This window comes from Nicotiana tomentosiformis, chromosome 9 (genome assembly GCF_000390325.3).
Source record: "Nicotiana tomentosiformis chromosome 9, ASM39032v3, whole genome shotgun sequence".
NCBI lineage: Eukaryota > Viridiplantae > Streptophyta > Magnoliopsida > Solanales > Solanaceae > Nicotiana > Nicotiana tomentosiformis.
In genome coordinates this window covers 96047980-96120068 of record NC_090820.1, presented here as the reverse complement: position 1 = coordinate 96120068, position 72089 = coordinate 96047980, and the positions used below count along the sequence as shown (strand labels likewise).

General features: G+C 40.3%; 4 protein-coding genes and 1 pseudogene across 4 annotated transcripts in view; 3 read left to right on the top strand and 2 right to left on the bottom strand.

The window, feature by feature from the left end:
• The first annotated feature begins 29872 nt into the window (after positions 1-29872).
• LOC104121587 (uncharacterized) lies at positions 29873-30325 on the top strand. Its single transcript, XM_009633613.1, has one exon. The coding sequence runs from the start codon at positions 29873-29875 to the stop codon at positions 30323-30325; it is 453 nt and encodes a 150-aa protein (XP_009631908.1).
• A 146-nt stretch (positions 30326-30471) lies between these two features.
• LOC138899235 (uncharacterized) lies at positions 30472-32924 on the top strand. Its single transcript, XM_070185376.1, has 3 exons — positions 30472-30978; positions 31357-31681; positions 32599-32924. Exons 1-3 carry the CDS (start codon positions 30472-30474, stop codon positions 32922-32924), a joined length of 1158 nt encoding a protein of 385 aa, XP_070041477.1.
• Positions 32925-39596: 6672 nt separating this feature from the next.
• LOC138899234 (uncharacterized) lies at positions 39597-40514 on the bottom strand. The gene is made up of 2 exons (XM_070185375.1): positions 40329-40514; positions 39597-40190 (listed from the first exon to the last, which is right to left on the bottom strand). Exons 1-2 carry the CDS (start codon positions 40512-40514, stop codon positions 39597-39599), a joined length of 780 nt encoding a protein of 259 aa, XP_070041476.1.
• A 987-nt stretch (positions 40515-41501) lies between these two features.
• Positions 41502-42314, bottom strand: LOC104121586 (protein LEAD-SENSITIVE 1-like; annotated as a pseudogene).
• A 23459-nt stretch (positions 42315-65773) lies between these two features.
• Positions 65774-72089, top strand: part of LOC138899233 (uncharacterized) — a 15500-nt gene continuing 9184 nt past the window's right edge. The window contains exon 1 of the mRNA XM_070185374.1: positions 65774-65833. Coding sequence (XP_070041475.1) covers positions 65774-65833 — 60 coding nt within the window. The remainder of the gene's footprint in view (positions 65834-72089) is intronic.

The window sequence follows — 72089 nt, the reverse complement described above, 5'->3', positions numbered from 1 at the left end:
ACTCCTCTGATAAGTAGAGATTTTAGCCTATTAATTGCTCTCTTTTACTTGTGTTTTGGGCAAACAATGTGTGAAGATATTCCCGAAAACTAACTTAATGTGCTTGCTTGCAGGGATTGTTCAAAATGAGCCATAATCAACTCATAAAGGAGTCAAAACTTAAACAAAAACAAAACCTGGGCCAAGAGGTGTGAAACGCGGACCGCGACAAAAAAGTGCGGCCGCAAAAGTATCAACGCGGACACAGCCATTATTTCGCGGTCCGCGATATGAAGAATCAGAGAGATCATTTTTTAGGCACAAACATGAACGCGGACCGCGACAAGGAGATGCGACCGCGAAAGTACCAGCGCGACCGCGATGGGAATTTCGCGGACCGCGGTTGCTAAGGTTCAGAGAGTGCTTAATTCAAGCAAAAATGAGAAGGGCGGTCCGCATCAAAGTTGCACGGACGCGGAAGTCTCTGACACGGACGCGGTAGAAATTATGCGTTCCACGAAATAAGGTTCAACCCAGGTCCGGATGTGAGGAAACGCAGACCGCGTTCAGAATTACGCGACCGCGAAAGCAAGTGTGCGGCCGCGGTCAGAATTACGCGACTGCGAAACTTCCGTAGGGGTATTTTTGTCCGAAACTTTCAACTTAGTATAAATAGATCTTTTTGCCAATTTTAGGTTATGTTATGTTTTTGTTGAGTACGTAAGACAGCTAGGCTTTCCTTTTTGGGCAATTTTGTACAAGATTTACCTTATAACATTAGACTTTCATCTTTTAATTTAGTATTATGGATTATATCTTCTCTTTATCTTTGAATTCTGCTATTATTATGAGTAGTTAGACCCATAGCTAGGGTTGTGACTCAACCCTAGTGTGCGTATTCAATGGGTCTTGAATTTTAGGGCTTGAATATTTATGGGTTAGTGATATTTAGCCTAGTTCATGCTAGAATTATAGAATTAGTAGTTGCAAACACTCATTCATGCCTTTATATGATTTGGCTTCTTCTTGAGAAAGAGGGAATAAGTCTGGGAAAACTAGGCTAACAAGGAATTGGGGTGAACTCAAGAAATTAATAGCCTCAATTAAAAGGTTAAACCTAGAGATAGTCATACCCGACTTGAGCTAATATCACATGACTTGCATGAATACCCAATTGGACTTGAGAAAGCCAAATTGGGCAAAATCACTCAAACTATCGAGAGATATATAGTGAGTACTTGGGTGTGATAGCTACATTACGATCCCAAATTAATCAAGCTTGCCCTAGATTCTTACTACCCGTTAGATGTCCACATAGGCGGAGGTCGCTACCCTAGTCGATTTAAACACTTGAAAACCAACATCAAAAAAATATTGTACTTAGCTTTAATCTTAGCATACAATAGAATAAAAATAGAAGTAGAGTCAACACTTTCATGTTTGGAAGTGCAATTAGGAACAACACATGCATCTAGACTTAGATATAAACCTAATTCTAAATTAATTAACTCCATGTGAAAATCGATCCCGACCTTGTTGGGTAAAACTGCATCGGCCATCCTCACTACTCAATAGTGGTGTAGGTTTGGACCCGATCCATTTTTGGCACCGTTGCTGGGGAGTGAGATGGTCTTAGCTATATATCTAACTATTTGTGTGATTTGTTCTTCTTTCCTTCCGTTTTCTAATTTTTGTATGTCAATTGCTTTTAGGTACCAAATGGCTCTAAACGAGGTCCTCGGAAATATTCCTCAGGGGGAGGAGGTAAATGAAAATGAAGTGGATGAGGTTCACCATGAACCTCAAGTTCAAAGAAGAGGCCGCCCACCTCATGACAACGTTCCAAAACCTCCCCCACCTCCTCCAAGGGTAGCATACCAGGTGTTGCCCAATGAAGGCTACGCAAGTGCAATTGTCCAGCCTCGGATTCGGGCGGGCAATTTTCAAATAACCAATATTATGCTTACTCTATTGGAACAAAGGGGTTTCTTCACCAGAGCTCCACATCAGAACGCATATAAGCATCTCAATGGTTTTGTAGACACATGTTGGGGGAGCAAGCAAACGAATGTATCTGAGGACGCTTTGAGGTTAAGGCTTTTCCCTTTCTCAATTATTGGGAAGGCTTTAGATTGTCTTGAGAGGCTACCCAACCATTCCATCTCCACTTGGGATGAGTTGGTCGAGAAGTTCATAGAGAAGTTCTTTTCTCCGGGACATATGGCAACATTGAGAGATGAAATCCTTGCTTTTAAACAAGATCCAAATGAACCGTTACATGAGATTTGGGAACGGTACCGGATAATGGTCAAAGAGTGAGCCAACAATGATATGACTGATGCAATGATCCAGCAAATCTTTTATACGGGTATCAACACAACTAACTAGTGTGGTGAATCAGCTCGCAGGGGGTAACTTCATGAACACACCATATTCAGAAGCATGTGAAATATTAGATGAGATGGCAGACACCTCTTTAGCTTGGCAAAGTCGGTCCAACATTCCTCAGGGTGACCCTAATGTTATCCACCTTCACAAGGAACTCCATGATCACGGACAAGCCAAAGCAGAGTTGACAACTACCATGAATCAGTTAGCCAAGGCACAACTTCAGCAGGTTCAGGGGCCAAAGAAAGTAAATGCCATGGAAGGGGTAAATGTAATGGTTAACAAGAGGAGACAAATAGGTCAACAAGTTCAACACAATCAGGATCAATTTGAGCAAAGTGGTAGTGGATACAATCAAGATGACTCTTATGACGATCAAAGTGAAGAGGTTCAATATGTGAACAATTACAAAGGTCAGGAGAGAAATGCTCCAAATCAACAACAGTGGAGATCATAAGGAAACAATCAAAATTGGGGCAACCAAGGCCAAGGGAATTGGAATAGTGGCAACAACAACAATCCAAACAATTGGGGGAACAACAATCAAAAATAGGGGAATCAAGGTAATAACCAAGGCAATTGGGGTGGGAACAATAATAGTAATTTGGGAGGCAAGGAAAATCAAGGAGGTTGGAACAACAATAATCAAGGGAACCGGGGGTCGGGCCCTCAAAGGCCCCCTATGTATCAACAACCCAACAACTCGCCTCCATATTCATCTCAAGGGCAAAGTTCTTCAAGCAATAAGATGGGGCGGATAGAAAGTATGTTCAAGCAAATGATGGAAAGAAATGCCGACTCCGATGCCCAAATAGCCTCCCACAATACTTCTATCCGCAACTTAGAAGTACAATTGGGTCAAATTTCTCAAGCATTGAATACTCATCCTAAGAGGGCACTACCAAGTGATAAGGTAGTAAACCCGAAGGGTGGGAACAATACAGGCCATGCTATGGCAGTGACCACAAGAAGCGGTAGAGGTGGAGATGCAAGTACCTCCCATCCAAGAAAGATTGTGAATGCTGATTTGGTTATGCAAGAAGATGGTGAGATCCAAGCTAGTGATGCAAATGTGAATGATGAAGTGAGGATAGACATTGATGACAACATGGAGGATACACAAAATGATGTGAACCCGTCTAGGGAATACGTGATAGACATACCAAAAATGGTAGTGCCCAAAGCCAAGGCCCCTTTTCCAAGGCCTCCTTCACCGTATCCTCAAAGGCTTTCAAAGCAAAACAACGAGAACCAATTCAAGAAATTCATTGATATGATGAAAAGTTTGTCCTAAATATACCTTTGGTTGAAGCTCTAGAACAGATGCCGGGATATGCAAAGTTTATGAAGGACTTGGTAACAAAGAAGAGGTCAATGAATTGTGAGACAATCAAAATGACACATCAAGTGAGTGCCATTATGCATTCCATGGCTCCAAAGCTAGAAGATCTCGGTGCCTTTACAATTCCATGCACTATTGGTAGTGTCAATTTCGCCAAAGCCTTGTGCGATTTGGGAGCAAGCATTAATTTGATGCCATATTCTGTGTTCAAGACATTGGGGATTGGGAAACCAAGACCTACTTCAATGAGGTTGCAAATGGCAGACCAAACAATGAAGAGGCCATTGGGGATAATTGATGATGTGCTAGTTCGGGTCGACAAGTTCATACTTCCCACAGATTTTGTGATACTCGACTGTGAGGTTGACTATGAGGTGCCAATCATATTGGGGAGACCTTTCCTAGCAACAAGGAAGGCATTAGTTGATGTGGAAGTTGGGGATCTCACCTTCCGGGGAGGGGGGGGAGGGGGCGATGAAAAGGTTGTGTTCCACGTGTGCAAGTCAATGAGGCAGCCTAATAGCAATGAAGTATGCTTTTTTGTGGATCTTGTGATGGAGGTGATTATTGATGACACGAGTGCTATGATCAATGTGGAAGACCCTCTGGAAGTTGTGTTGTTGAATCATGAGGATGATGAGAAGGTACGCTTGATATAATGTGGAAATGCTTTTCAAGGAATGAGATCCTACACATATGGACCCCGTAAACTTTCCTTTGACCTTGAGAACCAGAATACTCCGCCAACAAAGCCCTCAATCGAGGAGCCACCAACATTGGAGTTGAAGCCCTTGCCTTCACACCTCATGTATGAGTTCTTAGGCCCTTGTTCCACACTACCTATTATTCTTTCTTCGTGCTTAACTAACATGCAAGTAGATTCTACCCTTGCGGTGCTTCAAAGAAGGAAGAAGGCAATAGGTTGGACATTGGAGGATATTCGGGGTATAAGCCCTGCCTTCTGCATGAACAAAATCATATTGGAGGAAGATGACAAACCCTCCATGTAACATCAAAGAAGGTTGAACGAGGCCATGCAAGAGGTAGTCAAGAAAGAGATCATCAAGTGTCTAGATGCAGGGGTTGTGTACCCGATTTATGATAGTTCATGGACTTCGCCGGTACAATGTGTCCCAAATAAGGGGGCATGACTATGATCATAAATGATAGAAATAAATTTATCCCCACAAGAACTGTCACCAGTTGGAGGGTATGCATGGATTATAGAAAGCTGAACAAAGTGACCCGCAAAGACCATTTTTCATTGCCATTTCTTGACCAAATATTGGATAGACTTGTCGGGCGTGCTTATTATTTCTTTTTGGATGGATACTCTGGGTACAACTAGATTCTTATTGCACCTGAAGACTAAGAGAAAACCACCTTCACCTGTCTGTATGGCACATTTGCATTCTCACGGATGCAGTTTGGTTTGTGTAATACATCGGCTACCTTTCAGCTATGCATGATGACAATATTTACGGATATGGTGGAGGACTCCCTCGAGGTGTTAATGGATGATTTCAGTGTTGTGTGGGATTCCTTTGAAGAATGTTTAGATAATCTTGAAAAAGTGTTGGCCCGATTTGAAGAGACCAACTTAGGGCTTAATTGGGAAAAATGCCACTTTAGGGTCGAGGAGGGCATTGTCCTTGGCCATAAGATCTCAAAGAACGGTATTGAAGTGGAAAAAGAAAAAATTGATGTGATTTCAAAACTCCCTCCTCCTACTTCCGTCAAGGGAGTGAGGAGCTTTCTTGGTCACAGAGGGTTTTACCGTAGGTTCATCAAGGATTTCTCAAAAGTGGTGAACCCCTTGTGCAAGTTATCGGAAAAAGATGCCAAGTTTGTGTCCAATGATGATTGCATGAAAGCTTTTGAGCTACTCAAGTATAGGTTGACTACCACTCCCATCATTACCGTACACAATTGGAACTTACCATTCGAGCTCATATGCGATGCTAGCGACGTTGCGGTAGGAGCGGTATTGGGGCAAAGAATCAACAAGATATTTCATCTGGTCTATTATGCAAGCAAAACAATGAACGATACCCAAGTAAACTACACGGTGACCGAGAAAGAGCTATTATCCATTGTCTTTACCATGGAAAAGTTCCGTCCGTACCTCATGGGTACCAAAGTGATTGTGCACACCGATCACGCGACACTTCGTTATTTGATGAGTAAAAAGGACTCTAAGGCTAGGTTGATGAGATGTGTTCTTCTTCTACAAGAGTTTGACCTTGAAATCATAGACCGAAAAAGGAGTGAAAATCAAGTGGCAGATCATTTGTCCCGCTTGAAAGAGGAGGGGCGGCCCCATGATGGCCTCGAGATTAATGATTCGTTTTTGGATGAACAACTCCTCTCCGTGTCTGTGACTGGGATACCTTGGTTCGCCGATGTGGCAACTTTTTTCTGACCGACATTGTCCTGAATGAGCTCTCTTCAAACCAAAGGAAGAAGCTCAAACGGGACTTTTTGGATTATTATTAGGACGAGCCATATCTTTTCAAAATTTGCAATGATGGTGTTATCCAGAGATGTGTTCCGGAAGAAGAGCAATTGAGTATTCTTGAAGCTTGCCATTCCTCATACTATGGTGGTCACCATGGTGGGGCAAGAACTGTTACAAAGGTCCTAAGTTGTGGATTCTATTGGCCCACCTTGTACAAATACGCTAGCAAACTTGTTAAGCGTTGTGATGAGTGCCAAAGAGCTGGTGGAATTTCCAAGAATAATGAAATGCGCCTCACCACTATTCTTAGGATTGATATTTTCAATGTGTGGGGCATCGACTTTATGGGGCCATTTGTGAGTTCATATGGGAACACTTATATTCTGGTTGCTGTTGATTATGTTTCCAAATGGGTTGAAGCTATGGCTTTGCCCAACAATGAGGCACGAAGTGTGGTGGCTTTCTTAAAGAAAAATATCTTCACAAGGTTCGGCATCCCAAGGTCTATCATTAGTGATGGGGGTTCTCATTTTTGCAACAAAGCCTTCGACACTTTACTTTCTAAGTATGGTGTCAATCATAAGGTGTCAACCTCTTATCACCCACAGGCTAGTGGATAAGTTGAGGTCTCCAATAGGGAGATCAAGAGCATATTATCCAAGACTGTCAATGCAAACTGGACTGATTGGTCAAGGAAACTTGACGATGCTTTATGGGCCTATCGTACAACTTACAAGACTCCAATTCGTATGTCTCCGTACAGGTTGGTATTTGGGAAAGCATGTCATTTTTCGATTGAATTAGAGCACAAGGCCATGTGGGCGCTGAAGAAGTTGAACCTTGAATGGGATGTAGCTTCCAATCTCCGGGTAGAGCAACTAAATGAACTTGATGAGTTTCGGTTCCATCCTTATTCCAGCTCATCCTTGTATAAGAACAAGATGAAGTACTTACATGACAAATATATCCGGAACAAAGAATTCAAGGAGAGTGACTTGGTACTTCTATTCAACTCTCAGTTACGGGCACCGAGTGAAGCATTAACTTGGCAAGATTGTTGATAGCCACGTAGTGGCCTTGATCCATTTCAAATGATGATGGTAACATGCGTCGTGCCGCGACATTAAATCAGGCACTTCTTGGGAGGCAACCCATATATTTTTCTTTCTTTTGATTTTCTTCTTAGATTAGGCATATTTTTTGATTAACTGGTTGTGAAGTGTATGTAGGAACTAGTTGTGCAATGCAGGATTTTGACAGGAAAAATTTGGCTAACTGTTGGAAGTTCACTGACCGTGCCCAAAATTTCACGGTCCGCATGAGCATTTTGCGGAAGCACATTTTTGTCCGAGGACGCGTACTTGAAAAGAGAAAAATGCCAACTCTATGAAGTTGGACTGTAAAAAATACTTCAGAGATCACGGCCGCGTTCCAATTTTCGCGGGCCGCGTTTAATTTTGCGATCACGGCTTAGTCCACGTACCGCGCCCATGTGCTTGAAGCTGGTCTACATAAGGTAACATAGCGCGGACCGCGATAGAATTTCGCGGCTCACTCAGGTAAGGCGGTGGGTTCCACAGTTGATTAGTATAAATAAGGGTTCTTTAAACATTTTACAATTTTTGAACCCTAACGTTTTACCGTACAAAAAAGCACTGTTCATATCATCCTTCTCTCAATTTTCATCTCATTCACATTAAGAGTTCATTTCCTACTACAATTTTACAACTGGTATGTTCAATTCAATGATGTGATTTTATCTTTTTCTTTTCTTTTCTCTTCGTTTTAATTTTTCTTTGTTAGTTACAGTTAGATGCATGCCATGATCTCAAATTAATGCTTAATTGATACTTAAATACATGTGGGTAGTGTTTATATGCCTAATGGGGGCTGGGTTAGTAATTTTACATGGTTAATTGAACTAACTTTTGCACACTTAGTGAAAACCCTAGTTATCAGTGCTCTTAGTACCGATATTATTGGAATTTCACGGCCGCGGTCCATTTTACGTGGTCAACGATAGGGTAGGTGACCACGTTCATTTTTTTTGCGGTCCGCGCTACCCCAACTTTTAGTTACTAAGTGATTGCTAAGAGTTCGCTGCCGCAGTCACTTTTACGCGGTCCGTAGTTGGTCCTTCACAGTTGCATTCAAGTTTTTGCGGTCCGCTCTTGTGAACTTCAAGGAGTCTGTTAATTGCTTTCACGACCGCATTCATTTTTTTGCAGTCCGCGATTGGTCATTCACGGTCGCGTCTAGTTTTTCGCGGTCCGCGTGTGTCCAAGATCAGAGAGTCAGTAGTCTGAACCTGACCTCTTCGCGGCCGCATTCATTTTTTAGCGGACCGCGATGGGCATTCCACGGCAACGACCAATTTTTCGCGGTCCGCAATGCCCTATTTTGAGAAGCCCTATTGTTCATTTCATCTGTACTGCTTTAAGGCATGATTGGTCACCAATTCTAATTATCTTTCATTAATTGTGTGTTGCAGAAAATGGTGCGATCTTGTGGAGGAGCAGGCAAATCAAAAGGGAGGGCAGAAACCTCCAGAGGCCGGGGAAATGGAAAGAAGGCTTTGTCCTTAGCAGCTCAAAGAATTCTGAGCAAAAAGAAAACCCTCACTAGACCTCCTGCCGAATCATTAGACACAAGTGAATATCTCCCATCCTGGGAGATTTCTGAGGGGGAATCTACACAACCTCGACAAGAGACCCAATCACAACCCTTTCGCCTAATAGATGAAGCTACCTCCTCTTCTAGGTTGTCTGATGGCTCAGAGGGAGGTAGTGAGGCATCAGAGCCATCTTCCCCTCCTGTTGAAACTCCGGTCTCAATAGCTGCTCCTATCAATATAGATGAGGATGGTGAGGTCCCGAGTGACGGGAGAGGGGGTGATACCAATGTGGGTGGTCTTGCTAGATCAAGGAAACTCGAGGTGTGGATGGATAGATTCGTGAGCGAGAAATCATACCTCAAATTCCGGGAATGGTGGCCCCAAAGGTCGCTCATCCTTGAGCGACTGTTTATAGACAAAGATCTCCTTCCTCACAATCCAAATGTCAAAAGACAGTTTGAGGAGAGAAAATGGTGGAAGTAATTCACCAGCAAATGTTGCCCAGATAAAAAAGGGCATCACTGTGACAAAGGTACGGAACTTGAATATACGGTATGATGGCGACGCCTTGAACAAATATGTCAGTTATGAGGATGTGGAACCTGTACAGTATTTGGAGAAGATGACCCTAGATAAAGCATCCCGTCCTTAGCTAGCGGAAGTAATTTCCATCCCAGGGACAACACCGGCCTGGCTCGCAGCTGGAGTCCCAATCGCCAGAAACACCCTCAGCTTTGAAGCCAAAGGGGGGGTGCACATTTGTAAGCAGCCAGCTTGATCCTAGCCATCATGATAGTGACATCCCACTCTCCCGGGCGATCCTAATAGCTTCCATCATGGTGGGGTATCCAATTAATATGGGGAACCTCATGTCCCACAACATCTCCAAAGGAACTGGAAAAGAAGAAAGGTCCTACCCCTACCCCAACTTCATCACTATGTATCTCGAGGACCACGGGGTAGAGGGAAGGCACTATGACACGAAGGTGAAGCCAAAGAAACTTTTCTCCTGGTATAGCCTTCAAGGACCGGACACCCCTAAAGCAAAGGATAAAGCCACTACCTCCACTGGCCAGTCTGAAGAGCCAAGGGTAGTGGCCACCGGGTCAGAGCCTTCCGCAGCAGAGTGACCTTCAGCTGCGATGCCTCCTCCTTCATCCGGGCAATCCATCACTATGCCACTATCTGTGACCTCATCTTCTACTTACCCCTAGACTGCACTGCGGGCTTCTCAAACATTATCCAATATCAACAACTAGATGCAGGCAGCTACATCAAAGCTATATGTTTTATCTAGTGCAGTAGCAGCACAGTCATCCCTAGCACAGCATCAGGTACCTCTATTAGTGGAGGATTCATTGACAGAGCTTCTTGCCAACCAGAAGAAGCTCATGGACAACCAAAGGAAGATCTTTGAGACTTTGGATACTCATGGCAAGGTGATCAAGGATCTGGGCAAGCAGGTAAAGAAGATGAGAAGGACTCAGGCCTGAAAGGAGTTAGTGGAAAAGTTGAAGAGGGCTGCTGGAGACATCCCACTTGACTTGCTTATGGAGGAGACTGCCCCAGCAGCACAGGCAGCAGAGCATGAGGCAGACAAAGCTCCAGTTAGAAGATTTGTGGTTCCCCAGTCAGAGGATTTGGAGATCCAGTTAGAGGACCCGAAGAGAGCTGATGATCCTATACAGTCTGAGGACCCCACACATGTGCCTGACCCCATGCAGACATAGACCACATAAGGAGTTTTCTTTACTCTCTAACTCTTACCTGATCTTATTTTGATATTAGCATTGAGGACAATGCTATCTTTTATTTGGGGGGGGGGGGGGTCCATTTTGATTTGGTGATGATTTGATAACATTAGTATGTAATAATTATGATACTATTGTTCTTTACCTTTATTTATCGTTAGTTTCACTTTCGTTATTTTTCACTTTTGGTATGTATATAACTTTACCATTCGATGTATATATTCATTTCCATTTTGTATATATTCATTTTACTTTCCGTATTTTACTTTATAACTTCTTTCGTATTTTTCCTTAATAGCTTAACTTCTTATTTCTATAGTAGCTTATTTTTGAGTTTTTAGCTTCTTTTTACATTCTACGTGAACAATAAGCCTTTGGTTTTCTTAATGCCACGGTTCTTTCCAAAGGTGGAGGTTTGTGTGAACCGGGTGACTCTTCCCAAAGATGGATGGCGTGACAACCTTCTTAAGGGATCGAGTCCGTTTTCTTTTTATTTTGGTGTATATAGTAGTAGTAATGAATAAAAGTGTCTTAAGCAGACTTCACTTGGTACTAACACATTTACCTTCGACCTCATGGTTAGAGATAAGTTGATTGGCAAATATTAGCTCTAGTTGTGACCTTTAGACTCTTGCGTTGGCTAAAACAATCATCGAGTGGTTTCCTTGAGCCATTTGTGATTTTCAATATTAGCTAGGGTTGTTGTGCGCCCTCGAATCTGTTCTCTTTAACAATCCAGCAGCTTGAGAGGTAAGGTATTAAATTGCAAGTCCAAGTCTCATACTAATAAGTTTAGAACTTGCCCTGAATATTTGTCTAGGCAAAATTCTGAGGGTAGCTCGACTTGTGAAATGATTGTAGGCTCTCCTTGGTCCAAGTTGAACTTTGAAAGATTCTGTAGCCTACCAATATGATATCCCTAGTCAGCTCCTTTGAGCCTAATCCTTTTACATTCAATAGCCACATTACAAGCCTTTATCCGTTCTATAATGACCCTTTCTTGGCACCCAATCCTTCCTTAGCATTCATGATGAACAATTGGAAAAAGTATAAGTTTGGGGGAGAGACGAGTAATTTGAAAGTGATAAAAGGTTCAAAGAAGAAAAAGAATTGTTGAAAAGGAAGGGCAAAGAAAAGGAATTAAAGCCAAAAAGAAATACGTCAAAAAGAAAGAGAAGGTTGAAGGGATTCAATAAACATAATGATGAAAGGAAAGGAATGATGAGAAAAGGAGAAAAATAATTGTCATGAGTAAGAAAGAGTGACGGTTTGTCTCTCTAGTTACCCTAAGGAAGAAGAAAAATGACTCAAAGAGTCAAGAAAGTATGAGCCGAAATGAGAAAATGAAGTTCTTAAGGAAAGATGAAACCATCATAGTTCGTTATGTCCTACTTTGATCCAAAAGCCTTCATTACATCCATGCTAAAGCCCTATATGATTTCAAGTTGAGTGAGCTTACATTAGTGGTGATTTACATAAGGGGCAAGCTTATGGTACTTAGAGCCGGGCTTGTGGCATTCCTTTGAGAGTGATGAGCGCACTTCTTCACAATCCTTGTTTTGAGTGTTACAATCTAAAAGGCGAGATTTGCTCATGAAGAGTACAGGAGGAGGAGTTTGGGATCCACAATGACCTACGTGAGAGAGTGAGCTTCCTTGATGAATTGAGTCAACTCTTGATGCTTTAGTGTCACATTAGAACTATGGAACTCAAAAGGTCATAACATGACGTTGTTGATAATTCATTTGTGTTGAGGGTAATTGTTAGTCCCAATTGATGCTTGATGAAGTCACCTTAGGCCAATTGAAATATCATTTTCTTTTTCTTGTGGAGGTGAGAATTACCTTATTTGCTTGAGGATAAGAAAAAGCTTAAGTATGGGGGAGTTGATAAATAGGGATTTTAGCCTATTAATTGCTCTCTTTTACTTGTGTTTTGGGCCAAAAATGCGTGAAGATATTCCCGGAAACTAACTTAACATGCTTGCTTGCAGGGATTGTTCAAAATGAGCCAAAGGAGTCATAATCAACTCATAAATGAGTCAGAACTTAAACAAAAACCAAAACTGGGCCAAGAAGTGTGGAACGCAGACCGCGACAAAAAAGTGTGGCCGCAAAAGTATTAACACGGATGTGGCCATTATTTCGCGATCCGCGATGTGAAGAATCAGAGAGATGGTTTTTAGGCACAAACATGAACGCGGACCGCGACAAGGAGATGCGGCCGCAAAATTAGCAGCGCGACCGTGATGGAAATTTCGCGGATCGCGGTTGATAAGGTTCAGAGAGTGCTTAATTCAAGCAAAAATGAGAAGGGCGGTCCGCGTCAAAGTTACACGGACGCGGTAGTCTCTCACGCGGATGTGGTAGAAATTATGCAGTCAGTGAAACAAGGTTCAACCCAAGTCCAGATGTGAGGAAACGCGGTCCGCGTTTAGAATTACGTGGACGCGAAACTTCCTCAGGGGTATTTTTGTCCAAAAATTTTAGCTTCGTATAAATAGATCATTTTGTCAATTTTAGGTTATGTTATGCTTTTGCTCATTACGTGAGACAACTAGGTTTTCCATTTTGGGCAATTTTGTAAAGGATTTACCTTATAATATTAGATTTTCATCTTTTAATTTAGTATTATGGATTATATCTTCTCTTTATCTTTGAATTCTGCTATTATTATGAGTAGCTAGACCCATAGCTAAGGTTGTGACTCAACCCTAGTGTGGGTAATTAATGAGACTTGAATTTTAGGGCTTGAATATTTATGCGTTAGTGATATTTAGCCTAGTTCTTGCTAGAATTAGTGGTTGCAAACACTCATTTATGCCTTTATGATTTGGTCTCTTCTTGAGAAATAGGGATTAAGTTTGGGAAAACTAGGCTAACAAGGAATTAGGGTGAACTCAAAAAATTGATAGCCCCAATTAAAGGGCTAAACCTAGAAATAGTAATACTCGACTTGAGGTAATATCATATGACTTGCATGAATACCCAGTTGGACTTGAGAAAGCCAAATTGGGCAAAATCACTCAAACTATCGAGAGATATAGAGTGAGTACTTGGGTGTGATAGCTACATTACGATCTCAAATTAATCAAGCTTGCCCTAGATTCTTACTACCCGTTAGATGTCCACCTAGGCGGAGGTCGCTACCCTAGTCGTTTTAAACACTTGAAAACCAACATAAAAAATATATTGTACTTAGCTTTAATCTTAGCATACAATAGAATAAAAATAGAAGTAGAATCAACACCTTCATGTTTGGAAGTGCAATTAGGAACAAAATACGCATCTAGACTTAGATATAAACCTAATTCCAAATCAATTAACTCCTTATGGAAATCGATCCCGACCTTGTTGGGTAAAATTGCATCGACCATCCTCGCTACTCAATAGTGGTGTAGGTTTGGACCTGATCAGTCTCTGAATGCATTATCACTTATAGGAGCCATCTTCCACCAAACTCGGACCTCGGTAACTTTGAGATAAAGTTATTGTCTTGTACATAGGTACAAGTATCAATCATGACGAGTTGGTTCTTCACAACATTTAAGCAGCTATATTCATGTCCTGGTTCTTTGAGCAGTTAGTCACACTTTGTTAATCATAAAAACTTCAATACTAAATAAATTCCCCCTTTTTGATGATGAAAAACTTTGTACACAGAACCAGGAAATCACATAAAAAAACCCAGATGATCACAACAAGTACTTTTGATAGACATGTATGTTCACAACCCACCAACCTTCCAACCTTATCTTCCCCCTTTTGGAATTATCAAAAAAACACAAACACATGTTAGACATTAAGCACAAATAATGTAAGATTCAAGGCCAAACAACCGATAGCACACGCATAATAAAAGGCAAATAAACTAGGTTGATGATCCAATAGAGTACAAAGCAATAAAGCAGAACAATACGAGACATTAAGTAGTGCCAAAAGAATCCCAAGGCCTTGTCTTCATCAGTAGAATAAAAATAAACTAAGCATAATGATGACGTCCAAATTCACTACTAAAAAGTAAATGGATACGATCACATGCAATATAATTTACCCAACTATTAGTCGGGGTCGAATCCCATAGAGAACAATATATAGGCGATTAGGAATGTAAGAGAATTATCACTTATTATGCAATGCCAAACACTTAGAATGGTAGTTGAGAAAATATTATAGCTAAATGCGAAAAGGTAAACTAACCTAGAACGCAAGTAAAATAATCAATGGCTACAAGCATGGGTGCATCAGGATTTACACTCAAGTAAAGATCCAATATATTTCGCAATTTTATAAATATGAAGGAGTTTATTATTTATTAGTCTCAGATAATAATTCTATATTAGCTTCTCTCGAAGACTAACAAGACTTCCTAATTGAATTATTCCTAAAATAATTAAGAGATTAAGCACACCCAAATATGGCGACAAGTAGTCCATTCCTATCCCTAGGTAGAATCTATAAAGTGAGGGTTAACGCCTGAAGTTCTTGTTAATTAATCTTTCCCAACCCCGAATTACTTTTTCCAAAATTAATCCAAAGTGAATAGGATAGTCCTAGGGTTAGCTAATCTCTTTGGAAACATTTAAGAACAAGAATAATTAAATAAACAACAACTCGCTTCATAATAAATAAAAATCGTTCAATACATAAGCACAATAAGGTATTTAATCCACACTTTAAATATGAATAATTCCATAAACAAGATTAAAGTGTAGGAAATAAATACTACACCTTAGATATACAATACAAAGCAAGGAAATGAAGAAATGAGCATAAATGAGTAAGAAATTCTCAACCAAAAGCTTCAAATCTTCAAGACCCAAGTGTGTGTACAAGAACCCTAGATTCCAAGACTTGTTTTCTCTGGTATATGGACTGAAAATAAGCCAAAGATTTTCCAAGATATGAAATGCTCGTGTATTTGTGGGTTTGGAGTTGAGAAAATGTGAAATGTCAATACTGCCCATGTCAGAAACCCGTTGACCGCACCTGCGGAAAGATCCTCGCAGGTGCGGCTCCGCAAATGCAGGCCTTCAATCGTAGATGCATGAAATCAGGGGATTTTTCCTACTCCGTAGATGCGGACATGTGGCGCAAGTGCGACTCCGCAGATATGGATCATCCATTGCAGGTGCGAGCCCATGTATAATTCCCTTCCTCCGCAGATGCGGACAAAATAGTCGCACCAGCAACTCCGTGGGTACGGAGTATTTTTGCCGCAGATGCGGTCCCAGTGAAGCTTAACTCCGCAGATGCAGCCTTCCAGCTCACATATGTGAGGTCGCATATGCGGACAGTGTTCCGCAGATGCGGAATCACTGAAGGATTTTGCACTTTTGTACTATTTTTTGCTCAATTCCACTTCACTTGAATTCAAGTCTCTTCGTGGCATCATTTACCTGAAAATCTAGCAATACACACCATAAACAACCTCATATTATAATTAAAGGACGCAAAAACTAAAGAGAAGAGACTAGAATGAGTGGTAAAATCACCACTCATCACATACTGCCAACTACTCAGACTAAGACAAAATGAACAAAAGATAAGGCATCACTATAATAGCAAAAGAACTAAGGACACTGGGAAGGAACAAGTTCAAGGGTGAGAAGCAGAGGGAGTCAAAGCTTTCACAAGGGTAGCAATATATTGAGCATGAGCCTCCTTGTCTCTTATGAGTTCTTCCCTGAGTTGCTTTGTTTCCTTTCTCAGTTAATTATTGTCTTCATGAAGCTTGGCATATCATCTTCATCACTGCTAACTTCTTCATCTCCAGTGAAAGGAGTTAATAGAGACCTAGGTTCTTGAGCCCTTGTCTCTTCACCAATTTCTTCTGATGGGACTATGACAGTGTTTCCTATTGTCATGCAACCTTCACATTTCTCACTCACATTCCCATGTTCTTCCTCACTCTCGGCATTACCTCCTTCACCCCCATTTACCTTTTCTTGGTCCTCACCCTCACTTTCAGAAACCTCATCCTTTTAACTCTGATTTTTGTCTTCTGCAGAATTATTGGCTTGTTCACCTGTCTTATCCTCTGTATCACTCTCCTTCTCATCTCCAGATACTCCCTCATTATCACTCTTTTCTTATTCATTGGCTATGTTTTGAGCATCATGTTCCTCATGACTGTTCATATTTTCTTCTTCTTTTTCAGCTTCATCATCATCCCATCCTCAGTCCAAATAAAATCAAGACCATCAAAAGCCTACTTTTGCACTGGTTCTTTACGTCCTTCAACTTCAACGACAGGCTCCACATCCATTGTATCTACCTCCTTTCCCAGATCCCCTGTACGCTCTTCTACTATGAATTTCTCCACTGATGACTTCTCACTCGTATGTGGAAGAGTATATAGGGATGAAACACCTATAGTAGAAATCAGAACATCTAACTTGGAAGTAGGATGTGGTACCCGATCAGTAGTGCCTATACCTGATTCCCCTTGAATCATAGATTCCTTGACTCCAGTGTCACCTTGCGTAGCATCCTCAGGCACTTTCTTGACAAATTTTCTTGAAGTTGCTTTGACCTTTGCTAACTTAGAGATATTTTTCGTAAGAAGCCTAGGTGCATGGGTAGTTTCTTTTGAAGGATGGGGTACAATGGAGATGGTAATGATAGGAACATGAGCATTAGGAACATAGGAGGATGAAGAAGGTATGGTAGAGGATATCGAATGAGAAGGAGCAGGTGTAGGTGTGGGTACTCTTGAAGGCTTGTCATTTTTCTTCGATTGGGCTTCAAGATTTGTGTTTTTCTTCAACCTTGGTTGATGATTTAGCTTTAGAGGGTGTTTGACTGGCTTTAGGCATGGTGATCAGATGAGAGACTTGAAGAAGAGAAAGAAAGGGTTAGTTCTTGATAATTGCTTTCGATTCATTCTTATGGTATGGGAGAAACAACGAGGTTAGAGAAGTTGATCATAAGAGTCTTATAAAGACGTTACTCCTGATTTGACTAGAAAAGAGAAGGTGACCGAATTTGAATTCTAACGGGACTCTTATAATGGCTACTATGACTATAAGGTTTTCAGGAGTAATTGATCTCTAATTGCGCAAGGATCCCCCTTATTTTTTGACTAGAAGACAATTAGAAGTGATGCCAATGCAATTAAAAGTCTGAGTATAACATTGATTTTAGAAGATAAAGTCCTAGTGACTTAATAGTATGGCACATACCTGAGTCAAAGAACAAATTTCTTAGCAACTCCTTATTCGTTTCTGCAATAAAGTTTCAGCACTTCATATTAGTATCATGCAACACAACTATTAGCCAGATTTTCTAAGCAAGTGTGTGTGCTTAGTACATGTACAAAGCTGAATCAAACACATTGTACTTAATTATCTACGTCTTATTATGCTTTTTCTAATCAATCACTAGGAGTCAACTTAGTGGGAGGAGTTAATTAGACCTAATTCTAGTCTATTCCTTTCAAAGTGATCCCTACTCAGAGCTTTAGTAAAAATATTAGCAATTTGATCTTCAGTTTTACAAAAGTCAATTGAGATATTCCCCTTTTTAACATTGTCTCTTAGAAAGTGTTGTCTAATGTCAATGTGCTTGGTTCTCTTATACTGACATGGATATTTAGCAATGTTTATGGCACTGGAGTTATCAGATAAAATGGGAACACAATCAACAAATATAACATAGTCCCTTAGCTATTGTCTTACCCATAGTATAAAGTGAATTCCTTGTGGGTAGCAAAGGCTTTAACCATTTTTATAGCCTCCATTCTAGCTACATGTGCAAATGTCTCATCATAGTCATGTAAAGACCCGACCGGTCGTTTTGACTATTAAACTCTGTTCCCCCATTTACTGCTCAATTTATTCATTATAATTGTTTTATGAATTTCCGGGTTAGTTGGTTCGGGTCCGGAAAGAGTTTGGAGTGAAATGAGACACTTAGTCTCATAATTGAAAATTTAAGTAAGAAAGGTTGACTGGATATTGAATTATGTATAAACAACCTCGGATTTGAATTCTGATGATTCTAATAGTTCCGTATGGTGATTTTGGACTTAGAAGCGTGTCCGAAAAATTATTTGGAGGTCCGTAGTGGAATTAGGTTTGAAATAGCGAAAGTTGAATTTTTGCGAAGTTTGACCGGGAGTTGACTTTTTGATATTGGAGTCGGAATACGATTCTGGAAATTTGAATAAGTCCGTTATGTTATTTATGACTTGTGTGCAAAATTTGAGGTCAATCGGACTTGATTTGATAGGTTGCGACGTCGTTTGTAGAAATTGGAAAGTTCTTAGTTTCATTAGGCTTGAATTGGGGTATGATTCGTGGTCTTAGCTTTGTTTGAGGCGATTTGAGGGTTCGACTAAGTTCATATGATGTTATGGGACTTGATGGTATGGTTAGACTCATGGTTGAATAGACTTTCGGATTTTGTAACTTTTGTCAGGTTTCAAGATGTGGGTCCCATGGGTGATTTTTGAGTTAAATTTCGTATTTTGTTGGAAAATTAGTAATTTCTTATGGAATTAATTTCAATAATTTTTATTGACTGAATCAGATTATTTGTCGCTAGATTCGATGCGTTTGGAGGACAATTCATGAGGCAAAGGCATAGAAGAATAAAGAATTACACGGTATGAGGTATGTAACAGTTCTAAATTTGGTCATGAGGGTATGAAACCCCAAATTATGTGTTATATGATTGGTGTTGAGGTAACGCACATGCTAGGTGACAGGAGTGTGGGCGTGCACCGTAGGAATTGTGACTTGGTCAATTTCATGGAACTGTGTAGTTGAATAATCGGTTGATATCTGTACATTTTCTACGTGTTATAGAAAATTGAGTTAAGACTCGTATTAAAAATTATGCTTAGGCATATGTTGTTATTATTGGTACCCACTGGGATCATTTCTGTGGTTGGATTATATGTTCAAATTGTAATTTCACACTCAGTCATGTTCAATCATTTCATATCATATCGCAGTCTCTGTTTCAATTTATTCATACATCATATTATCATTTTTGGGCTGATTTTTATGACATCGTGAGCCCGAGAGATTGGAGACGTTGATGAATGAGTGAGGCCGATGGCCTAATTGTGAGGATATTTATGCTATAGGGCTGCAATCCGCAACATGTTTCGTTGTTATATAGCGCTTGGGCTGAAGGAGGCCATCCGGAGTCGATACACACCCCCAGTGAGTGCAGGTACCTAATTAGTGCAAGTGTTAAGTGCTGAGTGATTAAAAGGAATGAGTGACTGATAGGAATGAGTGATTGTGAGGAAAGAGTGATTGTGAGGTTGGAGTGAATGGGAGGACTGAGTGACTGTTACTCTAAGAGGATGCATTGATTCATTATTGCTGCATTTAGCTATCATATATCACTGTTTTGGTAAACTCTGAAAGACATTATTTCTGTTTCGGTCAAATTTGATATAAAATTACTATGGAGTTTTAAATATTGAACTTGTAAGCATGCCTACCTTTTTATGTTGGAAAGTACTGTGTTTGGCCTTAGCTGTGAAGCTCGTCACTACTTTCAGTTCTTTATTTCTTATTATTACTTGCTGAGTTGGTTGTACTCATACTACACCCTGCACTTCGTGTGCAAATTCAGGTGACCCTGGTCACAATGGGTGTTGATTCTTTCACACCGTTGATTTTTCGAAGATTCAGAGGTAGCTGCCATGTTTCACAGACCTTGTCTCTCCTTCCCTATCCTTTTATTTATTGTATTTTGTCTCCGATTATTATAGAACATGTTTTATAGACTTGTAATGTATAAATTCTCATGTACTTAGTGACACTAGGTTTTGGGAGTGTTTGTATCAGTACTTTCGAGATTTTTGGTATTGCGTTTAAACATTATGTTTCAAACTTAAAGGAAATCGTGGGTTATTGATGTTGTCGGCTTGCCTACTATTGAGATAGGCGCCATTGCGACAAGTTAGGATTTTGGGTCGTGACAAGTTGGTATCAAAGCCTAGGTTAAGTAGGTCTCACGATTCATGAGCAGGTTTAGTAGAGTCTTGCGGATCGGTTCGGAGACGTCTATACTTATCTTCGAGAGGTTGCCGAACCCTTAGGAAATTTTCACCTTCTTGTATTCTGTTATGCAAATTGTTGATTCCATAAACTAAATTTCTATTATTCTATTCTCTCACAGATTGTGAGGATACGTACTACTGGATCGGATGATCAGCCACCAGTTAGGGCCGTAAGAGGCCGGGCCCGTGGTAGAGGCCGGGGCTAAGGTAGAGGTCGAGGTGTAGCTTGTATAGAAATTGGAGAAACACCTGTAGCACCACCAATTGCTCTAGCTCATGAGAAGATTCCAGATATAGTGGTGCTATGTTAGAGGATGCTGAGAGATTTCTGCATAAGTGCCAGCGGATGCTTCGGAAAACGAGTATTATGGAGACCAGTGGGGTCTCGTTCACTACTTTTTAGTTTTCTGGGCTTATGAGAGGCGCAGGCCGGTCGGTGCAGTACCACTTACATGGTAGGAGTTATCCGTTCTTTTTTTGGAGAAGTTTGTGCCGCAGTCTCACAAACAAGAGCTGCGTAGATAGTTAGAGCAGTTACGTCAGGATGGCATGTCTGTGATGAAGTACAAGATGAGATTTTCTGAGTTGTCTTGTCACACTGTCTGGTTGGTTCCCACTGATAGGGAAAGTATTAGGAGATTCATTGATGGCCTCACATATCAGCTGCAGTTACTTATGACTCGGGAGAGGGTATCTGGTGCTACTTTTGATAAGGTAGTTGACATTGCTCGGCAGATAGAGATGGTCCATAGCTATGAACGTGGAGAGAGAGAGAGAGAAAGAGGCCAAGAGGCCTCATGGACCGGGTGGTTTCAACAGTGTTCCTTTAGGGGGTCATTTTTACCGCGGTAGGGGTCTTTCTTACAGACATGCTCAGATGGGTAGTCCAGTTCACCGTAGTGCATCATCCAGCCATGGTTCATATAGTTCTCATCAAGGTCAGCCATCTCTCAGTGCCCTTCCAACCCAGAGTTCATCCCGTGCCCCTTCAGTTTAGGATTCATTTGCACCGGGTGCTACTAGCCGTTATTTTAGTTCTAGGGGCCCGATTTAGTCCGCACCACCACCAGTACTGGGGAGCTTCTTTTAGTGCGGGGAATTGGGGAATATATGGAGGCATTGTCCTCATCGCTAGGTCCAGTGCAGTAGAGGAGTCACACTATGACTTCAACACCAGTTACTTTGCCACCCGCCCAGCCAGCTCGGAGTGGGGGTCAGTCGGCTAGGGGTAGCCCAAGAGGGGGAGACCGATCAGGTGGCGGTCAGGCCCGATTCTATGCTTTTCCTGCCAGGCCAAATGATGTTTCTTCAGTTGCAGTGATCACAGGTATTGTTTCAGTGTGCCACATGGAGGCTTCTATATTATTTGACCCTGGTTTTACTTATTCGTATGTATTATCATACTTTTATCATTTTCTGGATATGCCTTATGAGTCCTTAATTTCACATGTTCGTGTATCTAGACTAGTGGGCAATACTATTATTGTGGACCGTGTGTATCGGTAGTGTGTGGTAACTATTAGGGAACTGGATACCATAATTGTTCTTTTATTGCTTAGTATGGTTGATTTCGACGTAATCCTAGGTATGGATTGGTTGTCACCATGCCATGCTATTCTGGACTGTCACGCAAAAATTATGATGTTGACGATGCCGGGGTTGCCAAAGGTTGAATGAAGAGGTTCTTTATATTATGTTCCGATCAGGGTAACTTCTTATTTGAAGGACCAACATTTGGTTGGGAAGGGATGTTTGTCATATTTAGCCTTTGTGAGAGACGTTGATGTAGGTACTCCTCCTATTGATTCAGTGTCGGTAGTGCGAGACTTTTCGGATGTATTTCCTGCAGATCTACCCGGTATGCCACCCGACGGGGATATTTATTTCGATATTGACTTAGTGCCGGACACTCAGCCCATTTCTGTTCCTCCATATTGAATGGAACCAGCTGAGTTGAAAGAATTAAAAGAGAAACTTCAGGAACTCTTTGATAAGATGTTTAATGGGCCTAGTGTGTCACCTTGGGATGCACCGGTTCTGTTTGTGAAAAGGAAAGATGGTACTATTTGGATGTGCATCGATTACAGGCAGCTGAATAAAGTTACAATCAATAATGAATATCCTTTGCCGCGTATTGATGATTTATTTGACCAGCTTCAGGGAGCGAGGGTGTTCTCCAAAATTGATTTGAGATCTGGGTATCACCAGTTGAAAATTCGGGATTCTGATATTCTAAAGACGACATTCAGGACTTGTTATGGCCACTGTGAATTTCTTGTGATCTCTTTTGGGCTGACCAATGCCCCAACAACATTTATGCACATGATGACTAGTGTATTCCAGCCAGATCTTGATTCATTTGTCGTAGTATTTATTGATGATATCCTGGTGTACTCACGTAGCCAGGAGGATCATGCACAACACTTAGGTATTGTATGAGAGAGGTTATGAGGAGAGACTTTATGCCAAATTCTTTAACTATGCATTTTGGCTTAGTTCGGTGGCATTCTTGGGACATCTAGTGTCCAGTGAAGGAATTAAGGTGGATCCGAAGAAAATAGAGGTAGTTCAGAGTTGTCCTAGGCCATCTTCAACTACTGAGATTCAGAGTTTGATCGGCTTGGCCGGTTATTATCGTCTCTTTGTGGAGGGTTTCTTGTATATTGCATCGCCTTAGACTAAATTGACCTAGAAAGGTGCTCCGTTAAGGTGGTCGGATGAGTGTGAAAAGATCTTTTAGAAGCTTAAGACAGCTTTGACTACATCCCCAAGATTGGTATTTCCTACAAGTTCAGAGTCTTATACTATGTAGTGTGATGCGTCGCGTATTGGTCTCGACGTAGTGATGATGTAAGACGGTAGGGTGATTGCTTATGTGTCCAAACAGTTAAAGGTACGTGAGAATAATTATCCAGTCCACGACCTTTAGTTAGCAGCTATTGTTTATGCCTTGAAGATTTGGCGGCATTATTTGTACGGTGTCCATTGTGAAGTTTATACCGATCACCGGAGTCTACAACATCTATTTAAATAGAAGGATCTTAACTTGCGGCAACAAAGGTGGTTAGAGTTCCTTAAGGATTATGATATTACCATTCTCTTTTTCCCGGAAAGGCCAATGTGGTGGTCGATGCCTTGAGTCATAAGGCTGAGTGTTTGGGCAGCTTGGCATACTTACCAGTAGCAGAGAGGCCTTTAGCCTTGGATGTTCAGGACTTGGCTAACCAGTTTGTTAGACTGGATGTTTCAGAGCCGAATAGAGTTTTGTCTTGTGTGATTTCTCAGTCTTCGTTTTATGATCGTATCAGAGAAAGTCAGTATGATGACCCCCATCTGCTTGTCCTTAAGGACACAGTTCAATACGGTGATGCCAAGGAAGTCACTATTGGGGATGACGTCCTATTACGGATGCATAGTAGGCTATGTGTGCCTAATGTGGATGGGTTACATGAGTCGATTCTCAAGGAGGCTCACAATTCACGGTACTCAATTCATCTAGGTGTCGCGAAGATGTATAAGGATTTGAGCCAACACTATTGGTGGAGGCGAATGAAGAAAGAAGTAGTTGGATTTGTAGCTCGGTGTATAAATTTTCAACAGGTAAAGTACGAGCATCAGAGACTTGAAATTCTGGAGTGGAAATGGGAGCGTATTACCATGGATTTTGTAGTTCGGCTTCCATGGACATTGAGAAAGTTTGATGTTGTTTGTGTGATTGTAGATCGGTTGACCAAGTTCGCGCATTTTATTCCAGTTGGTATTAATTATTCTTCGGAGCGGTTGGCTGAGATTTATATCCGCAATATTGTTCGCCTACACGGTGTACCAGTGTCCATCTTCAGATCGGGGCACGCAATTTACATCACAGTTTTGGAGAGCAGTGCAGCAAGAATTGGGCACACAGGTTCAGTTGAGTACAACCTTCCACCCTCAGATTGACGGACAACCCGACCGCACTATTCAGATATTGGAGGATATGTTACACGCTTGTGTCATTGATTTTGGGGGTTCCTGGGATCAATTTCTGCCACTCTCAGAGTTTGCTTACAAAAATAGCTACCGGTCGAGTATTCAGATGGCTCTGTATGAGGATTTGTATGGGAGACAGTGTCAGTCTCCGGTGGGTTGGTTTGAGCTGGATGAGGCTAGGCTATTGGTTACTGACTTGGTTCAGGATGCTTTGGAGAAGGTTAAATTGATTCAGGAGCGGATTCGCACGGCGCAGTCTAGACAGAAGAGTTATGCCGAGAGGAAGGTTCGTGATGTTGTTTACATGGTTAGGGAGAAGGTTCTGCTCAAAATTTCACCCATGAAGGGTGTGTTGAGGTTCGGGAAAAAGTCCAAGTTGAGCCCTCGGTATATTGGGCCTTTAGAGATGCTTAAGAAGATTGGAGAGGTGACTTATGAACTTGCTTTGCCACCTAGTCTATCAGGTGTTCATCCAGTGTTCTATGTATCCATGCTCCGAAAGTATGTCGGGGATTTGTCTCATATTTTGGATGTCAGTACAGTGCAGTTGGATAGTTATTTGACTTATGATGTGGAACCGGTGGGCATTCTTGAACGAAAAGATCGAAAGCAGAGGTCAAAGAACATAGCGTCAGTGAAGGTATAGTGGAGAGGCCAGCCAGTGGTAGAGGCCAGCCAGTGGGAGAGGCTACTTGGGAGATTGAGCGGGAGATGCAGAGCAAATATCCACATCTATTTGAGACTCCAAGTATGATTCTAAACTCGTTCGAGGACGAACGTTTGTTTAAGAGGGGGAACATGTAACGACCCGGCCGGTCGTTATGATTATTATAACCCCATTCCCCCATTTACTGCTCAATATATTCTTTATAATTATTTTATGAATTACCGGGTTAGTTGGTTCGGGTCCAGAAGGATATCGGAGTGAAATGAGACACTTAGTCTCAAAATTAAAAACTTAAGTTAGAAAAGTTGACTGGATGTTGACTTATGTATAAACGACCTCTAATTTGAGTTCTGATGATTCCAATAGCTCCGTAAGAGAATTTTTGACTTAGGAGCATGTCCCAAATATTATTTGGAGGTCCGTAGTGGAATTAGGCTTGAAATGGCGAAAGTTGAATTTTTGGGTAGTTTGACCGGGGGTTGACTTTTTGATATCGGGGTTGGAATTCTATTTTGGAAACATGAATAATTTCTTTATGTCATTTATGACTTATGTGCAAAATTTGAGGTCAATCGGACGTGATCTGATAGGTTCCGGCGTTGTTTGTAGAAATTGGAAAGTTTTCAGTTTCATTAGGCTTGAATTGGGGTATGATTCGTGGTTTTAGCATTGTTTGAGGCAATTTGAGGGTTCGACTAAGTTCATACGATGTTATGGGACTTGATGGTATGGTTAGACTCGTGGTTGAATGGGCTTACGGATTTTGTAACTTTTATCGGGTTCCGAGACGTGGGCCCCACAAGTGATTTTTGAGTTAAATTTTGGATATTTTTGGAAAATTAGTAATTTCTTATGGAATTAATTCAAATAATTTTTATTGACTGAATCAGATTATTTGTGGCTAGATTCGAGCCGTTTGGAGGCCAATTCACGAGGCAAAAGCATAGAAGAATAAAGACTTACACGGTTTGAAGTAAGTAATAGTTCTAAATTTGGTCCTCAGGGCATGAAACCCCAGATTATTTGTTATATGATTGGTCTTGAGGTGACCACATGCTAGGTGATGGGCGTGTGGGCGTGCACCGTAGGAATTGTGACTTCGTCAATTCCATGAAATTGTGTAGTTGAATAATCTGTTGATATATGTACATTTTCTACGTGTTAGAGAAAATTAAGTTGAGACTAGTATTAAAAATCATGCTTAGGCATATGCTGTTAATATTAGTTCCCACTGGGGTCATTTCTGTGGTTTGATTATATGTTCAAATTGTAATTTTACACTCAGTCATGTTCATTCATTTCATATCATATCTCAGTCTATGTTGCTATTTATTGATACATCATATTATCATTTTTGGGTTGATTTTCATGACATCGTGAGCCCGAGAGACTGGAGAGGTTGATGACTGAGTGAGGCCGAGGGCCTAATTGTGAGGATATTTATGGGATCGGGCTGCACACCGCATCATGTTTCATTGTTATATGCCATGATTGGCTTGATATAGCGCTTGGGCTGAAGGAGCCCCTCCGGAGTTTGTACACACGCCCAGTGAGCGCAGGTACATACTGAGTGCGAGTGCCGAGCGTTGGAGAGGAATGAGTGATTGTGAGGAAATAGTGACTGTGAGGTTGGAGTAAATGGTAGGACTGAGTGACTGTTACTCTAAGAGGATGCATTCATTCCATTATTGCTGCATTTCAGCTGTCATATATCATTGTTTTGGAAATCTTTGAATGACATTATTTCTGTTTCAATCAAATTTGATATGAATTTACCTTGGAGTTTTAAATGTTGAAATTGAATGCATGTCTACCTTTTTATGTTGGAAAGTACTGTATTTGGACTTGGCTGTGAGTCTCGTCACTACATTCAATTCTTTATTTATTATTGTTACTTGCTGAGTTGGTAGTAGTCATACTATACCCTGCACTTCATGTGCAGATCCAGATGATCTCGGACATAGTGGGTGTTGATTCTTTCACACAGTTGATTTTTCGGAGATTCAGAGGTAGCTTTCATGTTTCGCAGACCTTGTCTCTCCTTCCCTATCCTTTTGTTTATTATTTGGTCTCAGATTATTATAGATCGTGTTTTCAAAACTTGTAATATATAGATGCTTTTAGAGTCAGTGACACCGGGTTTTGGGAGTGTTTATATCGGTATTTGCGAGATTTTTGGTATAGTATTTAAATATTATGTTTTCAAACTTAAAGGAAATCGTGGGTTATTGATGTTGTCAGCTTGCCTAGTATTTAGATAGGCGCCATCTCGACATGTTAGGATTTTGGGTCGTGACAAGTCAATGCCTTCTTCTTGATTATATCCCTGAACCACTAGTCTGGCCTTGTTCCTTATGATATTTTCTTGTTCATCCAACTTGTTTCTAAACACCCATCTAGTACCTATGACAGTTATGTTCTTGGGGTTTTGTACCAGGTGTCAGACCTTACTTCTCTCAAAGTAATTTAGCTAATTTTGCATGGTCATGATCTAGCCTGGATCCTCTAGAGCTTCTTTGATGGTCTTAAGTTCAACATGTGAGAGGAATGTTGTGAGTGCACATAGATTTATTAGAGAAGACCTACTTTGCACCCTTGCATTTAGACCAGAGATGATATTCTTAAGAGGGTGTGAGCTTTGATGCTTCCCTAGTCTGATCTGTATACCCAGAGAAGATTCACCTGAGGAGTGCCCCAAAGTAGCAAGTTCAGTAGAAGTGGCTTCATTTGCCTGGTCAGCAGTTAGAGTAGTTCTTTTTTTTTTTTTCGTGTTCCTCATCATCACTATCAATTTCCTTGTGTTTTTTAGATCCATCTTCATCAGATTCCTTTGTATCTCCATCACCAGTGAATCCTATGTCATAATCTTCATCTTGTAGACCTTTCTCAGCCAAGTTGTTAGATTCATCTAATATAACATGAATATTTTCTTCCACACACATAGTTCTTATATTAAAAACCTTATAGGCCTTACAGAGACAAGGAACCAGGGCATTCAACTCAATTTCAGAAAAAATAGACAAACTCGTCAAAGATGTTGAAACCTCCTATGAATCCTTCTGCACCAAAGTGATCAATACCCTCAAATACTTCCTAAGGAGAAATTAAGGCTTGATTGGGTGTCCTAAAAACAATCTCTTGTGCTTGCTTTTGTTTGAAAGTCTTATTTTTGCATCTGTATGTATGAACCATCACTTTATGCCTCTGCTAAAGGCATTACTTATGTTGCCCCAACTAGTATGCATATTATCTGTATATTATTTTTCTATCTAGTGTGCCTATTATCTGAATGCATATTGTTATATACTGGGCTTGCACCTTTCTTTTTTTGATTGATGTCAAAGGGGGAGAACATGTATGGAGAAGTAAATCAACAACTCAGGGGGAGTAAATCAACAAGTCAGGGGGAGCAGTAATGAGTACAAGAACTCTAAGGGAAGTATACCTTATTTACTCTCTCTTAGTTGTCATCATCAAAAAGGGAGAGATTGTTATATCTAAGTTTCAATGATGACAACTATACAAAACTAATACCTATCAACTTACAAGTGTACAAAACTAATACCTAACTCTTTTGACTGTAGAGAACAAGGCATCAACCGAAGGGCCTGATGCAAGCTATTAAAAAGGCAGAAACTCAAATCAAACAAAGATCAAGAAGGAAGGATAAAAGAAATGGGAGACAAGTTGAGTGGAAAACACATCATAATGAGAAACAACTGGAAGTGGTTCTTCTTGTCATCAAGCACTCCTTGATTATTTAAGCCACCCCCACCAACTGGAAACCATTTGACATGTGCTCATCTCTTCAAGAAAAGTATGAATCATCTCGACATGGAAACGACATGGAACAAAGCACTCCATGATTTAACAAATTCCAGCCCATCCCTCTTCAAGAAATCAGAGACACCATGCTCTAATCCAACACCCATCTCTTTTGAAAGAATCAAGACACCTTGCTGGAATTAGACACAAACACACAACAATACTTTCCTATAGAGCCACTGGTGAACTCAAGGGAGCAGTGTGCGCAACTACAAACATTGTCTTCTAAGTCTCTCTAAGTCTAAATACAAATACTGTATTCTTGAGTCTACAAGTGTCATAAAAGATAAAAGGAGTTAGAACACAAAAGAGATTTGTGTCAACATTTAGAAATCATTATTTCTAAACATCTTGGTGGTGAACGATCCAAAACCATCAATGTTGTAATTCTTTATCAAAGATCTAAAAAGAACCCTTGTGACCCAAGGGAAACTGGACGTAAGTACCACACCGGTACTGAACCAGTATAAAAACGGTTGTGTCTTGTGTTGCCATCAAATTAATTGGATTCACATCTATCTTATCCGTGTGTTGTACGAAATCTAGTCGACTAAGTGAAAACTTAGTCAACTAAGAAATTAATAGTCCACAATTCACCACCCCCTCTTGTACTTTCAATTGGTATCATAGCCCGGCTCACAAACTTTACTTAACAGCTAGTGAGAAAAAGATGATGGGATCAAACACAGTCGTCGATGCATTATTTCAAGAAGGAACCTCGCAAGTACGACCTCCATACTTCAACAGATAACATTTTTCTCATTGGAAAGTTTGCATGGAAACATACACTGTGTCATATGACATCAAAGTTTGGCATGTTATAAAAAAGAAAATCTTCCAATTCCACCAAAGAAAGATGAAAATGATCACATCATTGTATCAACTGATCCACTTTACTTGGATGATTACGCATGAACAATCTGCTGTTATAACCGTGAATGCCAAAGCAAAAAATCTACTGTATAATGCCATCAGTGGAGAAGAGTATGAAAAGATTTCAAGCTGTAAAACTGCCAAGGAAATGTTGGATAAATTAGAAATCACATATGAGGGAACCAACAAGGTAAAAGAAATAAGGATCAATCTTCTAGTTCATGACTATGAGCTATTTCAAATGAAGGATGGAGAATCGGTAAAGGAAATGTTCTCCAGGTTCAGCAAAATCCTTGGAGATCTAAAATCCTTTGATAGACCAATAAAAAACGGAGAACGGGTCAGGAAATCCTCAGAAGCCTACCCACAATCTGGTAGCCCAAAGTTATTGCTCTGGAATGTCAAGACGTTGACAAAATATCCTATGATGAACTAAGAGGTGATTTAATTGCCTTTGAGAAAACTCACTTGGACAGGCAAATTCAACAAGAAAAGAAAAAAGCAGTTGCTTTTAAAGCGACTGTGGTTGAACCATAAAACGAAGAAGAAGAGGAAGAAGGAGAACAAGATGAAAACATAGCCATGCTTTCTCAAGTTGTAGCTAGCATGATGAGTAAGAACAAATTCAGCAAAAGAGGGAAATCAAACTTCAGAAGAGGAAGAACAAACAATGAAAATGATAAAAATAATGGAAGATGCTATGAATGTGGAAAATATGGGCACATTCAAGCTGATTGTCCCATACTGAAGACAAAACTTAGCAGGAACTTTCAAAAGAAGAAGTCTTTTGGATCCTGGAGTGATGAAGAAGAATCTGACCTTGAAGAAATTGCAAATATGTGTTTCATGGCCATAAAAGAAGATAGTAATGAGGACACAGGTGAACTCAGTCTTATGGCAGACGAGGGAACTAGTGAGGTACGTCTTCCTACTTATCCTAACTATTGTGAACTTCAAGAATTTGTTAATATTTCTCTTGAAGATATTGAAAGAGTTCTAAATGAACTCAGAAAAATCCAAAGAGAAAAAAAGGACTCGGCCTTGAAGGTGGAAGTGTGTGAAATTGAACATGACATGCTTCAAGAGGAAGTAAATGAACTTTAACTTCAATTGAATGGATTACAAAAATCCACTAGTCATAGTTCCGTCAAGTCAAATTCGACCACTCCTTTTAACTATTTGATTAAAACTAGAAACCTCCAGGCATGCTCTTATTGTGGTAAAATTTGTCACAACACTAACCAATGAAGGAACAGAATCAGAGCAGAAAAAGACGCTGAAAATCCCAATAAACCGTCGTGTTTTTATTGTCGAAAACGTGGTCACACTTCTAACCATTGCAGGTTTAAGGACAATAGGAGATGGGTCTGGCGACCTAAATCCTCTAGTCAAGCTAACACTCATAAATCTAACCATTTAGGACTCAAGCAGGCTTGAGTACCTAAAAACAAGTATCTTATTTTGCAGGAACACCGCAAGAAGAATCGAAAAGGAAAATGGTATCTTGACAGCGCGTGTTCCAGACATATGATCGGTGATAAACAATTATTCAAAACTGTCACCAAACTAGATGGAGGAACAGTTACCTTTGGAGATAAATCAAAAGGAAATGTTATTGGAGTGGGAAAAGTTCCCCTTAGCTCAACATGCGATGTGGACGTAGTATACCTGGTTGATGAACTCGGTTACAATCTTATCAGTATCAGTCAACTATGTGACAATGATTATGAGGTTCTTTTTAAGAAACATGACTGGTTTATAGAAGAAAAATCAGGTAAAGTCATTCTTTCAGGTAACAGAGACAAAAAATGTCTACACCATTGGTAATATAGATAGTCTTGGAAATCAAATTTGTCTTGCTTCTCCCTTAGGTTTGGCATAGAAAGCTTGGACACGCTAGCATGCATACTATCCAAAAACTCTCTAAACATGATCTTGTAATTTGTCATCCAAATCTAGATTTTTCAAAAGATCATATTTGTGATGCATGTCAACTAGGAAAACAATCTCGCTCAGCTTTCAAAATCAAAAATATTATTTCTACTACTAAACCACTTCAACTACTGCATATGGATTTGTTTGGTCCAACCAGAACTACTAGTATAGGTGGTAGAAAATACGCTTTTGTTATTGTGGGTGATGTTTCTCTATTTGCGTCGGTTATTTTTCTAAGTCATAAAGATGAAGCCCTAAGAAATTTTGAAGTTTTGTGTAAAAAGGTCCAACGTGAAAAGGGATACTACATTTCCACTATCAGAAATGATCACGAAGGAGAATTTGAAAGCAGAGCCTTTGAAAACTTTTGCAATAACCAAGGAATCCCTCACAATTTCTCTTCACCAAGATCGCCTCAACAGAATGGAGTGGTAGAACGTAAAAATAGAACCTTACAGGACATGGCTAGAACCATGATTGTGGAAAACTCTCTACCTCACCACTTCTGGGTAGAAGCTGTAAGCACTACATGTCATATTATCAACAGATGTTTGATTCGGCCCATCCTTAAAATGACTTCATATAAGCTATGGAATAGTAAGAAACCCAACATTAGTTAGTTTCATCATTTTGGATGCAAATGCTTCATTCACAATAATAGAAAGGACAATCTGGGTAAGTTTGATCCAAAACGCGACAAAGGTATATTCCTTGGATACTCTCCCTCAAGTAGAGAATATAGAGTCTACAATAAAAGAACCTTATGTATTGAAGAATCAATTCATGTTATTTTTGTTGACACTAACCCTCACTCAAGGAATGAAAAACTTCCTGAAGATGAGGAAATTTCAATTGTTCCAAAATCTGTTGTTACAGGAAAGGACTGTCAAGAGGAGTCAACTGGTCATCAAGATCAGTCAACTGAGGAACATAATGAAGTCCAAGAATTTTATTCAACAGAACATTCGACTATTGAGGAAAGGGAAACAACCACAACCATCCCAAATGAATGGAAAAGTGAACCTGGATATCCTCACAAATTCCTTATTGGAAATCCACACGAAGGAATCACTACCATAAGAAAGTGGATGACGCACTAAAAGACGTTCACTGGGTCAAAACAATGATGGATGAACTTGATCAATTTGAAAGAAATAAAGTATGGAAATTGGTTCCAAAACCTTCAAATGCTTCTATTGTGGGAACAAAATGGGTTTACAGAAATAAGTTAAACGAATCCGGACTAGTAAAGCACGACTTGTTGCGCAAGGTTATTCTCAGCAAGAGGGAATCGACTATGATGAAACATTCGCACCAGTAGAAAGACTGGAATATATTCGAATATTACATGCCTTTGCTGCTCATAAAGGATTCAAACTATTTCAAATGGATGTAAAAAGTGCTTTTCTAAATGGATACAACTCTGAAGAAGTCTATGTAAAGCAACCTCCTAGTTTTGTAAATGATACTCTCCCAGATCATGTATATAAGCTGACAAAAGCTCTATACCGACTCAAGCAAGCTCCTCGAGCCTGGTATGAAAGATTAAGTTCTTTTCTTCTAAATCAAGGCTTCAAACGAGGTAATATCGATACAACTTTGTTTATTAAGCACTCAAATTCAGGTAATTTTATTACTCAAATTTATGTTGACGATATTCTTTTTGGAAGTCCAAACTCTGTTTTATGCGAAGAATTTGCTCATTCTATGAAAGGATAATTCGAAATGAGCATGATGGGAGAACTAACTTACTTTCTTGGACTACAAATCAAATAGTCTCTCAAAGGGATCTTTATCAGTCAAACCAAGTACATCAAAGTACTTATAAAAAGGTTTGGCATGGAGAATGCTACGCCCATTGGGACCCCAATGAGTCCAACAACTATGCTTGACGAAGATTACCATGGAAAAAGTGATGATGAAACTATGTACAGAGGAATGATTGGATCCTTATTATATCTCACTGCTAGTCGACCAGATATAATGTTTAGTGTGTGTAAATGTGCAAGGTTTCAGTCGGCTCCAAAGGAATCTCATCTTACTGCTGTTAAATGCATTATAAGATATCTTATTGGGACCTATGAATTAGGATTATGGTATGCTCAATCTAAAAAATTTGTCTTGAAAGGTTTTTCAGAAGCAGATTTTGCAGGTGATAAGATCGACAGGAAAAGTACCAGCGGCACATGCCAACTGTTGGGAAATGCATTAGTTTCCTGGCATAGCAAAAAATAAAATTGTGTTGCCTTATCAACAACTGAAGCAAAATATTTAGCTGTTGGAAGTTGTTGTACACAAGTTCTTTGGATCATGCATCAACTTCTCGACTATAAGTTTTCTCTTACCACAACTTCCATATTTTGTGATAATACTAGTGCTATTTGTTTGGCAAAAAATTATATGCATCACTCCAGAGCAAAGCATATAAAAATCAAGCATCATTTTATTCGTGATCATGTTGCTAAAGGTTATATTGCATTAGAATTCATTAGTACTGAATCTCAACTTGCTGATATTTTTACAAAACCTCTTTTAGAAGAAAGATTTTGTCTACTACAAAAAACGATTGGCATCATGTATGTTTTATAAAACAAATCTTCTATATACGATTAAAACACATTACTTTCCTCTTATACGTGTTAATTTTACTTTGATAAAAGTGTATTTATTACACCTCCATCAGTACCGCTGAAACATCTCCTCAGAAGAGTCACTCCTTTCTGAATCCGTACTCTCCTTCAACCAATGCAACTCTTCAGCCCTCCAAAGTATAGATAATAATCCTCCTACTCCCTCTCACTCTTCATTCTCTCTAAAGAAATCCTCACCATGGTGAAAAGAAACCTCTCATCTTCCACTACTACCAGACGAAGTATAAGGGTTCGAAAAACCCTCAACCCTGAAGAAACTATAGATTTGGAATCATCCATCGACTCAGAACCTCTCAGAACCGACAATGAAAGCAGTAAGTCGTCTGAGGATCTTCCCATTAGCCAGAAAAAGGCAGGAAAAAGGCCCATGGAGCAAACCCCCAAAAAATCTGCATGCAAGAAAGAGAAAGTGGAGAGTACTGAATGTGGCCCAGAGGACAAACTAATATTCTATGGACCAAAAGAGAAATCAAGGTTTGAGTCCTACAAGTCAAAATATAAGGCTTATGGACGCACTGTAAGTCTCTCTCTTATAAAAAATCGGCACTGTGATATGATTGTTGTTTTCGATTTTCAACATCTTTCCTCTCTATTCGATACTATTGAGAGCTCTGTATATGAAGAGCTTGTGAGAATGTTCTATGCAAATTTGTTTGTGAATGATAAATATGACTTTGAATCCATGGTTTTAGGCACTCGAATTGTTCTCGACTCTTATCAATTTGAGAAGATTTTTTCTGCTAAGTTTAATGGGTATGAGTTTTTTGAGCAAAATACTTGGCCAAAGGACTTTGAAATTTCCTTAGAAGAAGCAAAAGCCTTTCTGACTGATAATCCTCCCGACATTGGTCCCAAAAATCTAAAGTTTGAACACTGAGTTTTGGCCCACATGATAGCCACTACTACACTTCCTAGAACTGGGTCTCTTAGCACCTTATCCACTAGAGATATCTTTGTTCTCTACTGTCTTGTGAACAACAAAAGACTCAACTGGTTTGTATGGATTCGTCAATACATATTTGAGAGTATCAGGGATATATCCTCTTACGCTACTTGTCTACACTATGGCCTACATACTTCACATATTCTTGGAGTTATGAAAGTTGAATTGACACCTTTCACGCCCAAACACATTACCAGTACATATGATAAGACAACATTCTCTATGATGGGTTACACCTTAAGTGATGATGTATGGGTTAAACGCGCCATAACTGAGAGTGTCCCAGTACAAATTGCAGCTCCCGTTGAACTACCAGAGTCTCAGTCAACTGCCTCTCAAGACTTTCAGCAGATTCAACAATATCTAGACGGTGCAAGACTCATGCTTGTTGAAAAGAAAGAATAGGTTAACAAAATCAGAGTGGTCACCAAGGAAACAGGTACAGATGTGGCCAACCTTAGGATGGATATGGGAGCAACACGGAGACAAGGAGCCAGGGCATTCAACTCCATGTCAGAAAAAAATAGACAAGCTCGTCAAAGATGTTGAAACCTCCTATGAATCCTTCTGCACCAAAGTGATCAATACCCTCAAATACTTCCTAAGGAGAAATTAAGGCATGATTGTGTGTGCTAAAAACAATGTCTGGTGCTTGCTTTTGTTTGAAAGTCTTATTTTTGCATCTGTATGTATGAACCATAACTCTATGCCTCTACTAAAGGCATTACTTATGTTGCCCCAACTAGTATGCATATATATGTATATTATTTTTCTATCTAGTGTGCCTATTATCTAAATGCATATTGTTATATATTGGGCTTGCACCTTTCTTTTTTTATTGATGTCAAAGGGGGAGAACATGTATGGAGAAGTAAATCAACAACTCAGGGGGAGTAAATCAACAAGTCAAGGGGAGCAGTAATGAGTACAAGAACTCTAAGGGAAGTATACCTTATTTACTCTCTCTTGGTTGTCATCATCAAAAAGGGAGAGATTGTTATATCTAAGTTTCAATGATGACAAGTTTACAAAACTAATACCTATCTACTTACAAGTGTAGAAAACCAATACCTAACTCTTTTGACTGTAGAGAACAAGGCATCAACCGAAGGGCCTGGTGCAAGCTATCAAAAAGGAAGAAACTCAAATTAAACAAAGATCAAGAAGGAAGGACAAAAGAAATGGGAGACAAGTTGGGTGGAAAACGCATCATAATGGGAAACAATTGGAAGTGGTGCTTCATGCCATCAAGCACTCCTTGATTATTTAATCCACCCCACCAACTGGAAACCATTTGACATGCGCTCATCTCTTCAAGAAAAGTATAAAGCATCTCGGCATGGAAACGGCATGGAACAGAGCACTCTATGATTTAACAAATTCCAGCCCATCCCTCTTGAAGAAATCAGAGACACCATGCTCTAATCCAACACCCATCTCTCTTGAAATAATCAAGACACCTTGCTGGAATCAGACACAAACACACAACAATTCCTTCTTATAAAGCCACTGGCGAACTCAAGGGAGCAGTGTGCGCAACTACAAACACTATCTTCTAAGTCTCTCTAAGTCTAAGTACAAAAACTGTATTCTTGAGTCTACAAGTGTCATAAAAGATAGAAGGAGTTAGAACACAAAAGAGAGTTGTGTCAACATTCAGAAATCATTATTGCTAAACATCGTCGGTGGTGAACGAGCCAAAAATATCACTGTTGTAATTCTTTATCAAAGATCTAAAAAGAACCCTTGTGACCCAAGGAAAACTAGACGTAAGTACCACACCGGTACTGAACCAGTATAAAAACTATTGTGTCTTGTGTTACCATCAAATTCATTGCATTCATCCCTATCTTATCTGTGTGTTGCACGAAAGCTAGTCGACTAAGTGAAAACTTAGTCAACTAAGAAATTAATAGTTCACAATTCACCCCCACCTTGTACTTTCAATTACATCCTAGCTTTTGTTGAATCATTCTGACAAATACAGAGAAAACATCAAAGGTTTCATCTTTGAATCCCAAAAACAAAGTCCAGGTATACCTGGAGAAGTCATCAACAATCACAAACACATACCTCTTACCTCCTCAGATCCTCATTCTCATTGGTCAACATAGATCCATGTCAAGGAGTTCTAGAGGTTTAGAAGTACTTACAAACTTCTTAGATTCAACGGATTACCTAACATAGGAATCACACACCTTGTTAAAGGTGAACTCAACCTTAGGTAGCCCAAAGACCAAGTCCTTCACTGCTAACTTGTTGAGTTGAGAGAGACTGGCATGTCCCAGTCTTATATGCCATAATAGTGGATCATCTTCCACTATACTCAAGCATGTGTGCTCACTCTAGGGAAGTGACATAATCGATATCTTGTATACATTGTTATGTCTCTTACCTTTTAGTACAATTTCATCAGTATCAAGCTTAGTGACAATGCATATTTTGAAATTGAATTTTACCACATTTCCTTTGTCGCACATTTGAGAGATTCTAAGAAGGTTGTGCTTAAGATGTACCACATAATACACATCTTCTATAGAATGAGAGAGTGACTGGCCAACCTTGCCAATACCTGTTATCTGGCCCTTTTCCTATTTCCAGATGACACACTCCCTCCTTGGAAGGCTGTTAGTGAGAGAAAGTTTTTCTTTTCTCCATTCATATGTCTTGAGCATCTACTTTCTAGATACCAGTACTGATTGGTTCCTCTTACCTTAGCCTTCACCAAAATTCACTAGTTTTGGGAACCCAGACTAGCTTGGGTCCTTTTTTGTTTGAAAACGGATGAATCAGATCCCTTCTTGCCCAGAAGAAGAGAGGATTAGAAGTTATTTTCTTGTTAACCTTAATTCACTTAGTATAGACATGAGGATTAACCTTTGGATCCTCTTCCTTCTTCATATTTTTAGAAATACCAAAGGTGTTTCTAAACCGAGCATGAATTAAGGCATGGCAAGTGTCTCTAAAGTTCCCTACTCTTCCATAATTAGTACACATGTTACTATCAGAAATTCCTACATACTCTGGGTCAAACTTAGGGACAGGTTTTCTGTAGCCAATTCGAGATTTGTTTGAGCTACAGTTTTCATTCAGGCAATTCAAGGCATTAGAAGATCTATGCCATTTGCTTAGTCTAGAGAGTTCATAATTAGCCTTTTCTAGGTTTTCATACAAGACTTTATTTCTACATTCAGTATCACAAAGATTATCATTAACAATGTTTAATTCCTTTTCAAGATTATCCTACAGATCACTCATTTCTCCTTTTCCATATGTATTATGAGACTTATCATTCTCATAAGTAAGTCTAAGAACCTGGTTCTTAAGGTCTTTGACCTGTTACTCTAAGCTGTCTTTGTCAAATTCAAGCTTTTTGATATCAAGTTTGACACAAGAAATGTTGTTGATTACCTGATCATTTCCATTACTCATTTTATCAATTTCATTCACCAGGATCACAATTATCGCCATCAATTGCCTTTTGGACATAACATGAATATTTTCTTTCAAGTCAGATATACTTACCTGATTTGCCTTATCTTCAGTTTCCACTCCTGACCATCATTCCTATCACTTCTTCCTCTGCTTTTTGATTCTTCAATCACCATCAAAGCCACTTCGATATTTTCATTTCCAAAGTCAGTTTATAAGGTCCTCCATATATCATAAGAAGAGATGCAAGAGGACACTCTGAGAAGGGTGTTTCTAGACAGACTTCTGTAGAGCAAGTCATTTGCTTTAGCATTTTTTTTAACTAGCTGACAATCTTCCTCATCGTATTCGTCTTCTTTTTTGTTGCACATGTTACCTTCACCATCCAATTTGGTTGGGAGAATTGGTCCATGACTGACAATTACTCATAGGTCAAAGTTAGTAGCCTGAAGAAATGTTTCCATATGTAGCTTCCATTCATCATAGTGGTGTTCATCAAATAGGAGAGGTCTTCCAATGTGCATTCCAAGTTGTATTGGGGGATATGTCTTCACAGCATGGTGTTCATCAATCATAGCATAGAGACTTATAGTCTCATCCTCTTTTTCTTCCTCTTTATCACTCCCACTATCCTCATATGCTACCAAGAATGCCTGCTTCATTGTTTCAGTAAATCCTTTATCTAGGATTTTTCCTTTGTTGTAACCCTTTTCTCTCATCTTCTCCTGTTTCTCCTTTTTACCTCGTTATTTCCTCCGCTTTATTTCCCAGATTGGGCAGTCATTTACCATGTGATCTACCTCGCCACACTTGTAGCACCCATCATAGTTAGCTTTGTCGATCTGCTTGTGCTTACTGCTTGTCTCTCTCTTGGGTGCACTTTTGGAATTCTTCATGAATCTTTTGAACTTGGCAAACATTGCTAGTTTAGGATCATCATAGTCAGATTCATCATCCTCAAATGCTTTAAGAACCAAGTCCTTATCCTTATTTGGTACTTCTTTGCGCAGTTCTATCTTTCTCATTTCATGAGTTTTAAAGTTTATAACCAACTCATCAAGTGAGATTTTATCCAATTCCTTGGCTTCCTGGATTGTAGTGACTTTTGATTCCCATGAAGCTGGAAAAATTCTTAGAACTTTGCTAACCAACTCTTCTGAGGTAAACACCTTTCCAAGTGATTTCAGTTCATTAGCTATTATAGTGAACAGAGTCATCATATCATGGATGGGCTGAGACTCCTTCATGGAGAAAAGCTCATAGTTTCTCATGAGTAGTTCAGTCCTTGATCTCTTTACTTGATTTACTCCTTGATGAGCATTTTGGATTGAATCCCATATCTACTTCGCATTAGAGCACACAGAAATTCTATAGTACTCATTAGGACCAAGTCCACAAATAAGAATTTTCTTAGCCTTTGCATTCTAATCCATCATTATGAAATTTGCAACAACAAATTCGGAGGGATCCTTAGGAACTGTTTCACTTTGTGCATTTTGTTTAGTAGGAAACAAAGGACCTTGGTTTACTATAGTCCATAGTTCATAGTCTACAACTGTCAAGAAATCTTCCATTCTTGCTTTCCACCAACTGTAATATTTTTCATTGAACATGGGTGGTCTGGGAGTTGATTGTCCTTCATTAATTCTAGGCAGAGCACTCATCTTTCTTCCAAGATCTCTCTAGGTGTTAGTCGTGTAAATGAGAGAACCCGCTCTCATATCAATTGTTAAATTGGGTGCTCGTATGGATTACTTAAGAACTTGGATCTTTACCGTGTTCCTTACGCGTAAAATAAATAAGCAATACAATGAACACATCAATTTTTACGTGAAAAATCACCCGGCTCAAAGGTTCAAAAACCACGACCTATCACGTAGGATTTTCAACTCTAATTCCACTAGAACAATGAACCAAAATGTATCAATTATAAGACTATACGTCAATACTCTCGAGTACTCCTACTACTTCTATTTGATTCACAAGTTACTCTAACTTGTAAAGCATAATATTCACTCCAACTCACTAGTTGTTTATGACGTTTGATTACAACTCAATTTCCTAAAACACATTCACTAGACTGACTCGGAAGAATACAAAGCAAGTACTCAATACAAGTAAAATTAACTCATGACACTTTAGTTGATGTGTAAAAGGATATTTCAGAAGTCCAAAGTCAATCCTATTTAAACATGACTTGAGATCTTCTAGGAGTCCTATTCATAATCAACTTCCTCTCTGATAGGACTCCTAATGTTCCATGGATTCTACAAGCTTTGGGACTTTTTTTTCTGACTGAATTATCCATATCTTCTTGAGCAACGATCCTTATCATTTATAACAGTCAGCTTCCAACAAACTCGGACCTAGGTAACTTTGAGATAATGTTACTGTGTTGTACATACATAGAAGTATCAATCATGAGAAACTGATCATTTAACCTAAGGAGTGATTCTTCACAACAGTTAAACAGCTACATTGAGGACCTAGTTCTTGGAGCAGTTAGTCATGCTTTGTTAATCATAAAAACTTCAATACTCAACACCAAGCAACATAGATAAGTAGTATCTCAGAAATGACTATAGAGGACATCATAAGGGCTATTGCTTAGACTAGTGTTGTTTTTTACCAAATGATACACGCTTGCAACAAACGATGCATGATAAGTTCTTTCAACATAGATGCAAATTGAAAGGAAAGAATCATAATAATGAATTTGACAATAAATTGTATTTCACGAATGATAAGAATAGTGAGGTATAAATAAGTTCAAGATTTGGTCCCAAGAAGCCATTTTGAGTAATGCAAGTTCAAATACTTATAAGGCGATCACGGGAAACAAGCCTCTTTGCAGGTATTTTCATCACATCCCTGCGGACTCCAATATCAGAAAAAAAATGGTTAGCACAGTAAAATCCCCAACCAACAACTGCAAGACCACTCGTAGGCATAAGGCGAACTGGTGATGAAGCCAACGAGCTAGCTGCTGGAGCCAATGACGCTGCCTGACCACTACGCCCTATCACCACATTTATTAGGAGCAGATAACCCGTCTTGCAGTAGATTGCAAAATCCTCACATTTGTTCTTGAAAAGGTTGTAATTTCCAAAACCGTTACCAAGAAGAATTTCAGCGCGGAGGATGACATCCTCCCGAGAATTAGAACGAACAAAGGTGCACATTCCTTTCACTTAGGCAAGAAAGAAACCTGGCGATACACCATATTGAAAACGATATAGTTTACCTCCAGAGAGGAAGCATTCAATGCATGAAGATATGACCCCATCACTCCTTGGTCGATCACCACATGTTGGACATTGGGATACAGGGCGACGAGAGAGAGATGAGCTAAAGATGTAACGATCGAGGATTATTCTTGTTCCTATCTCCCGACCAGCTGCCGGGGTGAAATGGATCACGATTCCATCATTAACATATATTCTTGATATTGAACAGAGGATATGTCAGTTAATTCAGGGTAATATGCCACACGTATTTGTTAAATAGCGAATCACCTCATTTAATAGTTAAATTGTTAGAGAAAATGTACTTTTACTTGATTAATTCTATCTTCGACATTGCTCATCAACAGACAAACATTAGCAAAATCGCATGAAGACACAAGTACTAGAAACTAGAGATATTACCATGCAATGCAGAGAAAAAGAAGAGACTGGCAGAGGCGGATCTAGGTTTTTTATAATATAGTACACCACTAAAGAAAAGAGAAAAAAGAAAGTATTAAGTGGGAATTGATTCCTACTCCTCTAGGTAAAAAAACTCAACATTAACCAACTGCACCATTTAGCGTCTTTGGAGCATACGGCTGCCAGCAGATAATATTAGATCTATTCTAGAAGTTATGTATATAAAATACCTAGTTTGGCAGAGACTATGGGTTCACGTGCCCCATATATTTGGCTATAAAACCGCCCCCGGAGACTGGTTCTGTATTGTACCTTAATATAATACACAAACTCCGAGAGATTGTCTTAGCTTACATGATTCTTCTTCCGTATAAATAACCCTTTGCTATGTTTAAATCTTTCTCGTTCAGCTCAAAATTACTATATTTCCTATAACTTTCAACCGAGGGAGGCTCTCCAGACTAAAGAGGTCTAATCATTCTAGATAGCTACTAAAAGAGCTGCATGTCTTTGGCAGCCTTTTATTTTCCTGAATGATAGATAGCAAGATGCTGAAACTGAAATATGCTTTATGTATAGATTTCTGTCAGTACAAAAACTCATTCGAGGTTGTACCACTAAGAAGCCAATTCATCACGTCCAACATTTTGATTGAGAAGATCACTCAAACATCTTCTTTCTGTGACTAACCTCATCTTAATGATCTAACTGAAAAGCTATGCTAAAGATCATGATAGAAGTTTTGACTAAGGCAAGAAAGGATCTGCCTTTGTCATTGCTAAGAACTCTAAACCAAGATGGATGTTCAAGGTGCTGCACAAGGACATATCATTACACTATTCAAATAATGGTCCGTAAGACTTTAATCTCAAGTGTTAAGATTAAAGTAAGGACTTCTCTGTCCTGATTATCAAACAGGACAAAGCCAGGATTTCTCTGTTCTGTACACATCCGATTTCTCTAGCTATTTCCAACCTTTTAAAGTTAGACAACCTAAGCACCTAATTCAAAACTCGAAGCAATTGGGTAGAATAGTCCAAGACTTTAAATAACTTCAGAAATGTTTATTCTTACATCATATTCACTAGAATTTCGGGAATGCATAAATCCAACTCAAAACTTTAATGCGAAAATATACTAGTTTAAGGAATGCATACACCCAAAATTTTAAGGTATTGCGTGGAAGACGCCTACACACAGCTCAATAGGCTTAGAGTAAATCTCAAAGAAGTAGAACACATAGCTCCATAGAGTAGCCTGTAATAAATGGCTCTGATTTTAGAGTTTGTGACAATGTATGGAGCAGATCGTTCAATGCTTTCCAGTTTGTAAAGAGTGACACGAACAACGTAAAAGTTTTGAGAGAGCGGAACCTATACCAATAAGTTTTGTGACAGAGTGAAGCTCCAGAACAATAGAACTATTTGGGAAGATGTAGGAGTTGAGAGGACATAGAAGGCCTAGAAAATGTTAGGAAATAAAACAGCCCAAAGATACTCTAACATAATGTAATATTGTCCATTTTGGGTCAAGCCAGTACAATTTCCCTCAAAAGGTCTTATACTATTATTAATTACACTCCCTTTTGAAAAAGGCTCTCTCTCTCTCTGCGCTCCCCCCAACGGTCACAACCCAGGCCCACACCCAGCCAACAGTAACAAGCAACCGGCATCCACCCCATGCCGGTGACTACCCCCACCAGTAGGTAAGCCCCCTCCGTCATCTCTCTCGCCTCAACCAACCTCATCTTTATCGCCCCATCCCCCTTCTTCCTCCCTATGCGTTATCTCTCTCCCATAGCTCCCCCACTCCGGCGACCACCACCACCCCTACCCCTACACAGCATGTTAGCCCCCCTTTCCCTTCATCTCTCTCGCCTCCCCTTCCCCTCTCTATCTCTTTGTTACTAGAGCAACAGCAGTGCCGGTGACTACAGCAACATCGACCCCCTTTCCCCTCTTTCTTCTCTTCTCCATTTTTAATTCTTAGCTGTGTGTAAACCCCGCCCCCCCCCCCCCCACACACACACACATTGTTTCCTCTGCTCATTTTCCCTTCGTTTCGTTTTTCTCTTTGTTTCCTTTTTTGTGCTTCGTTGCTACGGCTGGGGCTTCACCCGTGGTAGCGGTGAAAACTCTTCCCCCCTTTGTTTGGCTCCGTAGTGTTTTGTGTGTATTTCAGGTTAGGGTCAGTGGCTATTGGCGGCGAGCGGGACAAGCGTGTGCAAACATGGAAGAGCATCCCAAGCAAGTATCAGCAAGGGGCGGCGGGAGTCGGACGTGAACGCGCAAGGTGGTCGCAATACCTTCGTGTATACCAAGACAATTCCCACGTTCTACTCGCGGGAGTTGGTACCTCTCATTTTTCTGTTCCCCTTCGTTGTATTAGTTAAATTGCTGCCATCTTAGTTCGAATTAGTTTAATCACCATATTAGCGTGCCTGTAGTTACAACTTATCTTGTTCTAGATTGTATGTTGCCTAGTGTGTGTTAGTGATTTCCCTTAGTCTGTCGTAGGTATAGTGGCTGTGGTCTGGGATGGTCGAGTGAGGTCATGTCCTTTGGGGGAGCGGGAGGTGGGGCGGGAGGTGGGGCATATAAGGGGAACATGGGTGCTTATAGGTTCAAAATTGGGTCATGGAACATAAGTACATTGACGGGTAAGTCTATAGAGTTGGCGAAGATCCTCCGAAAGAAGGTCAATATAGTGTATGTCCAGGAGACTTGGTGGGTAGGCTCGAGGGAGAGGAATGCGGATGGGTAAAAGATTTGGTTCGCAGGAGTCCGAAAGGGTAAGAATGGAGTGGGTATCTTGCTGGACGGGGATCTTAGAGAGTGTGTGGTTGAGGTTAGACGGTGAAATGATAGATTGATGACTATTAAGTTGGTAGTTGGAGAGTGCACCTTTAACGTCGTTAGCTCTTACGTGTCGCATGCGGGCCTGGATGAGGAGGTTAAATAGCACTTCAGGGAGGGGTTAGATGAGATTGTGCACCGGGTCCCCCCCCTCCCCCTCCGATGAGGCGTTATTCATAGGAGGGGATTTCAATGGTCATATTGGGTCGACCACTGGGGGTTATGGTGAGGTGCATGGAGGCTTCGGTTTTGGGGAGAGGAACGGTGGCGGTACTTCGTTGTTGGACTTCGCTAAGGAATTTGGGTTTGTGATTGCGAACTCTAGCTTTCTAAAGAGGGAGGAGAATTTGCTTACTTTTCAAAATGCGGTGGTGAACACTCAGATTTACTATCTCCTCCTTAGGAAGTATGACTGAGGGTTATGTAAAGATTGCAAGGTTATTCCTGGTGAGATACTCGTGATGCAGCATAGGCTATTGGTGATGGACGTTGGTATTATATTAAAGAGGAGGAAAAGGCCTGCTTGAGGATGACAGACAATCAGGTGGGGAGCCTTGACTAAGGATAAAGCCCAGGAGTTGGAGGGGCGATAGTCGGCTATGGGAACCTGGATGAGCAGTGGTGACGCAAGCACTACGTGGTCGACGATAACAGACTATATAATGGAGGTTACGAGAGAGGTGTTAGAGGTCTCGAGGGGCGTCTCTAGTGGGCACAAAGGAGACTGGTGATGGAATGAAGTGGTCCAAGGTAAAGTGGAAGAAAAGAAGGCGGCGTACCTGAAGTTAGTAGGGAGCATAGGTTAGGAGGAGAGGTGAACGTGCATGGATAGGTATAAGGTAGCTAGGAAGGAAGCTAAGCTGGCAGTCACGGAGGCTAAGACCGCGGCTTATGGTCGTATGTACGAGGAACTGGGGGAGAAAGATGGGGAGCAGAAGTTATTCTAGCTAGCCAAGACGAGAGACAAGAAGGCTTAGGATTTGGACTAAGTGAGATACATCGAGGACGAATATGGTAGAGTGTGGATGAAAGATGTCTAGATGAAGGGAATATGGCAGATTTACTTTCATAAATTTCTGAATGAAGAAGAGATTGGGATACTGTGCTAGGTGAACTGGAGCATTCCGAGAGCCACCGTGACTTTGGGTACTGCAGGCGCATCAAGGTTAAGGAGGTCGTGGGAGCTATGCGTAAGATGCGTAGGGAAAGAGCGACCGGACTGGATAAAATTTCGGTTAAATTTTGGAAGTGTGTGGATAGAGTAGGCTTAGAGTGGCTGACTGGGCTATTTGATGTTATTTTTAGAACGAAAAGGATGCCAGATGAGTGGAGGTAATGTACGGTGGTTCCGTTGTATAAGAACAAAGGGGATATCCAGAGTTGTAATAATTATAGGGGTATCAAAGTACTAAGTCATACCATGAAAGTCTGGGAGAGTGGTGGCTGAAGCAAGGGTGAGGAGGACGGTATCTATATCCGACAACTAGTTTGGGTTCATGCCAAGTCGTTCTACTACGGAAGATATACACCTTATTAGGGGATTGGTGGAACAGTACAGGGAGAGGAAGAAGCATCTGCAATGGTGTTTATTGATATGCAGAAAGCGAATGACAAGGTTCCTAGAGAAGTTCTCTAGAGATGCTTGGAGGCTAAAGATGTGTCGGTTGCCTACATTAGGGGGATTAAGGACATGTATGATGGGGCTAAGACTCGGGTTAGGAAAGTAGGAGGAAACTCTGAGCATTTTTCGGTTGTTATGGGGTTGCACCAAGGTTCTGCGCTGAGCCCGTTCTTATTTGCCATGGTAATGGACGCGTTATCACACCATATTCAAGGGAAGATGCCATGGTGTATGTTATTCGTTAATGACATAGTTCTGATTGATGAGTCGTGAGCCGGTGTTAACGAGAGGCTGGCGGTTTGGAGATAGGCTTTTGAGTCTAAGGGTTTCAAGTTGAGCAGGGTGAAGACTGAATACTTGGAGTGGAAGTTCAGCGTTGAGTCGAGAGAAGTGGACGTGGATGTGAGGCTTGAATCATAGGTCATCCCAAGTAGAGATATTTTCAAGTACCTTAGGTCGGTTATCCAGGGGGAAGGAGAGATCGACGAGGATGTCACACACCGTATTGGGGTGGGGTGGATGAAGTAGAGGTTAGATCTGGAGTCATGTGTGACAAGAGAGTACCACCGGCACTCAAAGGTAAGTTTTATAAAGTGGTTGTTAGACCGGCCATAATGTATTGGGCTAGGTGTTGGCCTGTTATGAACTCACATATCCAGAAAATAAAAGTAGCAGAGATGCGGATATTGAGATAGATTTGCGGGCACACTAGGATGGATAAAATTAGGTATGATGATATTTGGGAGAAGGTGGGTGTGGCTCCCATTGATGACAAGATACGGGAAGCGAGGCTCAGATGGTTCGGGTACGTACAGAGGAGAAGCAGAGATGCTCCGGTAAGGAGATGTGACTAGCTGGCTTTGGAGGGCATGAGAAGAGGTAGAGAGCGTCCTAAGAAGTATTGGGAAAATGTGATCAGGCAGGACATGGCGAGGTTTCATATTTTCGAGGACATGACTCTTGATAGGAAGTTGTGGATACCAAGCATTAGGATTGTAGGTTAGGATGTAGTTGAGTCTTGATTTAGTTTGTACATTTGTGAGGCTAGTCTGATAGGGTTTTTGTCTGAGACAACTAGTGGCAATGTTGTGTCGTACTACTCTTTCATTTTTCCTTGTGTCGTGTCTATTTACTAGATATCGCTTTTATTTTGCATCTATTTTCTGATTTTCATGATGTCGTTATTTTTTCTTATGGGATTGGTGGTACTGATATTGTCTCTTTTCGTCTTCTTGAGCCGAGTATCTTTCGGAAACAACCTCTCTACTCCTCGGGGTAGGGATAAGGTCTGCGTACACACTACCCTCCCCAGACCCCGCTAGTGAGATTTTACTGGGTCGTTGTTATTGTTGTTGGTCTTACACTATTAAGAGTATCCAATGCCTTATACGTTGATTCTTTTTCTTTTCTCCTTCCCATGTGTAACTTCATTCCCACACGCAACAAAAACAATGTATGTTCGTTATGATGTAAGATCTAATCATCAAAAACATGTTTTTTCATTGTTTGGTTTACCTTGAGATTCGAAAATCTTCACTTCAAGGAAAATATTTTTCATTAAAATGAAGAAAATGACTTTCTTCATTTGTGGATGAAACTCATTTTCCTTTACAAAAATATCCCAACTCATGTTCAATTCCACTTGTTATTATCAACACTTCAAGACATACCGTCAACATTTAATAATTCCCAAATATCTAAACAAGACATTATTCTCATACCATCCCTTACACCTTTTACGATTCTCAAATCCAGGCAGTAGCACTTAAATAGATTGCATTAAACGTAAACCTTTACATTTCTTTTCATCTTTTCTTTAGTCAAGAATACAGCATCTCGGTCCTCCCACAATAGGAGCAAACGTGGGGTTTGTTGTTGTTATTGTAAAAGACGAAAGAGGATCATACTTTTTATTCAGGCTTAGAAACCCCCAAAATTTTCAGTTCACAAAACAAACAGAATTTCACCAAGATGTGCTTATGCATAGCCGTGTAGCCATGTGTAAATATGATCCCCGCGCATAAACTCCTCTTTCTTTATCTGGTTGGAAATCACATTCCCCATCTCCTTTCTTCTTTCTCCTCTCTCGCACTCATCCTTTTTTGCTTTCCTTTTTCTCTTAATAAAGACAAATGCCTTAACTTAGCTGAATACAAAAAAGCAACAGGAGATATATTGGATCACATTATTACAGCAGTAAAAACACAAAGCAGAATATACCTGCAGATTCTTAACTTTTACTGAAAAAATCATAGTATTAGGTATGACTCCATTAGCCAAGAGCCACTACTATTAGCACTTTTAACTTTTGCATAGAGACCTTTCACATTGTTAAGTCTTTTTCACTGGCTTTAGCACATTTATCTATTTCTTTATTCAGTAGTATACTACTTAGCTAAAATATATTGTTAAACTATCCTTATTTTTAGGATCGAAAAAAATCATGTGTCATGCGAAATCTAGTAAAGCAAATCTTGAACGATGATAAACCAGACAATAAAAGTGAAATCTACCAAAAGAGACACAAACATTTAACGTGGTTCGGTCAATTGACCTACGTCTATGGCGGAGATCAGCAATACACTATATAAAACACAATACAAAATATTAAGGGAACAATCCCACGAAGAGGCAAACACTAGTGACATCCTAACACTTGTCCCGTAATGTTCTCCTCCTAAACACGACTCTCAAATCCCATATGGCTACATTGTGGATGCTACTAATGACAAGGAAGGATCCTCAATTTATAGAAGTCCAAACCTTTTCCTACAAGAAAAGGGACTAGCCAAATATAAGGGACTTATAATTTCCTTCTAAGAATAGGAAAACTCAATTATGGTAAACAAGTTGTTCTTTCCTTCAAGAGATAGAAAAATCAAATCTGGTAAGAAAATCAGGATATCATTTAACACTTATTAGGGTAGGTAGGTTCAAAGAAAGACAAGAAATATATGTTATGTGTCGTCATGATTTTTTTACCATATTTGATTTTTATATCTCTCGAAGTAAAGGACAACATATTGACCACAATTAGGTTTTCCTATTCTAAGAAGGAAACAATATCTCTCATATTTGGCTAGTCCATTTTCTTGGAGAAAAATATTTGGACTTATATAAATTGAGGATCATTTATCCTTATTTAATGTAGCTACATGGGATTTGAGAATCTTGTTTAGGGGGAGAACTTTTTGGCACAAATGTTAGTGTGTCACTTGTGTTTACCTCTTTATGAGATTGTTCTATCGATGTTTTGCACTCTCTGTTATATAGTAGATGCTCATCTCCGTCGTTGACGAGCTCGAAACACATACTTAAATTATGCTCGCTAGTTAAAGATAGTATAATATAATATCTTATCCACAGGGATTGGAGTTAAATATTATTTTCGTAGTTTCTTCTTGATCGCTATCCAGGAGAATCATCAATCGAGATTTATATGATTAGTAATAAAAATTAACTAAGAATCTAAAGCTATTGACTAATGACAATCGCAACAAACGTAAGCAAGGTAGTTATCAATGGGAGAAAATCGAGGTTGATTGGATATGTGCAAGATAATTATTTGGGATCTAACTCTAGATAATTCACTTCTAATGTTTAAGTGAGTCTCTCGGATTCAATTAATTATTAGTTCAAACGTTAAGCAAAAACTCCCCTCTCTATTAAGTCTTAACCTCACAAGATGAACCAATTTAAGCATGTGAAGATATGCAAGAATGCGTAGTGGATTGGTCTTTAGGAAAACCTCTTTTGATTATTCTCCTAACTATGTTTAATCAATAATTCAACTAGCCTCTTTCAATTACTAAGAAGAATATATGAACTCAACCAACAATATAATGCAAAGATATCACTATCTTGATTACATGAACAAGTGAATATAGATGCAACAATTAAATTATCCAAAAATGCTTCAATACATAAAACTAGAGTTATAATCCACAAACAAATATCAATACACCAAATTCATCAAACCCTGAAGAGAACTACTACATAGATATGGAGCAATTCATCACAGATAAAATTTAAGTATAGGAAAACATAAATTCAATCCAAACTCGTGTATTGAGTGAGGAAAGAATGATGAAATCCTTGTGATTTTGCTTCTCCCACTCCTCCTTAGCCTCCGTAAGTCTTCAATAAGTCAAAAGTCTAAGAAATAATATTTTTTCATGTATTTATACCAAGTAGAGTCGGGCCTAGACGAAATCACCTTCTTCTAGCCGAAATAGGATCTCACTCTGTAAAAATTGCACAGACGCGACGCATGGGGCGACATGCCATACGGGGCAATAGTAGGGAAATTCAAAGAGTTATTTGTGACAGGCAGCAGTTAAGATGCATAAAGACTTATCAAAATTCATAGAGCCTAAAGAGTAAGGTATAGTAAAACTCTCTGGATCTCCACACTTTTTGGGAATTTATTTTGTAATATTGCGCTACAATGATCTGTGAGCTTTATCACTGAAGTCTCTTCTATCTTACTCTTATTTGTAAGGATTTTTGTCAAGAATTTGGAATAAGCAGGCATTTGTGAGAGCACTTATGTGGATGGTAAGTTTACATGAACTTGTTTCAGCACATCTAAAAATTTCTCAAATTGCTTGTCCAGTTTTCTCTACATAGCTTCTGAGGGAAAGGTAGCGCCGATATATGCTTGCTCTTTTCAGGTTCCTCCCTTCTCGAAGTTTCTTTCCTTCTTTTTATTCTCAATTTTCATCTTGCCTTTCTTATTCTTATCAACCTCACTTTTCAGCTGCTTGCTCCCCACTTTCTTTTTCAAGTTCCGCATCTTTTTGGACTGGGGTGAAATCTTTCAATACTTGCCCACTTCTCAGAGTTACAACAATCACTGTTTCTTTGGAATTTCTCTCAATATCAGCGGGGAGAGTTCCTGGAATCCTCTCACACAATAGAGTGGCTAGCTGCCCAACCTGTCTTTCCAAGTTTCGAAAATCAGTGCCTAGTTCTTTGATAGCTTCTCCATGTTCCCTTATAACTCTGATATGAGTTTCAAGCCTCTTATTAGTTTTCTGAATAAATGCCTTCATGAGATATTCTATGCCAGAATGAATGGGCTGTTGAGGCTGAAAATGTCGCCTCTGCTGATTTTGGTATGGTGGAGCTTCTTGTCCCTAGGGTCTAGAGTTATTTTGTTACCATGCAGTCGCTGTACCTCTAGGTGAACTCCAAGAAAAATCTGGGTGCCTCTGACCCATTGCATTAAAATTGTAGTTTCCCACATCATTCACTTCCTCAGTTGAGGCTTGACATATATGAGTAGGGTGTCCTCTTCCAAATATATCACAAGCTGCGTGAGGCTCACTTTGTTTCGAGGCTAAGGTCAGCTTCCTTATCTCATTGTCCATAGCATCAAGTTGTATCTGCACAGATGTGTTAGCATCAACTTGGTGAACACAAGTTTCCCTTTTTCTTTCAGCACTCTAAGAGGGCCATTAATTTGCATATTCAGATAGCTCATCAAGAATTGTGACTATCTCCCCTGGAGTCTTCATCATCAACGGACCTCCAGCTGCATTGGTCAATATTCTATGTGAGGCCGGTGTCAATCCATCTCAAAAGTCCTCGAGTTGCATTCATAGTTCAATTCCAGTGTGTTGACACTTTCTAACAATCTCCTTAAACCTCTACCATGATTCAAAAACAGTTTCATTCTCTTTTCGGCAGAAGTTATGAATCTCTCTTCTAAACTTGCCCGTTTTAGCTGAGGAGAAATATTTATCAAAGAATCTTTTGGTCATCCCTTCCAAGTTCTAATTTATCCTGTGAGCAAGCTTCGAAGCCACTGTTTTGCATCATCTTTAAGTGTGAAGGGGAATGCCCTTAAGTACACTGCATCTTTTGACACACCATTATATTGAAATGTATTCGTAATATCCTCGAAGTCCATTAGATGTGTATTTGGATCTTCATTTAGCTTCCCTCTTAAGACACAACAATTCTGAAGGGTTTGAAGCAACCCTTGCTTCAATTCAAAGTTGTTTGCCAAAATTGGGGGTGGTCTAACACTTGATAAACCTTGATTGTAGACCGGTTTAGCATAATCTTCAAGTAGTCTCCCAGACATAGGAGCTATATTTCCGAACCGGTCTGCACCCAAGGGTTGATTTTGAGAAATTCTACGACCCTTATCTTCTTCGTAGATAATCTGTGCGTCTCTAATAACTGCTTTCTCAGCATCCCGTGCAACTTGTTCTCTTCGTTGGGCTGCATCTCTCGCAACCAAATCCAAATTATCATCACTGATTCCAGCCGTATCTTCTAATGTCTCTGTGAGATATTTTTCCTTCTTCAGTTGTCGTAGTTGTTTTTCAATTTATGGCTCGTATGGTAGCACTTCTTTCGCAGAAGCTCGAGTCATGCACCAACCTCAACCTGTAACCTGCGCACAGTCAAAGAACACCAAAAAAAGAGAAAAATAAAATAAAATAAAAGAAAAAATCCGGAATTAGCACTACAAACTATTTCAAACACTATTGATTGCCAATTCCCGGCAACAACGTCAATTAATTGAGTGAATTTGAGAGACTCACTTAACATTATAAGTGAATTATCTAGAGTTAGATCTCAAATAATTATCTTCCACCTATCCAATCAATCCCTATTTTCTCACATTCCTTCTTAGCCTCGTTAGGTCTCCAATATGTCAAAAGTCCAGGAAATAACATTTTTTCATATTTTTATACCAAGTAGGGTCGGACCAAGATTAAATCACCTTATTCTCGCCGAAATAGGATTTTTAATCTGTAAAAATTATACATGCGCGCCGCATGGGGAAACGCGCCATGCGGGGAATTAGTGGGGAAATCCAGAGAGTTATTTCTAACATGCACCATGAAATTGTACACGCGGAGCTTTCTGAGAGTATGGAATTTTCCTTGCTTTTTGATATCCAGATGTGGTTTTCGACCCCCGAACGCGATCCCAGCTTAATCCATTGGGCTTTTACTCAGACTTCAAAGCTCTAAATAGCTCAAATTCATTTCGTAACATCTACATAGCTCGTAATCACCCCTAGAAAGCATAAAACACACAATAAGTACAAAACACCACCAATTAAAGCTCAAACATGAATAAAGTGCAGTGAATTAGAGTGCAATAAGTGACTAAAATATGAGATTATAGCTTACCATCAGCCGTGGACATATCCGAACCACGTTAAATATTTGTGTATCTTTGGTATATTTCTCTTTTGTTGTCTCATTTATCGTCATTGAATGTTTGCTTCACTAGCTTACGCATGACACCTGATTTTTTCGATCCTAATAGAAACCGGGAATTAGTAAAATTTCAATTCGTTATTTTGTAATCAACTTCAACAACAGTAGCAGCAACATCAACTAAAACAACATTATAACAACTTCCATGTTTTTACGAGGAATGTTATTTTAAAAAAGTGAACATAAAGAATTTCTGATTCTTATACTTATAATTCTCTAATTCGTTTTTCTAAATTTAAACTATTAATTCAAGTAATAGATAATATACAAGTTTAACCTACTTATATTTTTTTTGGAGAATCCATAACTCGCTATTTCTTAATCGCGTTCAAATTGAAATGTTTATTTGATCGATTCGAATTAATACGTTTTTTGCTAAGTATTTGATATTTGGTGAGTTGTTATGAGCTCAAACTTTTGATACTTTTAAAGATCCAAAGGGACAAATCTTAGTCTCAATAATGCTACGAATGTTGGTTTGATCCGATTCAATACATCTTGACTCGGTGAGTTAGCAGAATATGGTTATACACAACTTAGACTTGACCAATTATGCCTAAATGGAAATGACAGTATAATCATATACTATAACAAGATTTAATAATACCCAAGTCAAAATCTTAGTATCATGGAATTAAGCAATGTACCATGCAATCATACATTAGTAGTAGTAAGGTGAGATAGATAGAATTCCTTCGCGGTTTCACCTTTAACTAAAAGTCTTAAGTTCGAATTTTGAAAATGAAAAACCTCATAGTATGGGGACGTTTTATCCCTTTTAGTTGGTCACAAGAGATCATTTCCTCCTCAGCGGGGGCGAGAATATGTTCCTCTGAATAGTAAAAGTGTCCAATATGACATGATAGGTGATCAATCTTAAAAAATAAACAGTCAGGTGCACTAAGTTTTCGCTATGCTCGGAATTCGGAAAAGGGCCGGACCATGCACAAAGGTCTATCGTACGCAACCTTACCCTACATTTCTACAAGAGGTTATTTTCATAGCTCGAACGCGTAACTTCATGATTACATGTCAACAACTTTACCAATTACGGCAAGGCTCTCTTAATAGGTGATCAATCTTATTGACAAAATGAGTTTAATAACTTTGATTTATTAATTTTTTTCGTTATCATTTACTTAAACGTAAATAGTATTGCATTATTGTAATGACCCAGCCGGTTGTTTTGATTATTCCAGCCTCGTTTCCTCATTTACTACTCAATCTGTGCTTTACAATTACTATGTGACTTACCGGGGTAGTTTATTCAGGTCCAGTGAGGTTTTAGAATGAAATTGGAATACTTAGTCTCAAGGATGAAAGATTAAGTTGAAATAATTGATCAGATAATGAAATATATGTAAATGACCTCGGAATAGAATTTTGATGATTCCAATAGCTCTGTATATTGAGTTTGGACTTAGGAGAGTATCCGAAAAATTATTTGGAAGTCCGTAGTTAAATTAGGCTTGAAATGGCTAAAATAGAATTTTTGGAAAATTTAACCGGGGAGTTGACTTTTTGATATAGGGGACATGAAGAGTCGGAATCCGATTCTGAAAATTTGAATAGGTCCTTTATGTCATTTATGACTTGTGTGCAAAATTTGAGGTCAATCAGACTTGATTTGATAGGTTTCGGCATTGAATGTAGAAGTTGAAAGTTCTTAGTTTCATTACGCTTGAATTGCTTTATGATTCGTGATTTTAACGTTCTTTGATGTGATATGAGGTTTCGACTAATTTCGTATGATATTTTAGGACTTGTTGGTATATTTGGTGGAGGTCCCGAGGGTCTCGGTGAGTTTCGGAGGATTAATGGATTAATATTTGGACTTGGAGCTTTGCTGGAATTTTTCTGATGCACTATATGGTTTCCTTCATCGCATTCGTGAGAGGAGTCTCGCGTTCGCGAAGAGGAACTGAGGGTCAGGCAAGATCTTCTCTTCGCGTTCGTGAAGGATAGGACGCGTTCGGGAAGGGTTGGGCAGGCTATGCATCGCGAACGCGAGATGGTTGTCACGTCAGCGAAGAAGAGAGGGAGCTGGGTTTGACCAAATGCGTTGGCCTAGGCGTTCGCATACACGCGAAGGCCTGAGGTTGTTAACCATCACGATCACGAGTAGGATCTCACGTTCACGAAGAATAAATTGGGCAGGAGATTTTTGTGCTTCGCGAACGCGAGGCAAGGACCACGTTCGCGAAAGAGGAAACTGGGAGGGACAAAATTGTGCTTCGCGAACGCAAGGAAGTTGCCGCGTTCGCGAAGAAGGAATCGATGGACAGAGAGTTTAAGTTCAGAAAATAGGATTTTTGAAGAATTGGAGCTCAGGAAGAGGCAACAATCGGGCGATTTTTAAGGAAAACAACGGGGTAAGTGTTCTTAACTCAATTTTGGTCAAATTACATGAATCCATGGTTGTTTTTAACATTTAATGGGTGAATTAAATTGAAAAATTTAGAAAATCCTCTTGGTTTAATTTGAAGTTTTGAGAGTCAAGTTGATCTCGGAATTTGGTAAAATTGGTATGGTTAGACTTGTGGTTGAATGGGCTTTTGGATTTTGTAACTTTTGCCGGGTTCATAGATGTGGGCCTCACAGGCGATCAAGCTTACTGAACGGGCCAGCAAGGCCCTGATCTCGTCCAAATCACACCTCAAAACAAGGATATGAAATGATCGATTGCAATAATAGTAACCCAACAAAGAGCCGGGATCGAATCCACATGGGGTTTATATGGGAGTTAGAAGTATATATTCTAGTACGTGAGTTTGAACTATCTTAATTTAGATTTCAACAAATTGGTTTTGTTTCTATTTCTATTTTTAAAACTAAGATTGCAAAGTTAAGGAATAAAACTAAGATAATTATTTTTGTTGTTTTTCAAGTTGTAAAATGCCTAGGGCTATGACCATCACCTAAGTATTTGCCTAATAGGATATAAACCTTAATGTTTGTTTTGTTGATTGGGGTGTATTATAGCTTTCACCTCTTAGTTACCCACTCAATATCTCTCGGTCAAAGAGTGGTTTTGTCTAATTTGACTTTCTTAAGACCAAATGGGTATTGCACAAAACGGTTGATAAAGGCTCAAGTCGGGTTATTACTATCTCTAGGTTGAACCCTTTAATTTGGTTAATCAATCTCTTGATTGACCCAATTTCTTGTTAGCCAAGTTTTCCTAGACTAAGTTTCTCTTTCTCAAGTAGAGATCAAGTCAAATAGGCATCAACTAATGTTTGCAACCATTAATTCTACAAATTCAAGCATGAACAATGCTAAATAATAAATAGTCATTCATAAACAAGCACTAAATTAGATACCCATAAGGTTTACACACTAGTGTTGGGTCATAACCCTAGTAAAAATCTAACTACTCATGCTTGAAATTGAAGAAATAGAAGAAGAAATACTAATTAAACTAAAATATTGTAAAGTCAAAATAATAAAATCTATGTTAAAATATACCAAAAACTACTAAAAAAAGGAAATAAAAACGACTACAAGACTTGCTGATGTCAAAAGTTGACCTAATTTTGTGAAACTCATCTATTTATGCAAGGCTCGAAATTTCGGACAAAAATGCCCTTCGGGAGGTTCTGCGGCCGTACAATTCCATGTGCGGTCCGCAGAAGTCTTCATCTTGTAAGAACTGGGATTTTGTGGCCGCACAATTCTCAATTGCGATCGCAAGGCTATGTTTCTGCAGTCCGCAAATTTATCACTACGACCGCAATCAAATTTTCTGCAGTCCGCATCTTTACTTTTGCGGCCGCACAATTCTTGTGCGGTCCGCAACTTGGACTTTGAACACTTGAACGCCCTCTGAAGTTGATCTCCAACTCTTCATTTACGGCAGCACAAGTTTTGTGTGGTCCGCAGTTTGCTAGGAAACCTGTTGGCATTTGCTTCATTTTTTGCAGCCGCATATGAAATTCTGCAGTCCGCACTTTGCAAGCTCTTGTGACTTTTGTTGCCTTGTTTTTTTATTACTCCTTGTTGAGTCGAATTTCATCTCTAAATTCCAACTTTCAATATTTCCTGCATTTTTTCACATTTCATCAGTTTCGGGAACATAATTAAACTCTTTTAGACTAAAACAAAAATTAAAAGGCGCAAATAGGCAGTCAAAATCCCTACTTATCAACTCCCCCAAACTTGAGTTTTTGCTTGTCCTCAAGCAAATAAAATAGTTCTCACCTCCACAAGTTAAGGGCCATTCCAACCAATCACAAGTGAGCCATTCACACATCAATTGGAACCAACAATTACCCACAATACTTATGTATTGTCAACAAGGCGACACGTTAAACGTTTATGCACATATAGTTCTAATATGACACTTGAGAATCAAGAGTTGACTTTATTCATCAAGGAAGCTCCCTCTTTCATGTAGATCATTGTGGATCCCAAAATCCTCCTCCTCTACTCTCCGTTTGCCTAGCTCACTTAAGAATTTTAGCACTGAATCCAAAGATTTTCGAAAGGTTCACTCATCTCTCTCAAGAGAATGTCGCAAGTACGGCTTTAAGTACCATAGGCTTGCCCCTTATGTAGATCGCCACTAATGTAAGCTCACTCGGCTTGAAATCACATAGGGAATTTTCGTGATGTAATGAAGGCTTTTGAACTAAGGTTGGATACACTATGGTTGAGTGGGTTCACCTTTCCTTAAGCACTCTATTTGTGTTTACTCTCGGCTCCTGCTTTGCCAATTCTTTGAGGCACTTTCTTTTCCTTGGAGAACTAGAGAGACTTAACATCACTCTTTCTTGATCATGACATTCATTTTATCCCTCTTTGATTTCTCCATGCTTTGTATAATTACTTTTCTTCGAATCCCTTCAACTCCTGCACTTATTCACTTCGTTTTGCATTTTCTTTTTGTTCTTTCCTTTTCTTTCCTTTCCTTCTCATCATTTCTTTTCTCTTTTTGTCCCTTGATACCTCTTTCAAGTTCCTTGTCTCTCCCCTAAACTTACATTTTTAGCTAATTGTCTTACAAGTGTGTTAAGGAAACCTCGGGTGCCAACAAAGGGTCGTGACAAAACGGGTAAAGGCTTGTAACATGGTTATCAAATAAAAAAAGCTCGAGGCTCAAATGGGTTGACTAGGGAAAAAAATATTGTCATGCCATCCATTATTGGGAAGAGTCACCAGGTTCACACAAAAACTACCTTTGGAAAGAATGGTGGCATTAAAAAAACAAAAGGCTTATTATTCACTAAAACATAAAATGAAGCTACTAAATTGAAAAGAAGCTACTAATTAAAAAAGAAGTTACTAAATAGAAAAGAAGCTACTAAATTAAACACTAACTAGTAAGAGAACCAAACATACTAATATACATAATGAGAGAAGATATATACATAATGAGAGAAGAGAAGAGAGAATATATACAGTAAGGAAAAAGAAGAAAATATTGTCAGTTATTATAAACCAATTGTCTCATAATCATCAAATCATATCATATAAACTTCACCCCCCCTCCGAATAAAACTAAGCATTGTACCTAATGCTTAACAAAATAAAAGTAAATGAAGGGTTAGAGCGAAGAAAAGTCCCTATGGCTCCTTGGCCATCACTATGTCCACAACAACATCACCACCATCAGTCTCCTCCAACTGTATCTGATCGGCCTCATCTCTGGGAGCGACTGGGTTGGTGAACATCTGACGCACTGCCTCAGCAGTGTCAGCAGTAGAGTCTGGCTCTTCAGACTGGCCAATTTGTGTTAGAGGTGTTGTGGGATCTAGGCTTGGATGGTGTGGGTCAATCAGCAGATGAAATGGAATATCTCTGGCTGCCACAAGCTTGGTAACCTGTCTGCGGAGCTTGTCCACTAACGTCTTAGATGCCAGGGAATTTCTCATATTTTTCATTTCCTTGCCCAGTTCTTCTATCACTAAACCATGCTGCAACAATGTAGCCATAATCGTGTTCTGGTTCTCCAGGAGCTTCTTCAATGTTTCTTCCACTTTTGGGGGCATTTGAGGTACCGAAATGGAGGACTGTGCTGCAACAGTATTGAATATGTCAAACAACTTTGCAGTAGCTGTTTGCATCCAGTTATTGAGGCTCGCCAAAGTCTGGCAGACTCACAGCGCAGTGAGTGAGGCAGTAGGCATCGACACTGGCCTCAAAGCCGATGTAGAACCTCTAATAGGGGTTGCTGAAGGCACTGAGGCTAGAGGTAGAGGCATAGTTGTTGCTCAAGCTGAAGGCTCGGCTGAAGAGGATGGCATGTCAATTGCCTCTGTAACTACTACCAATGGCTCATCAGACTGGCCTGTGGTGGTAGACGGATGACCCTTTTTCTTAGGGTTTTGTGCATCCATCAACGAGTACCATGAGAAGGGCTTCTTCTCCCGCACCTTCGTATCAAAATCTCTTGGCTCCACCCTCGCATTTGTAAGATGCTCAGTAATGGTGTTTGGATATGGATAGGATGTGTCAGCTTACCTGGCAACCACGAAGATGTTGGCCGATACCAAGGTACCCACATTGATCGGGTACCCGGCCATGATAGAGGCGACTAAAACTTCCCGCGGGATCGAAAGATTTGTCTCATTCTAACACGGGTCTAGTCGGCTTTATAAAAAGGTCTGCCACCATTTTGCCTCAAAACTCATAATGTTTCTATGAATAGACACCCCTGGTGTGATCCATGGTGGTGGTGGCCCAGGAGCTGCTAGAATTTTAGCTAGCCACGGGCGAGCTGCATCGCCAAGTGCTAACTTCTCCGAATACTCTGTGGGCTCGACATCATCAAACCCTAAGTAGGTGTTCAAAGTGTGCTGGTCAAAACGCACCTTGAGGTTCCTCACTTTACTTACCTTTGCCCCTGTCTTAATATGTACCACATTGGCGTAGAACTCTGCTACAAGGTATTTCTTTGCATCCACCACGCTCTGGTTGAACCACATCCATCCCTTGCGCTCTCGGAACTACCTCAAGACTGCATGGTTATACTTTTCTAGATCTTTCAATTAGAAATGTCGCAAAAGAGTGAGCGACCTCACCGTTCACCACCTACGAGAACAAGAAAAGGCATCCAAACTAACGAACCTATCCTCCCACACCTCTTTATTCTTCGACCGCTCAAGGCCGACAATTGTAGTATCTCCCCCTCGGCCATCATCTGGGATATCCTAAACTTAAGTCTCTGGTGCTTGGGAGGCAGGTGTAGTGGAAGGCTCTGAAGCCTGACTGGCACTCTCCGAATCCTCGGTGGTGCTATGTGATAAAGACAACTCATCCCTGAGCCGATATCTCTTTGGAGGCCTTGATTGGACAGCTGGTTGCTCATGTATAGAGGCTGATTTTCCCTTTGATGCTTCCCGATATAGGGCATAAGAACTGGTCTCAAAAAGTTCTATTCCTCTCCATCTGCCAGTTGTTGTCTTCTTTCTAACTTCAAGCTGTTGGGCACTAGGCAAGGGTCTCTTCCCTCACCCCCAGGAAGGGTCACCCCTTCCTTTTGAAGTGTCACCTCGTCCTCTAGATCGAACCATGTTCTGTGCCAAGCAACGACAATTGTTAGTTGCAATTTAATTTCAGACACAGAAAGAATGCAAGGACACACCAAAGATTATAGTGAAAAATAGTGTATAAACATGCTTGAAGGGTAGAGAAGTGCGGCCCGCAGAATATTCATTGCGGCCGTAGAATGGCACACAATTGGCTATTGGCTATTATGCGGCCGCAATCAGTTTTCTGTGGTCCGCATAATTTTCTTTGCGGCCGCACTTGAGAGTCACCAAATTTACAACTCTCTAATCACAAGGATTATGCTATTCTGCGGCCGCAATGGGATTTTTGCGGTCAGCACATTTTTCATTACGGCCGCAGAACTATGCCTTACTATAGTGCCCTAATCTTTAACTTCTGCGGAGTGCACAATTTCTTGTGCGGGTGCATATTCCAATAATTATGAACATAAGGCCATTTTTCACCCACAGCTTCAAATTTTGCACAATTTTGACATGGAGACAACATCTAAGCATGAAAATCAATCTACCCATTCCCCTTAGAGAATTTACCAGCCTACCCACTACATATTTACCCCATATGGTTGTTTGAATAGATTCAATCAGAAAAATGGTCCAAAGTTTCACTAAAAATCAAAAGAAATTAATCAAGATGATGATGCATACCAGATATGAATTTGGGCAAGAGATGAATGATCAACGATTGTTAGGCTCTAATGTAACACAATATTTCAAATGTTTGCACTTTGGGAGCTCAGAGAGGGAAAAAGGAAATAGTTCCCTAGCTTTTTCTATTTATAGTGAACGGTTTTTGGTAAATTAAGAGGGACTGAGTGCGGTCACACAATTCCCATTGCAGTCCGCACTCTGTTACCTGAGGGAAATCGGGATCGAATCCATAGAGAGTTTACATGGGAGTTATGAGTATATATTCTAGTACGTGAGTTTGAAGTATCTTAATTTACACTTTCACAAATTAGATTTGTCTCTATTTCTATTTTTAAAACTAAGATTGCAAAGTTAAAAAATAAAACTAAGATAATTGTTTTTTTTTTTGTTTTTCAAGTTTGTAAATATCCTAGGGCTATGACCATGACCTAGGTGTTTGGCTAATGGGATATAAACCTTAATGCTTGTTTTGTTGATCGGGTTTATTATAGCTTTCAACTCTCAATTATGCACTCAATACCTCTCGATTAAAGAGTGGTTTTGCCCAGTTTGGCTTTCTCAAGACCAAATGGGTATTGCAAAAAATGGTTGATAAAAGCTCAAGTCGGGTTATTACTATCTCTAGGTTGAACCCTTTAATTGGGTTAATCAATCTCTCGATTGACCCAATTTCATGTTAGCCAATTTTACCTAGACTAAGTCTCTCTTTCTCAAGTAGAGACCAAATCAAATAGGCATGAACTAATGTTTGCAATTTTTAATTCTACAAACTAAAGCATGAACAAGGCTAAATAATAAATATCTAATCATAAACAAGCACTAAATTAGATATCTATAAGGTTTACACACTAGGGTTGGGTCACAACCCTAGTAAAAATCTAACTACTCATGCTTGAAATTGAAGAAATAAAGGAAGAAATACTAATTAAAATCATATTGTAAAGTCAAAATAATAAAATATATGTTAAAATATCCCAAAATATTTGTAAAATACCAAACGAGGCAAAGAAAAATGGCTACAGGACTTGCTGATGTCAAAAGTTGACCAAATTTTGTAAAACTCGTGTATTTATACAAGGCTGAAAATTTCAGACAAAAATGCCCTTCTTTAGGTTTTGCGGTTGTACAATTCCATGTGCGTTCCGCAGAAGTATTCATCTTGAAGGAGTAGGGATTCTGCGGCAGCAAGGCAATATTTCTACAGTCCGTAGATTTATCACTGCGGCCACAATCTATTTTTCTGCGGTCCGCATATTTACTTCTACGGCTGCAAGGCGCTTCTTTTGCAAGCGGTCCGCAGTTTGCTAGGAAACCTATTGGGATTTTCTTCATTGTTTGCGGCCGCTGTTGAAATTATGCGGTCCGCACTTTGCAAGCTATTGTGCCTTTTATTGCCTTGTGTTTTGATTTCTTCTTGTTGAGTCAGATTTCATCTCGAGATTTGCTTCATTGTTTGTGGCCGCAGTTGGAATTCTCCGGTCCTCACTTTGCAAGGTATTGTGCCATTTGTTGTCTTGTATTTTTATTACTCCTTGTTGAGTCGGATTTTAGGGCCCCTTTTCGAGTATTGACGAAAACCAAGATAGGGGCTGGCAGGGATGCTTCGTTCTGGTGAAGACCGAAGACTTGATTCCCCCGGAGTCCATGCCATTCCCTGAGAAGTGGAATGTAATTCGTAAGTGGAGTCTCTCATTAAGCGTTAATTTTTTCTTCATTTTATTTACTCTCATTCATACTTGTGGTTGTGCAGCTGTCGCCTGGGTTCCAAATGTGGTCCCCCGGCTAAAGGAATAGATCGAGGGCATCTGTACATAGATGACGTACTCTGAGCGCGCATGGCGTAAGCTTTCGAAGGGCTGATGGGAGGCCCGTTCTCATGGTAAGGTCTCTCTCTGAATAGTTAATACCATTCTCATAACCTTCATCATACTAATTTCCCTTCACCTTTGTTTTTGTAGGTTTGCCTAAGACCACCGAACTTAGGCCCTTGGAGGGGATGAGGACGTGTCCTTGTCTGTTGACCCCTCCATTACGGGATAGCCCGGAGCTGCCGTGGAGGAAAATAAGAAGGATAAAAGAAAGGTTTCGGGCTCTCCGAGCTCCGTGGTGAAGCCAAAGAAAAAATTGGCTCGTAAGCCAAAGAAGAGCTCCGATTCCCAAGCACCGAATTCAGACTCACTTGTTCGGCTCTGGGATGAGTCCGAGGAAGATGATATTTTTGTGGCCCACGGGTCGACCTCTCCCAGGGAGTAGGCTGCAGCTAAGGGGGAGATTCTTAAGGTCGATCTCCCTCAGCCTCGGGAGATTTATAAGGAGACGAGGGTTGAGACCCCCGAGGACGCCGGCTCCGCTCTCAAGGAAGCGCCCGATATAATAGAAATTTTGGGTATGCCTTCCTACACCGAGTCCATGCTCGAGGGTCCAAGCGGGAAAGGAGAGGTCCAATGAAGGGGTCCATGGCGCAGACGATCCCCTTCATTCCTTTTTTGATGGTGTGGACTAGTCCGCTTTAGAATATATTTTTGGGCTAGGTGATCTGAATGTTCCGAAGAAGGACACACCCTTGGAGGCTGGCGGGCCGAGATCAAGCCTAAAATTGATCAATCAGTTCCCTGCTCCGAGTGCGGATCCTGGCCATAAAAGATCGGTTATTCCTACCATCCCGGAGGATGCCCGAGTTATATCTTCTCCAGTGGGAGTAGCAATCTACCTCTGATGGCTGGTGACCGAGGAGGACCAGACAAAAATGAACGGGGTGAATGTGTCGTTCCTTTTCAATGAGGCGCAGCAGGCACAAAACCAGGCAAGGCATCACTACACCTTCTTAAACTTCACTTAGGTTTTGATATTTCTCACCTCTTTCACCATTTTGCGGCCTCGATTCTTCATCATGAGAGTTTCCTTTGGTACCGGGTCGAGGTCAATCCGATCGAGCTCGAGGTCAAGGAGCTAGCCCAGAAAAGGGATATGTACAAGCTTCTCAGTGAGCAACAAGATAGGGTCATTTAGGACCTTCGAGTAGAGCTGGATAGGGCTTAGTCAAAAGCATCGGTCCCGAGGCGGGAGAACGCTAACTTGGTTGAAAATATAAAGGTCTTTGAAGTTAGAAATGAGGAATTAGTTGTAGTGGCTAACGACTAAACCTCACAGGTCCAGCAAAAGATCAACTAGATCGACCAACTCCGAAAATAGATGGATGAAATCCAAGTCATGGCCGATGGGTGGAAGAATAAGATGGATCTGTTGGCCTTAAAGAAGGAAACCACCAAGCGAAGCTATCTTCGCATGAGAAAGATGATAAACTGGCCCATCTAAATGAGGATCTACGAGCACAGCTGAGCTCGGCACTGCAGAATGGGACGCCCTTGGTAAAGAGCCAAAAACAATAAGGTCCATGATGGAGAAAACCTCTGCCGATGCTGAAGAGATGCTGGCCCAGTACAAGGCTGATGTTGAGGTAGCCGAGGCCTGCCTGAAGACCACTGCTGAGTACGTGAGGCGGTTATCTCGAAGGGAGACCCTCGAGTAAATCCATGCATGGGGCTTTGACTTGTATGCCGAGATCGAGGAAGCAAAAAGACTTGAGGCCGAGGCTAAGAAGCTAGTTGAACCCGAAGGCGAGGAGGGCTCCAAAGACCCCGTTGGTTCTGGTGACAAATCGGGCTCCGATGAAGATAAGGTGTGAATGACTTAGGATTATTTAGTTTTTGTGTTTTGTACATATTGTTTGTTCATTTTGAGGTTGTTTTTTGTTGGGCCTTTGTAAAGATATTCCAAAATATATAAAATTTTCCCCCTTTGACAATTTCAACTTTTTCAGCATCTTTTCATAATTTTCATTCTTTCATATATTTTTGATGCCTTATCATAGAATTAAATATATTAATAGGTCATCTATTTTCGGAGGTCCAAACAAAACCTGACCTCGATACAAGCTTATATTAGCTCGAAGCTTCAAAAACTCGGAGTGACCGAAAGTTTTCCAAAATACTTAAGTGTTCTTAGACGACGCTTTTGGCTAGGGTAACCTTTTGGAAGACTTTGAATATTTATTGAAGTCCTTATGTTTTGATTACGGGTTTCAGACGTCTCCGATCTATTTTTAGGGTGGCCGTAAACTTTTAGGTTTAGGCACTACCTAACAGGTTTCGTGCCATCGGGTTTTAATAATCAGAGTTTCCCATACTATTTTCGGACGACAGTCCCTGAGTGGGGGTTTCTCCTAAGCTCGGACAGGGGTAGTCCTTAGGCTTGATAATCCCCGGGTAGGTATAGCCCTTAAGATTGATGCTTTAAGAGGCAAAAATATATAATAGCAACGTAGAAACTTTCTTTCGTTTCTGTGTGCAAAGTACAAGATTGAATGCGTGTAAAAGCTTGTATTATGGCTAAGGTGGACAACGCGGGCACAGTTCATTTGACCGTTTGAACCTTACAATAAATTTGAAACACTGATCCTAGGTTGGTAAGCACAAAGATTCCTTCTACCCTTGCTAAGAATCTTGACCTGAAAATTATGGCCCCTAGTATTCGAGGTCAATCTTGAGAGGGCTCGGATACTGTTGATGAGACCATCGACTCGAATTTAAAACTGATCTTCAATTCTGAGTTAGCATGATTTACTGTTACCTTGTTAAAACCCTTCCCAGAAAACCCATTTGGGACAAAATTGGTTCAAGGGAAAAAGAGTGCAATACGTGCATTCAAGCCTAATAGTCACATGCTCCTTTGGTTTTTGCCTGCAAGTGTTAGTCCATTTTGCAATATTATAAAAGGCGAATGAGATCGTACCTTAGCAGTAGTACCGTTTTAAGTGCATCGCATTCCAGTTGTTCGGTAGTTGTGCTATGTTTCCTGCTTCGAGTTTGTATAAGCCTTTACCGGTGATCCCGATGACTCGATATGTTCCTTCCCAATTCGGCAATAGTTTCCCTTCGTTCGGGTTCCAAGTGTGCAATGTTACTTTTTTTAACACCAAGTACCCAATATTGAAGTGTTCGAGGTTGGCTCTTTGGTTGTAATATATTTCTATCCACTGTTTCTGGGCGGCCAACCGGACTAAGGCGGTCTCGTGCCTTTCATCCAATAGTTCCAGGCTCGTACTCATGTCCTCACCATTTAATTCTTTGGTCGCATATTGGAACCTAAGGCCCGGTTCTCCTACTTCGACCGGTATTAGTGCTTCGGCGCCATAGACCAATGAAAATGGAGTGGCCCCAGTACTAGACTTCAAGGTTGTACGGTATGCCTAGAAGACTTCGGGCCGAATTTCCTTCCATTTCCCTTTGGTATCAGTCAATCTCTTCTTTAGGTTTTGACCTATGGTATTGTTTGTTGATTCTGCCTGATTGTTCCTACTAAGGTAATAGGGTGTTGACAAGATCTTTTTGATCTTGTGATCTTCGAAAAATTCTTTTACCTTGCTGCAGATGAACTGCATCCCGTTATCATACATTATCTCGACGAGTATCTCGAACCGGCATATTATGTGGTCCTAATTGATGTCAATGACTTTTTCAACCCATTGGGAGAAATAATCAGTCATAAATAGTATGAATTGATCTTTATTAGGTGCCAATGGTAGGGACCGACGATGTCCATTCCCCCACTTCATGAACGGCCATGGGGACAAGACCGAATGTAGTAGCTCTCCGGATTGATGGATCATTGGTGCATGTCTCTGACAGCCGTCAGATCTTCGTATAAAGTCCTTTGCATCTTTCTCCATATCGATCCAGTAATAGCCGGCGCTGAATACCTTTCGAATAAAAGATTCTGTCCCCGAAGGGTTTCTGCATATGCCTTTGTGAACTTCCCTCAATAAATATTTGTAGTCTCCTTGCCCCAAGCATATGGCGAGCGGGCCATCGAACGTTCTTCTGAATAGAGTACCTTCGGACAGGCTGAACCTGGTCGCCTTCATGCGTAGATTTCTCGATTCTTAAGGATCCGAAGGCAACTTTCCAGTCTTCAAGTAGTTTATTTACTTGTTTCTCCAATCCCAAGTTAAACTTGTTGAGTTTATTTCGGTATGGCCTTCTTCCACTACCGATTTCATGAGTTGTACGACCATTCCTGAGATGGATTCATCATCATCAATCGATAACCCCAAGTTAGCCAGAGCATCAACCTCGCTATTTTGATCTAGGGGTACATGTTGTAGGGTCCATTCCTTGAAATGATGTAGCGTTACCTGCAATTGTCTAAATGCCTTCGCATTCGTTCTTATTTTACTTCGAACGTCCCATTAACTTGATTTACCACAAGGAGGGAGTCACACTTAACTTCGACCACCTCGGCCCCCAGGCTTTTAGCCAATTTGAGACCTGCAATCATGGACTAATACTCAGCCTCATTGTTAGTCAATTTAACAGTTTTAATAGATTGCATAACTATGTTACCCGTAGGCGGGTTCAACATGATGCCGAGTCCGGACCCCTTTGGATTCGAGGCAGCATCCGTAAAGAGGGTCCAGATTCCCGAGGAAGTCCTCAAGGTTAACAGTAATTCCTTTTCGACTTCGGGTATTAAGGCCGGCATAAAGTCGGCCATGACGTCTGGCAAAATATGAAATTTGATGGGTTCGGGGTAGATATTCGATAGCGTACCCATAACTTTTACAGCCCATTTGGCCAACTGGGCCGAGAGCTTGGGTTTGTGCATTATGTTACTTAGTGGGTAAGAGGTTATGATGCATATGGGGTGGCATTGAAAATACAGCATTAACTTTCTAAAGGCGCTTAACAAAGTGAGCGCCAATTTTTCTAGCTGAGGATACCTTGTTCTGGCCATACCTAGAGTTCTACTAACATAATAGATAGGAAATTACGTACCTTTCTCTTCCCGAACTACGACCCCGCTTACTGCTACCTCTACCACTAAGTATAGGTACAGTTGTTCGTTCGACCTCGGAGTATGGAGAAAAGGTGGACTTGAAAGGTACCGTTTGAGTTCTTCCAAGGCTTGTTGGCATTCTAGGGTCCATGAAAAGTTATTCTTCTTCTTCTTCAGTAATGAGAAGAACCAGCCCAGGGAGACTATGCCCCTTGTTAGCCTATGAATGGCCTTGACACTGTCTAACACGGTGATGTCTTCTATAGCTTAGATTTTATCGGGATTGATCTCAATCCCTCGGTTGGACACCATGAATCCAAGGAACTTCCCAGATCCGACCCCGAATGCGTACTTCTCGAGGTTCATCTTCATATTGTATCTCTTCAATATTTCAAAGGTTTCATGTAAATGTTTCAAATGGTCACCTGCTCGCAGGGACTTAACTAACATGTCGTCAATACAAACTTCAATTGATTTTCCTATTTGTTCTTCGAACATTCGATTTACTAAGCATTGATAAGTGGCACTGGCATTTTTTAGCCCGAACGACATTACGTTATAACAATAGGTGTCGAATTTAGTGATAAAGGAAGTTATTTCTTGAGAGCCAAGGTCTATCCGAATTTGGTTGTACCAGGAATAAGCGTCAAGAAAGCTGAGTATCTCGTGCTTGGTTGTCACATCGATCATGTGATCAATGTTAGGCAAAGGAAAATATTCCTTGGGGCATGCCTTGTTTAAGTCTTTGTAATCTATGGATATTCTTCATGTGTTTCCCTTTGTAGGCACTTTCACTACGTTAGTCAACCAATCTAGGTACTTAACTTCTCGAATGGAACCTATTTTAAGGAGTTTGGATACCTCTTCTTTGATGAATACATGCTTGACTTTGGACTGAAGCCACTTCTTCTGTTTAACCGAGTGGAACTTCGGATCCATGCTCAGCTTATGAATGGTTATTTCTGGCGGGATCCATGTCATATCAAGATAGGACCAAACATTGTCTATGTTAGTTATAAGGAATTTAATTAGTTTTTTCCTAAGCTTGGGATTTAATCCCGTGCCTAGGTATACCTTTCGATTGGGCAGGTGTTCGATCCATATGACTTGCTCCAGCTCCTCGACCATTGTTTTGGTGGCGTTGGAATCTTCAACGGTGATGAACGACCTAGGAACTCTGTAATCATCATCCTCGCCTACGGCTTGCTTCTCCGATTTGGAGTGTCATCGATTGCTATGTAGTTTCTTCCTTCTTAACCGGTTTCGTGCTCTTTGATGTCAAGAGTGCAGACATTGGTAGCACCTCGTCGACCGCGAACATCTCTTCTGCGGCCGACTGCTCTCCGTAAACTGTCTTCATCCCTCCCGGTGTGGCGAACTTTAGCGCCTGGTGTAGTGTCGAGGGCACTGCCCTCATGCTGTGAATCCATGGCCTTTTGAATAGGGCATTATATCTCACATCCCATTTTATCACATAGAAATTCGTTTCTTGAATGGTCCCGGCGGTGTTCACCGGTAGGGTTATCTCCCTCTTAGTAGTTTCACATGCCATGTTGAATCTGTTTAAAACCCGGACTGTATGCACTATTTGGTCTCGTAGACCCAACTGCTCTACGACACTCGATCGGATGATGTTGGTCGAGCTACTTGGATCAATCAACACACATTTAACTCGAGAGTTATTTATAAGTACAGATATTACCAGTGCGTCATTATGCGGTTGTACAATGCCTTCAGCGTCTTCGTCGTTGAATGAAATGGTCCCTTTCGGGATATAATCTTGGGTTCATTTTTCCCTTGTGATGGACACCTTAGCACGCTTTAGCGTTGGTCCCTAGGGAACGAGGACTCCACCAATGATCATGTTGATGACGTGCTGAGGTTCCTCTTGTTCGGCCTGTTTGTTGGAGTCCCTATTCCTGAAGTGATTTTTGGCTCGATCACTCAAAATCTCCAGGAGATGCCCGTTATTGAATAACCGGGCCACTTCTTCTCTCAATTGTAGCCAGTCCTCGGTTCTATGGCCGTGAGTTCCATGATACTTACACTTCAAGTTAGGGTATCTCTGGGTAGGGTCGGACTGTAATGGTCGAGGCCATTTGGAATCTTTGATGCACCCGATTGTAGATACGATGTTGGAAGCATCGACACTGAAGTTGTATTCCGATAACCTTGGTTCCTCCTTGGCCCCGAGTGGCCTGTGAAACCGTTTTTCCTCATGAGTCCTCGATTACTATTGCTTCGATCATTCATTTTTTTTATTTCTCGCAGGGTTATGCCAAGATCCGTTACCCCTTCGGTCTCCATTATAAGATTGATACCTGTCTCTATTCGGTCGCGGTTCGTGATCGACGACTCTTTTAGACCTATCGTCAGTTCTGACGGGATAAACGATCCCGGAGGGTGGCCTAAGCTGATCGTCCTCGACTCTGATTTTTGATTGGTATATGTTATGAACATCGGCCTAAGTTACCGTCGGGTATTCTATCAAATTCTATTTTAACTGCTCTGAAGCCAAGGAGCTTTGGGGGTTGTGCCTTTGGGTGAACGCTAGAACGGCCCAATCGTCCGCGACCAGAGGCAGATCCAATATTTCCATTTGAAACCTTGACACGAATTCCCTGAGCATTTTGTTATCTCTTTGTTTTACTTTGAAAAGGTCTGATTTCCTAGTCTCGACCTTGATGGCCCCGACGTACACTTTTACAAAGGCATATGCAAGCATAGCAAATGAATCAATAGAATTTGGGGGTAAGTTATGATACCATATTATTTTTCCTTTTGACAGGGTTTCTCTGAACTTTTTCAGCAAAACCGACTATATTTCGTCATCCTCTAAGTTCTTTCCCTTGATGGCACACATGTAGGAGGTCATGTGT

Coding starts and splice junctions, on each gene's coding strand:
- LOC104121587 (XM_009633613.1), top strand. CDS start 29,873: ATGAAAATGATCACATCATTGTATCAACTGATCCACTTTACTTGGATG.
- LOC138899235 (XM_070185376.1), top strand. CDS start 30,472: ATGCTTTCTCAAGTTGTAGCTAGCATGATGAGTAAGAACAAATTCAGC. Junction 30,979..31,356: donor ATGACATGCTTCAAGAGGAA/GTAAATGAACTT, acceptor CTTATTTTGCAG/GAACACCGCAAGAAGAATCG. Junction 31,682..32,598: donor AGGTAAAGTCATTCTTTCAG/GTAACAGAGACA, acceptor TATGTATTGAAG/AATCAATTCATGTTATTTTT.
- LOC138899234 (XM_070185375.1), bottom strand. CDS start 40,514: ATGAGTGCTCTGCCTAGAATTAATGAAGGACAATCAACTCCCAGACCA. Junction 40,191..40,328: donor AAAATGCACAAAGTGAAACA/GTTCCTAAGGAT, acceptor AATGCGAAGTAG/ATATGGGATTCAATCCAAAA.